Genomic DNA, 68713 nt, shown 5'->3' on the forward strand with positions numbered 1-68713 from the left:
TCAAAAGACACGGACATCAAAAGCCAATAGCATCAGTAAAAAACTCATGGCACACACTGCATCCCTCCAAAATACATAGCAACACAATGAGTGTGTTTACAAGCATTACGCTTAATAACGTAATATACAGTCATGCATTTTATTGCAAAATAAGACCTGCACGTATATATTTTCTGTACATTAATCCAATTTTGCTCCTTTACTGATGTTCTGACAGCTTATTAAATGTGTTAAAGTTGTGTGCACACGTTTTTAAAATGATCTGATTTTTGATAGTTATCAGCATATTTTTCTGCATGTAAACACTCGCAGACCAAATCAGCTTACGTTAACAAAGCTTGTATTGTCTAGAGCAGTGGCTCTCAATCTGGGGGCCGGGGCCCACAAGATGGCCTCAGCAAACTTTCAAGGGTGTCCGGTGATGGGAAGATTGGACCATTTTACTGACTTTCTTATTCAGTTTTGTTTATCAAAATGAACTAATCTTTATTCACGTCATTTCATTCAAAATTTATTTAAAATATTTTCAACAGCCAATTTCCCTGAACACGTCTAGTTTTGCAATCTTGAAATTAATTGATGGACTGGAGTTATGTTTTGTTGTTGATTATTGTGATTTTACTATCAGCTGTTTGGACTCTCATTCAGTCGGCACCCATTCACTGCAGAGGATCCATTGTGGAGCAATTAGTGATGTAATGTTAAATTTCTCCAAATCTTTTCTGATGGAAGAATCAAAAATGAGTGTGAGTTCATTTTTAGCTCATTTTCATTTTTGGCTGAACTTTTAACAATGCAAATAAGACACCAAATATACATTCATTCTCATTTATTACTATATTAGTCATAATCCAAATGTGTAACATTAACATTAACATTAAGCAAAAGAAAAATGCTCTCTGCTGAGTGATTCGCAAATATATTAACTGATAGAAACGTCACTCTAGACATTATAAAAGTGCATCTGAACATCCAGGAAGAAGAAAATCCAACTTTGGATATTAGATCGGGTGATTTCAAAGATAGCCTCATCAATGAAAAATACTTAGTGCTATTTTGCAGAATAATTCTGCATGAAAGCTATTATATAAATTTGTCTGTTTTATTTTCCATGTTCTTCACAAGAAAGTCTAGGTAAATAATTGACTAATAGAGTGTGCAGAGCTCTTGAGTTAAGAACAGTCTGTTCCTACTCCTCTTGTCAGTAAATAAGGACTTGATTGGTTGATTTGTGAGTCCCTCACAAACATCTTTAAGTGAGAGACACACACAAAAGAAAGAAACATAAATCAAGATCACATTTGTTCAGTTATTAGGACAACGGCATATGAATTTGCATGCATGAAACTGATTTACACCTTATGCTTGCCAACATATTTAAATCATGCATAACTGTGAACTCAAGTATGTCGAAATTATTATTTTACTCACTCTTTTCTCTACAACAGGTGATGATTCTGTGTGTTGCAACAGTGCATCCCTGAAGAGAAAATATACATGATGACATTTGGAGACAATAACATTGCAAAATAACTTGTCTATGTGCAGAGACCCTTTGAGCTAACATTATCATAAATGCCTGGCTCTGAACGCTACATAATAAGTTAAATATAGTATAATGAGTCTTAAACACTGACTATTTGAACGTGTTACCAGACAAGATGGCATCACCTCTACAATACAGAATCCTTTCTCAGTTCGACACGAGAGTCAGACTTTCATTTTCTAAGCTCTTCAGATTGAATTCGTGGGAAATAAATGAAACACCTATCCCCGATGCATTAAAATATCACCGAGACGAACTATGACGGTTCAAGAGGCATCCACTCAAAGTTAATTGAGGAACTGAGTGACATTTACCTGTGCGTCATGCGGTGATCAAATGAGACATGAAAAGCTAAAGAATGTGCTGTTATTACAGCCTAGACAGGGCACAAAGGCAGGACAATAATTAAAGTTCTTTCAGCCTGGTATGAGGCAGTTTTTACCACACGTCTATTGTATAAAAGACTGACTAATTCAGTGGAAGATTCACGTTAGTCTGGTGTATCGTTGGTTTTAACACAAAAGCGAATGTTTTCTCCATCCCTGCTCAATCACATTAGCTGACAGTAAATAGTCGGGTAGTGCTTATCTGTCAGCCTTTCATGTCGGGTTATTGAACAGACGCTCCCTGCTCAAAGCAATCTGATGTGTCTCATCAGATTGGCTCAAAAATGATGCCCATGTAAATCAAACGGTCGTCGTCTGCAATCGTCACATTCTTTTACTTAGCATGTCTAATAATAGATGTACGTTCATGAGCTGGACAAGACACGGTGCCTCTACTATCATTATATCAACAATATTTAATTTTGAAAGCTACCTAGATCATAGCGATAAAGGAAAATACAAATGAAACATGATATGTAAATGTTTAAATGAACAGAAATTATTCTTTTGTCCTGTGGTGAAAGTCAAATAGGCCTTTGCATTGTTTGACATTCACTTCTTAGTAAAAAAAAAAAAAAAAAAAAAAAAAAACGCATTTCTGAGATGCTTCATAAAAGACAGGCTCTATTAGTAGCGATTGAGGGAATATACAGTCATTATCACCATGGCAATGGAGTTATAAACCAGGCTGCTCTATGTTCATCCCTATTTATAAACTGGCATCTTCCTTTACCTCACACAGTCCCTTTGGGCATTTGCACAACTATGGTTAATGCGCTTAAGGACAAATTGTAAATGTAAAATTGTGCATTTCAATATTAATTGTCATAAGAACAATACACTTTGGTGCAGTCAGTGTTGTTGTTGTTGTTTTTTCCATAAAAAACAGCACATAAGCTACCCTCATTAATGTTTTCATAGCCCTTCTGCCTTGCCAGACTTTTTGATTAGCACTGAGGTTCAGATGGAACTATTACTGATGCTGGAACAACGTAAGCCAAATTAATGAGTAAACTTTTAAAGTGGACTAGTCTACAATATCATCAAGGGCAAGATGGGATCACTTAACAGATCTGATGCAGATTATTTGTTCATTAATCAGTCTGAGATGTCTCATTTGGAAGAAGCTGAAAGCAGCACGATTGACGTCATCAGTTAAGGAATGTATGGAAAACTGCAATCGCAGTGGATGTGATTTCTAGAATACACAGTGCTAATGAGTTTTGTGGTGATGAGAGAAAAGATGATGCGAGAACACACTTATTTGGTCATCTGCATGATTCAGTCTTAGAAATTATTCAATCTCTTAGAAATGCGCTGTGAGCTACTGTGAAAAATCAGAGTCATTTTTCATTTCTGTAAATATGCAGTGTTAAGACTGCATAAGATATTAATTATTCAATTCACATCTCAATTGTGTGGGGTCGGGATCTAAAAGAGTGTATTCTTTTTACATAGCAATGTAATGTAACTTTTGTTGAGTGATCTCAACAAAAGTTACATTTGTTGAGTGGCTTAGTATTAGATGTTAAATAACAAACATTGCATATTACAAATAAAATGTACATAATGTAATTAAAGGGTTATTTTACCCAAAAATGAAAATTAGCCTGTTATTTACTCACCCTCAAGCCATCCTAGGTGTATATGACTTTCTTTCATTCAGACAAATTCAGTCTGAGTTATATCAAAAATTGTCCTGGCACTTCTAAGCTCTATCATTGTAGTGGGTGGGTGTTTCTGTTCAACAGCCCAAAACACGTTATATAAAGCACATGCATAAATAATAAAATGTGCCTCACATGGCTCCGGTGGTGAATATGGATATTTTTCTTACAAAAATGCATGGATTCACTACAGGAGGCCTTAATTCATGCCCCGGAGCCATGTGAGGCACCTTTTATTATGGATGTGCATGCTTTTTTGACGCGTTTTGGAATGTTAAACAGAAACACCCACCCACTGCAATGATAACGCTTGGAATAGACAAGACAATTTTTAATATAACTCCGACTGGATTTCGTCTGAAATAAGAAAGTCATATACCCTTGGTTGCTTCAAGGGTGAGTAAAAACACAGGCTAATTTTCATTTTTTGTGAACTAATCCTTTAACTGTGCTAGACCCCAACAGATGCCTTGAAAATTACAGAGAAAATTTAAAAACAAAAGTCAGCCCCAAAACAATTTCGACTGTGTTTTAATCTAATAAATTCAGTCTTGGTGAACATAAGAGACCCTGAAATTTTGAATAGTGTACTAGTATAACTCACTCATGTACCTATGTGGATGCCATCATCCATCATTACTTCACTTCCTTTTTTCTCTTTTTTAAATAAGAGGGCCAGTTCACTACTTGGACGACAGGGTTTAAAGAGAGCAGCCAAACCCACAGCATCAGGGAAAGCAGCAGGAGTCACTCGGGAACTCAGCATGGAGACTTTATTTATTTAGGCCACTCTTCCTCCATCTGGGGCTCCTGCTAAAGGTGTTACAGAAACAGCACATCTGCCTAGCACCACAGCACCAGCCCAGCCAGTGGATGTAAGCACGCTGTCAGCAAAAGCCTAGGATAATGAGGATATGAGAAGGATATGGTAATATGTCTTCGAGTACTGTTTGATGATGACAGGTTATGTACAAAAACTTTACTAAAGTAAATGGGGGGTGATCAAATCTGTGACAGTCTTCTTTTGTGAAAGAAGCAGGCATTTTCATAAAGATATCATTCATGATTATTTCAAGGTATCAGATCTTAAATACTGCTCTTCAGAACATTGGCCCACATCAATCCACAAAATAATAAAGGAATAGTTGAACAATAAATGAAAATTCTGTCATTATTTACTCACCTTCATGTCATTTCAAACCCATATGCTGTCATTATTTTCTGTGGAACACAAAAGAAGACATTTTAGAATCATTAATGACAGTTCATGTCTGTGAAGAAAACAGCAAAAAACACCGTAAAAATCATAAAAGCGATCTATATGGCTTATGCATATATTATTAATGATACAATATTAATATTAATCATTTTCTGATACCATTCTGACACTTTCTTGCAAGAACAAACCAAAATTTCACCATAATTCACTAATCTTGCCAGATTAACCTGCATCTAAAAATAGAGCATTGCATTTGTTAATTTCAATCGGATCAATACACAGTACAAAAAAGTAATATTGTACAGTTAAAAGAATTGCTTTATATTTCAATATATTTTAAAACATTATAGATTTTTGTGATGGGAAAGCTGTTTTTTTTTTTTGTTTTTTTAGTGTCACCTGATCTTTCAGAAATCATTTTAGGCTATAACCAACGGTGAAAACATAATAGTTTTTATTGGAAACCGTTCTTGGAAACTCCTTCTTTGATGAATAGAACATTCAAAAGAACACAGTATAAACGTGTTTATTTTTGTAACAGTGTAACAGTTTGCTGAATAAAGGTATTAATTTCTTCAAAATAATGAAATATATTTTACTGACCCCAAACCTTTGAACAGTAGTGTACTTACTTGCTTAAAGGGATAGTTTACCAAAAAATGTTAATTTTGTAGTTATTTAATAAAATTAATGTAGTTGTTATCTTGTATATGTTTATTTTTTATTTTTTTAGCAAAAGAAGATATCTTAAGGAATTTTGAAGAACCAAACAGTTTTTGATCCCCAATGACTTTCATATTGGGAAATAAATACTATGGAAGTCAATGGGGACCAACAACTGTTTGATTACCATTATTCTTCAAAATATCTTCATTTATGTTCAGCATATAAAAGAAACTCAAAAAGGTTTGGAACAACATAAGGGTGAGTAAATGATGACAAAATGTTAATTTTTGGTTGAACTATCCCTTTAAGCTTTGGTTGAGCTGAACTATTGGAGGTGGTCTGAGTACGGTTCGCTTTTGGGTCCTTTTAGTGGGGTCTGAGATCACTTGATTGTTCACATATACGAGCTGAACCGCTCCGAGAGCGTTTGCAGGACTAAAAAAAAATAGGTGTGAAAACACCCTAAGTGTTCAAACACCGTTTGCCAGTTTTTCAGGGATGTATAACAAGATATGTTATTTAGTGTTGGTGTTATTGCTCTGAAAAGATTATGATCTTTGAACAAATAGTTAGTACTGTGCTTCTCTCTACTCAAAAACAGCTTTCATACAACAGGAACTGGAACTGAAAGACTTTTTCAAAACATAATGTCCTCATCGCACATTGAGGCATTCATATTGACACAGAACACAGCAACCTATCATGACCTCCTCCAGCATTAACCTGGTTTTCCCAGAAGGGTTTCCATTCAAGTGCAAACCAGGCCCAAACTTGCTTAGCTTCGATTTTCTGCTCTACTCATTATTTTCCATTAAACTAATTGCCATTAAAGAGATGATGTCTAAATCCCTCCACTTCAGTTTGAGAATCCCTCCTTTGCTTGTGGCCAACCTCATAAGGTTGTGGCATTTGCAGAATGGATTTACGTAAATTCCTTCAGGTGGTTCTCACTCGGATATCACAGATTTGGATTCAAACGTCAGACTTCTAAAGGATCAGAGCTTGGAAATGGGCTGCATCTTTTCTTCTACATCCCTTTAGTGAATGTTTTAGAAACCAAAAATTTATATTTCGAACATTCTTCTAGATAACCCAATTAAATGGATCTTTATTTGAATTGTAACCACGTCCATACTGTCTGTTCTGCTGTACACCTTATGTAGCATCTGAATAATTATGAATTAATTTCCCTAGCATTAATATTCATAGAGTTCATCCTTTAGTTAAGAGCTGAGAGGTAGCTGATGAGGTCATTGGCGTGTGTCTACGAGTGTGTGCGCGAGTATGTCATCCCCGGCTGTCAAGTGCAGTCATTCTATGTAATTAGATCTCAGGTAGACTTGGAGACAGACGCATAACTCCAAGGAAAAGCCTGACTACATGCCAGAAATAGCACCCTTCACTTATGACAAAAGAGACATCCATTGTCCATACCTACCATTTTTTCTTCTTTTTCTCCCTTCTACTTCCCCTTCACAAACAACACCTTTAATATCAGATATAAGACTCTAGCTGTGTTCTAATTCACAGGGTCCCTACGTAGTGTTCACTGCTGCTTACACACTGAGCAATATCTGTAAAAGTTCACTTCAATTTCGAAGGAGTTTCGGGTATGATCACACCATATTCTTATGTAAATAAATATGCTCTAGTAAAAAAGTATAATACATTTAAAATACATGTATTTCATACTAAGTATAGTTCAAATATTAACAAATTTAAAAAGTGCAGGTGTTTTGAGGTTAGGTGATTTTTGGTGAAAGATGGTCATGTTTGTTTGTTTGCTTTTAGGATATATGTAGTGCACACACACAGAGCAGTGAACACACACACACACTGTGAACACACACCCGGAGCAGTGGGCAGCCATTTTATGCTGCGGCGCCCGGGGAGCAGTTGGGGGTTCGATGCCTTGCTCAAGGGCACCTAAGTCGTGGTATTGAAGGTGGAGAGAGAACTGTACATGCACTCCCCCCACCCACAATTCCTGCCGGCCCGAGACTCGAACTCACAACCCTTCGATTGGGAGTCCGACTCTCTAACCATTAGGCCACGACTCCCCCTGATTTACACTCCAGATTTAATCTTATTTGGAGTACACAAATGCACATTTCTTAATATTAAGCCTGATATGTGTTTTAATGTCACTATTGATGAGGATTGTATGATCTTTGAATAATAACTGTATTTAAATGCAAGATATTTAAAGTGTACCTGAAGTATATTTGCAATAGTTTCACTTTAGCACAATCAAATATACTTAAGTCTATCTTTACATTCATGAATAAATTACTCAATATTTATAATAATACACTTGTTCTCAATGCCAACCTATTCTGATGATTTGATTTAGAATCTCAGTTAAGTTGGATGAATCCACTTTGCAGTAGGCCTACCCTCTGTCTCTCTCCAATGAAAACTGCAGCATAAAAAGCATAAGTTGTAGCATAAGGTTTGGCTTTTGCATTGGAAATACTCCAGCAAACTGGCACCAACCTGTGAATTTACTTGGAAAGCTAGCTCTCTGATTGAAATAATCCATCCGTTCCTTCTGTCTTGTATCCTGTCTAATTCAAATAGCCTCAATGCAAACAAAGCTGCAAATCAAGGGCCCTTACATTAAACATATCCCCTCAGGATGAGTCATTATGCATGCACTTGTGACCATTAGGTCTCCTTCAGAAACATGCATTAAGTGATCTGAATGAGGTTGAGTGGAAAGAACTCTCTATTGTCGCTCTAGTGTCCCTATATATGCTAAATCTGAAAATCTTATCTTAATGTGTCTTGTGTGTTTACATGCTCCTTTCAAATTAATAATGTACCATCTGCATTATTAGCACTGGAATCATGCTCTTGGACCGCATCCACATCCATCTGTTGTGCACACCCTGGAACACAAATCACTGCAATGTAAAAGTGTTTCTGTGTCAGATGCCAGGCATAAAATAGCACAAGACATTGCAGAGAAATATGTTTCTTGTGCGTCCGCTTCTACAGTTGACATGTTGATGTTACATGTGTCAATGTTCACAACATGGTTGTCTTGCGCAATATGGTTAAATCATGCAGGTCTGTTACTAAAATGGATCAAAAAGTTTTCTAAGAACGCAGATAAAAGAAACTAAGGCATGTCATTATACTTATTCACTGTTTGTGTGTGGATCAAGCTTGTTTTGAGGAGACATCACAGGGGATATTATAATAAAGATGACTCATCCTTTTGTGATATGGAGATTGCTGTATGCAAAGTGTTCTTTAGCTGTGTTTGCGACATGCACACATGCTCCTCCTCCTAACAATATGATTCTTTCTCTGAAGGCACAATGGAAGCAGAATGTGTGATACCATGATGGTGCTACCTCTATTTTCACTTTGCAATTTACTTTAGTTCTACTTCAAGAGCCAGCGTCCTTAGAGAAGACTTCAAGCTTGACCTGTTAATGTATATCTGGCCTCTTTTTCATCCACGGTTTTGCTGCTTTAGGATAATTAAAACATGATTAGATTTAAAGAGACCAGCTTGCTCCTGCATCTATTTAGGAAATCAGATAAAAATAAGAAAATAAAATGATACTCACCTATCCTTTTGAGAAAACAGTGTTCTTAAAGTTCCAAGAAATTAACTTCAGTTAAAACGGGAATTTTGGGCAGTGCTTTTTTTTTTTCTCTCACAATTTTGAGTTTAAGTCTCACAAATAATTATTTTTAGAATATTTATTTTATATAGAAATGTGAGAAATGTAAGATTAAAAGTCACAATTTCCTTTTTTCTTTTATTCCATAGCAAAAATAAAAAAAATTTAATTGCAAGATATAAACTCACTTCTGAGAAGTAAACTCAGAAATGTGAGATGTAAACTTGGAATTGAGAGAAAAGATCAGAATTCTGAGTTTATACAGTATACGGCAGTTCTGTTTATATCTAGCAATTATGACTTTTTCTTAGAATTGTGAGAAACAAAGTTCAAATTGTAAGATAAAAAGTCACAATTATCTTTATTTATGTATTCATTCATTCATTCTGTGGGGTAAATGGGCTTCCACTGATTTGTTCTTTTGTAAAGTGGTATTCCACAGAGCATTTGATTGGACAAAAATTTGCATTTAATGTGTTCATCTGCAAAAAGTGATTTTTTATCAATGTTTTGAAATACAGTTAAAAATTATGGGGTCATTAAAAATGTTTAATGTTGTTGGAAAAAAGTCTCTTATGCTTATCAAGGCTGCATTTATTTGCAAAAATACAGTAAAAACAGTAAAGTGTGAAATATTACAGTTTTAATATATTTTTATTTTGAATATGCTGATTAGGTGAAACATTTCATATTATCATAAGTTTTCATCATTTTTTTTTTTTTTAGGATCTTTGATGTGCATAAAATTCAAAAGAACTGCATTTTTTTTATTTTAATCTTGGTCACACTTTATTTTAAGGTCCAATTATTGCTATTAACGAACCATTAACTACAACTTTTGCCCCAATAAACTACCAGCTTATTAATAGTTTGTAAGGTAGTTGTTTAGTTTAGGTATTGGGTATGGGCATGCAGAATATATGCTTTATAAGTAGCCTACTAATAACCAGCCAATATGTTAATGATAGGCATGATAATAAGTGACTAGTTAATAGTGAAAATGTCTGCCTATACTAAAGTGTTACTGAAATCTTTTGTTACAATATACATGTCTTAACTGTCACTATCAATTAATTTAATGCATTCTTGCTAAATTAAATAATTACTTTCTTTCAGGGGGGAAAAAAAGCATTTTGAATGGTAGTGAACATTATCATCAGCCAAATACCATTACCTAAAAGCCACAAAACTCTCATTTTATTTAATGTTATTTTTAAAATGTATCACCAGAGGGATATAAAGAAATACACAACAACATTTCATCTAAAACAGACAGCAATCAATTGCATGACAAAAGAGGGAGTAACCAAATAAGTGTTGAGGTATTTGACCTGACTGGATGAGAATCGGACAAGAGTAAGAGCTGAACGCTTCAATGCTGCTATCTCTGATAGCAGACCTGCTTATTCCTGCTGGGCATGTTGGCAGGTAAGAATCCAGCCATACTGAACGGTGGTCCTGAGCCTTGTGTATTATTAAAACCCAAACCATGCTTATATAAAACAGTCATTTAGGTATCTAGGTTGGGTACATTTATAAGCAGGTAAAAAGCTTTTGATGACAAGCCTGTGCGTCAGCATTGAGTGTTTCAGGGGGTCTTTCAGAATCACTAAAGCACAAATGCATTCACTGTTACACGCACCACGCAAATGCCCCCTGTGACACAGCAAGAACCATAGTCTAAAAGGAGCGTGGGCACTGAGAGAAGGAAAGGGGCTTCTTTATGAAGTTTGGGTGCAGTCCAATGGCTCTTATTGCGTGGCCTCTGCAGCACCTTACAGCTCAGGGCAACGATTACTGACATTTCATTTGACTCTGACATGAACAAGGCCTTACCTGCCATCTTCATCCACTCCTCCAAAGATGAGTTGTTCAAACACAGTTGCAGAAAATAGTTCTACAACACGCCTTTATCTGTTAAATGCATGGCATATTAGCACTCTTGTACAAAAGCTTCACAGAGTGCTGAAGGGATGACATATTTTTGTAGGCCAAAACCCAGAAAAGAAAAAGGAATTCTAACACTTCTGATTCCATCATTCTAACGACAATGGGTTTTTGGTTAAATGCCTGAAATAATCATTTGTGGTTAACACAAGCTCAAGATATTTTATTCTGCAACAGCAAATACATCAGTGATGTGATTTTTTTTCTTTCTGATTTCCAGAAGTTGTAAAGTGAGCTGGATATATTAATATTATTAATACTAAGTGCAAATAATTCGGATATTTCGGACTAATTCTGCCCACCAACGTGTGGATGGGCTAGACAGCATTACAAAAGACGCCTGCTAAAAAACAAACAAACAAACAAACAAACAAACAAAAAGGCTTAAGTAGTAAAATGCTTAGCAGTGAGTTTGAATCCACTTTTTGCCGAACTCGTTTTTCTCCCTTTTCACATCACATATCAGATTGGAAAGGCATCTTTTTTTAATAAAATTAAGAAAATAATCACAGGTGTTTATCGGTTAGGGTAAGGGGTAAGTGTATGGAGGGCTTTATTGTCCAGCATCCATTTAGTAATTTTAGTTAAAAATTATAATTTACACTCCATACGCTATTATTGCATACTGTTTTATACTGTAGTAGCTACAATACTGAAGTGCAATTATCTGCCACTTGCACTAAGTAGCATAAATAGCATCTAATATTATTGCAAAGAAAATTCTTCTATTTTTACATAGTATAAATAGAATCTAATGCTATTTGCACTTTGTATAAATAAAATCTATCACTATTTGCACTTAGTGTAAATGGCATCTATTGATTCTAACTTAATTTTTTATTATTATTATTATTTTTTTTTTAAATAAGCTTGAAAGAGTTGTCGGGAAGTTTAGTAATTGTGACATTGAAATCATGTGACCATGGTGTTTTATTTGTATTTAGGCTTCATGAAAGAAAGAATGAATGAATGAATAAATAAATCAGATGTGTTCATTTGTGAAGATTATCATGATGAACAAAATGTGTAAGAATAATCTTTTCTTGGTCACAGAGCCTATTTTCTGCAATAATCCAAAAGCCTGTATAAAAATCCTAATGTATTTTTTTTTGTTGAGGGAACCAAGTGATGCTAACTTCAATGTTGGCCTACTAAAGTACGTCATCACTGCATCACTGCAACTCTTCTGGAACTATACAAAGACAAATGCCATATGAGGAAACACTTGTGATCCGTCTTCTTGAGATGTTGTTCATCAAGTGTTAATGGCTTACGAGGGCTTACACTGTACGGAAGATGTATCATCAAAGCCACATACAGGATGTCCACGTACAGCCTAAAACGTGAAAAAAAGAAGAAAAAAAAAAACGAACACTGTTCACATTCCCACTCTTATCAGCAGAGGAAGTGTGTTTTAGTCAGAGAGCACTTGCGCTGCCGAAGACGTCATAGCAACAGCTAAGGGTGTAAACCAAAGGCAGTGTGATGCTCTCTAACAAGCTGTCACACACACATGTGCAACACACACAAACACGCATGCACACGCACTAAAAGATTAAACAGCATCATCTTCCCTTTTGCGAAAACAGATGAAGGATACTACATTTATAGTCTTACACCATTTAAAAAAACGCAAGCTTGTGATATATACAGTATTAAAATTTAAATGACAATTATTTTAGAGTTAGGCCTACTACTTACATTAAAATCTCACATTATCTCACATTACATTTCAGTCAGTAAGATGACAAAATTAATTCCTGTATTTTAGGATAAAATAGTGAATGTAACAGACCACAGCACATGCACTTGTGTGTTGCTTCTCATGGCATATTATCACTATATCAAAAAGAGTTTATTTATTTATTTATTTTTTAAATCAGTAAAGAGTTTTAAGTCTTGAACAAAACCAGCCAACTCTGAGATGAATCACAACATTACAATCTTTGATCCTTTGACATGGATCTTTTTCTTAGAATAAGATGCCCCACTGTAATTTTCCAATCAAAGGACGCAATTTGTTTTCCAATGGCCGGAAATGTCTCATAATCTACACCATCCGGGTTTTCAGGTTCATTAAAAAGGAAATTGACGTGAATCTGGAAATACAACAGAAAGACATCAAAGCACCCACTCTGCAAAATGAGCAGCAAACTCCTCATTAGATATTCACAAATCTCCTAGGATACGGCCCGCCACACAATAACCACCAAGCAAGATTTTTTCCTTTATTGTAAATGCATGCAGCAGTGACGAGAGCATCAGTCTGCATAGGAAGGATCCGAATCCATCTTCAAGCTCCAGCAAAGAATCAGCATTCCTCAAAATAAAATGGTTTGAGGGCTTGATTTGAGGGCATGCACTGTACTTCAAGTACACATGAAGATATTTTATGCATTTCTCGGTATTATGTGCGAACACTGATACATTAGTATAATCTCAGGGAACGGTCTTCATGTGGGAGACGAGACAAGAGGAGGGCAAGAGAAGGCGACATGGTGCTGCAGTGAGGTTTGTGCCAGTTCATTGCTGTCACAGCCCACACATTCGGCTGATACAATCGTTGAGACACCAAATGCCATGAGAATGTCAGGCTCACTTTTTAAAGAGACGCTAAGCTCAGGAGCACACAATCAAAAGCAACATCCAATATTCTACACTACAACAAAAAGGGGAAAGGCCGCATGCTTCCAGCACAAGAATATTCATTTGATTATTTGGGTTCTGAGACGAGTAGAGATTAGTCACAGTGAGTTGGGGGTAAAGATGATTAAAAAATTGTGTGATAGAACATATGCACAGTCTTCACTTGCCAGGATACAATCTGTGCAAGAGAAAAAGCCCACATGTTCTATGGGTTACTTACATAACTGGTGAAACAGGTACATCACAGCAGATTTAGAATATAACTTTAATTCGGAATTTAAAAAAACTCTTCACTTGATGCAAAAGTGACGCAAAGCAAACACATCTTTTGCAAAAGTAATTAAAGAATAATTTTCACTTTCTACAAAGGAGGTGCAAAGCATCACGAGACACCAAGCATTGTATTAACTCTTTCTCTGAACTGAGTAGACTGAAATTAATTGTACGTAGTGGCTGATTCATAGATCAAACATTCTCTGGATAATGTATCACTGAATACCTCATTTAATCTTTGTGATATTTGTCTTTTTTCTCTATTCACACTAGGATTACATGTTGCCACTGGAGACAACAATGATCTTTGATTTCCATAATTATATCTGTGGGTCCCTTTGATCATGTTCCACCCATTGCTATTGTTCCCATCACTGTGGTGAAACCAAATGCAACAGAATAGGCCAACATCTGCTACTTACGCTGTTCTACAAGAAAAAAAAATGAACCTTTTGGTTTGGAAAAGAAAAGACTATTTTAAAAGCTTTTTGTTCGGTAATTAATTCTTAAGCAGAATGCTTTCAGGTTTATAATGATCCAAGCAAAATAATCTTATTACCAAATGTGTTTTCATGATTTACAAAAGCAACTGGAGCTCAATAAATATAAACGTAAGATACAAACCAAAGGCATTATTATAGACTATAAAGTATAACTGCCAAGGTGCTGCTTTAAAAAAAAAAAAAAAAGAAAGAAATTCACAAGATCTATTTCAGGCACTAGACAGGATTTTCTGCTCTCCGCTAGTTGCTTTCTGCCATCGAGTGGTCCCCAATCAATGTTTGTCTATTTCATTTTTGTTCTAGACTCCATAGAGGAGTCTAAGCATGCTATTAGGTACAATTCTAATTTTGACTGAGATTTGTTTTCTAAATCACTAGTATTTTGCCATTCAGAAACATGTAAATGCAGCAAGGGCTTGGAAATTGGCACACTCTAATTGGGCTTAGCCTCAGAAAGGTCATTCAGTGTGCACTGCAGACACTCGCCTGAAATGATTAATTACTTGTAGTGACAAAACATTTGAATAGTGGCAGAAGGATAGATCTGTTCGAAATGAAGAATCAGATGAACACAAAACACCTAATAGAACTGATGTGTACATTTGAAGGGTGTGAACTTGAAAATCACTTACATTTGCGTAGTGCATGAAGTAAAACCTACCGACATTAATACGTACAACAATATCAGATAACTAGTGGCCATAGATTTCATCCATCTGCAACTTTGTAATAAAGAAATCCATCATTGAGGCGTTTTAACTAGAAATCCAAAACAGAAGTCCATAGTCAATAACAACACTTACTCCGGCGAAAATCTCTTGTTGTCCTCTCACATCAAAATCCACCAACATATTTGTTTGGAACGGTTTTGGACCATTTTCTCTTGTACACTGTATGTGTATATTTTTTAACTAGACCTCTATCCATAATATTAGATTCTCCAATAAAAAAGTAAAAAAAAATAAAAAAAATACTTGAGAAGAGAAATATGCACTGATCAAGCACAGTTTACAATACAAAACAGTCAAAACAATTCTAAACAAACATGTCGGTGGATTTTGATGTGCAAGGACAACAAGATATGGAGGAAGCATTATTATGGATTATGGACTTTTGGCACTGGTACATATAAAGCTAAACTGCCTTAATGAAGTATTCGTTTCTTACAAACACTGGGGTCGTGTTGCATTATTATGATGTTTTTATCAGCTGTTTGGACTCTTATTCTGATGGCACCCATTCACTGCAGAGGATCCATTGGTGAGCAAATAATGCTAAAACTCTCAAAAGCTATTTAAATAAAGAAGTAAACTCATCTGTAGCCTGAATGGCCTGAGGGTGAGTAAACTTTCAGCAATTATGTAAACTACTCAGTTACAGAGATAGTTCACCTAAATATTAAAATTAGGTCATAATTAACTCACCCTCATGTTGTCCCGAACTTGAATGAACTTCTCTCTTCAGCTGAACATAAAAGAAGATATTTTGAAGAATGTTGACTTCCATAGTATAAAAAAAGCAAACAAACAATAATATACATAAACAAATTTTTTTGTATTTGGGTAAACTATACTTTTTTTTAATTTTTTTTTTTTTTACTTTATTAGTATAGGATAGTATAGAAGTGACATGAAGCTAAGTAAAAAAGAGAGCGAGGGGGGTGGGATCGGGAAAGGTCCTTGAGCCGGGATTCTAAATGCATGTCTTATGTATGTATATATTTGCAACAGAAAATTGCAAATAAATAAGTTTAAACAAGGGAAAACATTAAAATAAAAATATTTTAATTTCTAACAGAAAACTTTAAACTGCAAGTTTTCTGGGCCAAATCCAGATTTAGAAACTGCAATGCTTTAACACAGTGTGATTTCGCTTCTTGTGTAAAAGAAAGAGTGAGAGAAAGTTGGGGGGAGAGAAAGAGAAGGAGAGAGAGAGAGAGAGAGAGAGAGAGAGAGAGAGAGAGAGAGAGAGAGAGAGAGCGATGGGGGTTATATTTAGACAGAGGCAGCACATCAGGTGCAATGTAAGATTTCTGAAAATGGAAACAGCTCCCAAGGGGTGAGAGAACTAAATCTCGGGCGCTTTCATTATTTATTTTGTATCTAAGGCGTTGCATTGGGAAAAATCGCAGCAAGAGTGCTGACGTCCCTGTAGTTCCCATGTTAATGAACGTGTCTAATCAACAGAGCCCAGGAACCGTTCTGCTCCCCAGTCATAAAGCGCATGCCTGAGGAAGCCATGCCTCGAAAGCACGCTGTGATAGGCAAACTAGCAGTCTATGCTCACATAAAACAATGCCAATTCACAGCATGGCTAGTTTGTAAAGTAGTTAATTTACAAAAATACCTCTTACTAACAAAATGCAGATTTATCGTCATTAACCAGCAATGTCACGCCAAAGGAGATTTTCTTATTTGCATTCTATAAAGCATGTTAAAACCTGGTAAAGTACAACAGTGGGCATGCTATTGCATCTGTTTTCCACACCACCACCCACCCTTAGTTCTGTTGCTTAACAACACTCATCACACGAAAGCTGCTTTATATGAAACGCATAGATTTTTTTCTTATTTCCCTATTATATCATGAAGAACTCAAAAAGATGTGACCCCACTGCAGATATTGAACCTCAAGTTACTGTCCACCTTTCTTTGCTCTGGAAACTTTTGTAAAGATAAATGAAGCATGATCATATGGCTGGAGAGGCTCCAAACGACGCCATTAACAGGATGAACACAAACATGGAGACGGGCAGCGCCCTGCAGTTTCATAACTAGCCTCTGTCTCAGACATGATGGTTGGGTAAATAATAATATTCTCCTAAGTGATCAGAAGTGCCATCATCAGCAAATAAAAGTGGGGATAGTATGTGGGAAAAGTCATTCAAGAACCATTGTTTTGCTCCACTGGAAAATAGGGTTCATGCGAGCAGTTTATCAGAAAGTAAATAGCCACAGGCCATGTGTGTTATTAAAAACATGAGGAAAGGAAAGACATGGGGCAATCCAAGACAAAAGTCTTCCATTTTTATGAGGTTTTATCATAAAAACGATTTAGTCTCACAATATTACTTGGAGTAATAGTTTCATATTTTCGTTATTTTTGTAATATTTATTCATAATCTGAGATCATGCTTTCACCAGCACCACAAATTCTATCGGTCTCAGTCAGAATATGATTCTGCGCTGTCTCATAGCAACCTAAAAATAGAACTGTCCCTATTATGCTATATATGACTGAAATGGCTGGAACAAGTTACGGGTGTTTAATTGCAATGCAAACTCTCACAATAAGCTGTGGCAATGCTGATAGATAGATAGATAGCCTAGATAGATAGATAGATAGATAGATAGATAGATAGATAGATAGATAGATAGATAGATAGATAGATAGATAGATAGATAGATAGATAGATAGATAGATAGATAGATAGATAGATAGATAGATGATTGCTTACATAAGAGTGGGCATTTGAACTGTTCCAATCAAAAGAACATGTGTGCTATTGTCTACCTAATCAGTACTATATGCAGCTATTAAAATGCTGAGCATGTTACATCAAATAATTATTTTCTCTTGTTCATAACACATGGCAATTTTTGTCATGAACAAGATTATAGTATGACTTAATCTAAATTTGTGCTATGCCAAAATTATACTAATAAAACCACACTAAAATCAACATTTGTGTATACTGTAGTTATAATAAAAAAACATTCAAACAGAACTAGTTTAATGTTTACAGTCTAACTGGGCTGAAACGTCTTTAGTGTTTATCAGTATTTTCAGATGCTGAAAACAACAACAACAACAAAAAACGCTTATCTGTATTCAGTAGTCTATATTTATAAATGCATTATATATATATATATATATATATATATATACGGAATTATCTCAATGTACATATAAAAAATTGTCTCCCTTGTCTCAATGAAACCTAAAAAAAAAACCTAAAAAAAAAAACAAACAAACAAAAAATGGAATGAAAAATGTTTGTTTGTGTGTGCTCATCATGACAACATATGACAGGTTCACACCAGAACCGATTTATTTTTGTATATTCTGACGTCAATCAGATTCACGTTTCATTCACGAAGTGAAAAGGGGGGAAGTTATTTATAACCTCAACGTCTTAGTGTGATTCTTGGGTGCGCAAATAGGAATGTAACGATTGGTCTCTTGCGTTTCAGTAACAAAAGCAGTGGGGCTGGAGCGTCGTTGTGGCTGCACTGTAGGACTGAACCTAAAATAGGACAGTTCTGTATGGTCTGAACTAAATAACTACACGAGCTGTGCTGAGAAACTATGTCTCTCCATAGCTTGTAGAGAATATTGGAGAGCATTACTGTGGACTTACTCTACCATGATAAACCTGTGCGTCAACCAGGTAAGGAAATTTTATAACTTAATCTATTAAGGTGTCCAATTACCTTGAAAACGCATTAAACATTTGGACTAATTGTCTTATATTTTGCCTATTAAATGATTATTATTCAATATGTTTGATAATATTACAATCTTAAACGAAACTACATTTTAGGGAACTCATATGCACACAAATACTTTTTAGATAATAGAAAATACAGTTGAATACGGAAAGACCAACGTTCTGATTTACAAAGAGGTGGATACAACTGCATATGGAATTATTACTTATAAAATGATGAGAGAGGGTTTTATTTCCACAGCGCACATCGCAGATGTTTACTGATCTTTCTCATGTTCTCAGCACCATGGACAGTGCCAAATCGCTAACGCTGTGATTACCTGAAAACGCAAATAAATAACACGAAGCATGTTTAATTCATTCACACTTAACTAAAATTCATTATTAATCCTTTAATTCCGTCGTAATATTTCCGTGTGTAAAATCACATACAACCAGCTAAGTTAAGCCTGATTAAAACCCGTTTTGCTTTTTAATAAGTCCAAATAATTTCAAACGGTTATCAAATTATAACAAAAACAGACTGCTCTGAATATATTGTTTGGATCGAGAACTGGTTCAAGACAATTGAGGACGACTATTCATACCAAAGCAATTGCTTTAAATTAAATAAATAAAAAAACGATAAAGGTAAGATTCATCTATTTAATAACGTCGTTGAATGGAAGCATATCGTATTTTTGTCACTATATATTAAATCCTGATAAAACATTTATAAATATTGAGAACAGTCACTGATAAAATCAATTTAAACATTCATATATATATAAAGAAATATGTTTTGATATGCAACACATTTCAGAAATTTCAGTCGCATTTAGACAAACAACACGCAAATTCAAAGTTCCATTTGCACCTGATCCACCTGTCAGTTCAGCGTCTCTTCCAAAAACTCATTCCTGCGCATTCAGGCTGCCACCTGGTGGCTCTTCAAAACAAACAGCCTGATTTCATGCAACGTTTAACACATCAACATCAAGTTTCCTTATCGCTTAAATTTAAAGTGTTTGTGACATGGAAATGCCTCTGGGATCTGTTTGATGGCTGTAGCAGCAGTCTGCTCTTGCCTTGCAGGACTGAGGCTGATTTGGGTCCAGTCTGGGTGATGGCTGACGTGCTGGAGCTCAGGACAGATGGGAACTCTCTGCTGAAAGCAGTGTGGCTTCGGCGTTTGCGCCTTACAAGGCTTCTTCTGGAAGGTGGAGCCTACATCAATGAAAGCAACGATCGTGGAGAGACGCCACTCATGGTGGCCTGCATGTCCAAACACTCTGACCAGCAGAGTGTCAGCAAGGCTAAGCTTGTCAAGTACCTTCTGGACAACAAAGCTGACCCTAATATCCAAGACAAAGCTGGAAGGACAGCCCTTATGCATGCATGCAGCCACAGGGCAGGACATGAGGTGGTCTCACTTCTACTGACCAATGGGGCTGATCCAAGTCTGGAGGACCGTCATGGATCTTCTGCTTTAGTCTACGCTGTCAATGCAGATGATAAAGAAATCCTAAAAGTTCTCCTTGATGCCTGCAAAGCCAAAGGCAAGGAGGTCATCATCATTACTACTGACAAATCACCATCTGGAACCAAAACAACCAAGCAGTACCTGAATGTCCCTCCTTCTCCAGAGTTGGATGAGAGGACCTCTCCAGCACCATGTGCCTCACCATCAGAGATAGACCTTCATGCATCGCCATCTCCCAGCAAAGAGGAGGAGAAAGACACTGTATTCAATTTTCAAACAAAATTTAAGTCAGCCTCAATCACAGCAGCCAAACTTCCCAATGGACTTACTTCCCCTAGTAAGAAGCCAGTGAACCCCAAGAGGGCTCGTCTGCCCCAGCTTAAGCGTCTACAGTCAGAGCCTTGGGGTCTGATTGCCCCCTCCATCTTGGCGGCGGCAAATGAAGAAAGCAAGAGAGCTAACTCGGACGAAGATGTTGTCACGGGTGTCAACGGAATGAGTCTGTCCAAAAGAGGTACTTTGTCCAGGCATAACAGCATGGATGGAAAATATATCTTGTTCCCGATGGTGGGAGATCAGACCACAAAAATCTCGCCAACTTCATCCCTTCCGACATCTTCCAAAGCCTCCTATGAGAGATCGCTGGCACAGCACCAGCCCCTAGCACGACGTAGCACTGTCCCCACAGAACAGGAGGGCCCTGGAGGAAACCTGGGGCCAGTTAGCCTCAGAGACACAGTGTACCGGAGGAGACTGGGGAATGAACACTACGACTCAGACTCCCAGCTATACTCAGATTCCAGCATGCTAGACTCTCCTAAGGCACCTCTAGAGAGGAGGAAGCTCAATACATCCCCTCTTGCTATGTTAACAGGCTCACGAGAGTCCTTGGACAGCAATCCCAGTACCTCTTCACCTAGCACAACCAGATGCAGAGCACCTGGCCTACTAGAGCGGCGAGGCTCTGGAACACTATTGCTGGACTATATATCCCACACCCGCCCAGGTCACCTTCCCCCATTAAACGTCAACCCTAACCCTCCGATTCCAGATATAGGGGCAAGCAGCAAACCCTCATCCCCACTTGCAGCAGGTATCAGACCAATAGCTCCCGTAGCACCCAACTCACCAAAGAGAGGCAACCTCAGGACGAAGAAGAAGCTTGTGAGAAGGCACTCTATGCAAGTGGAACAGATGAAGCAGCTTTCAAACTTTGAAGAGCTCAATCATCAATCATGAAACTCAGTCTATGTAGATGTAGCAACTGTAACATTATAAATATACGTCTGAGATTTTGGATAATGTTGACGCTTAGGCAGGTGGAAAACAGGTGGTACCTGTAATAGAATTTTAGGTAGTTAGCATTGAATGTAGCCATTTAGGGCAAAGGGATATTGTATCAAGATGTTAATCTACTTGCTAGTTTCAAATAGCAAAAAGAGAATTTTTGAAAAAGCAACTGAATACTAAACTTTCTCTAATGAAAAAAAAAATTGATAAAAAAAATTAAATCTCACAGATGCATAAAGAGCTTATTGTCTATAAAAGGTATTTAAAGATGCAACCTGTTAAAGGTTAGTTTAGATTTAATATATAATGTAATGTTATAGTGGAAACTTAGGCAGTCTCTCAAAATAGATGTTGGTGTAAATGGGATTTACAACAGTCACAAAAATTCAACAAAGAAGTGTGCAATTTTCCATTCCGCAACAAAGGTAGTTTTTGTCCTCTTACAGAGTAGGTGAGAGAGTGTGCTATTATTCTCTTGCGTATGAAGATTGAATTTGACAGCTTGACTACAGCTAGTTCTAAGCACGGCTCTTCTGCTGCAAACACAAACAGAGACAGAAATATCTGTATATCTTCAAAGTCTAGACATCTCTCCATGAGATTCATTAAGGCAGACAGGAGAGTGAATGCAAAACCAGACTGTCAAAATGGAGTCGGAGAGGTCAGCAGATCATACCCATTAAAAGAGAGCATTCCATTGGCTCATGATTATAAAGCTGGAAGTCCAGCAAGAAAAGCTAATCTGGTTGAGAACTGTAGCAAGAAAGAGGAGATGCAAGAGATATTTTTCTCTTATCACTATACATACAATACAGTATGTTAGCTTTTTAATGTTGATGTTAATAACAGCTCTGTGCAGATGTATCATTACATGCATATCTTATCTAGATTCTGTAAGAAATACTGACCATCTGTGAGCAAATTATAGGGAAATATGTCTCTTGTAATTGATTACATCCTACGTCAGTTGCAATAATACATGCAACATTGCAAGTTTAATTATTACTTACTCCTTAAAGCAAAGATGATTCATATAGTCGTAGAGCCCTTAGTTAACCTTGTTAGGTTGGCAGTCTTTACATATATAAAGTGTCAGTTCATTCCATGATGAGATTGAATGTTTGTAGCTAATTAGTGTATAGTGCCTTTGAGGGAAAGTAAAAGGTGTTCTGCATCACAGATTACTTTTAATAAAATATTATTAAGCAGCATTTGAATCACAATATTAGAATCAGTATGCTGCAAGTAAGAAATCACATGACATGAAGTATAATGATGACAACAAAAATGGCCAAATAATACTTCGATCACAGCCTATCATAAGATATTTAGATAAAGTCTGTAGCGGAACATGCCTTGTGATAAACCAATGACTATTGTACAGACAAATGTGAACGTAGGTATATCCATTTGTCAGCCAATGTTATGTGGTAGAACTAATGTGCCCATGTTACTTTTTGTGCAAATGCAAAGTGCTTCAGATTCATTGCTGCTATAATGTTTAAGAGCCACTTGACTGCATAAGGCTGTCAAATAATAAATGTTTTGTAGTACTAGAGTTAGCTGGCTAACTCCTCACTCATTTCCCCTGAATTTAGACATTAAACATAAGCAATCAACAGATGCATTTAGACCTGGTCTGTGATGCATATGACATAAATATATGGGTCACTAATAATAATTATATTAATAATAATAACAATTTATAATTCATAACTGCTGGCATTCATGCAATTCAATAGTAAAAATTGAAAAAAGTTAAATTTAACGAGCCCCAAATGAGAGCACGTCAAAAGGTTTTATCACAACTGTCTTATATTAAAACTGTGAGGCATACTATTGGTTGCGCTCATGTTTACATTGTTTGATGCATAGTATTTTTGTATGTAGTTTCTTGTATATTTTGAATAAATGTCTGTGACAATCTGTACAATCTAACTGGTCTTTCTAATCTCAAAGTCTGACATTTTAAATGATCGTGAAGCCACCTGTTATGTTGAACAGGACAGACCAATCGTTGCAGCATTCAGATCCCTAGTCTCCAGTCTGTGTCATTCTTCTGCCCCTAAAGGATCTACTGGTTTAGATTAGAAGTCTCTGTGGTCATAAAAAGTAAAAACTTGTAGGTTAAATTGATTGTATATTTCAGGGATGTAACAACATGGACATCTCGTGAGATGACACCTTTACCTGTACTAGTTTCTTTTTCCAGATCTAATCCACTGTAGAATGTAAAGTCGTTGGCAATCCTAATAAAGTACATTAAGGGATTGTAGAAGATGCTCTTCCAAAGGAGGCCTACAGTTTGGGCTATACGTATTTGTTTCTACAGTGAACGAATGATACTAGCATGAAAAATGCACACGGAAAGCTAGAATGGGTGTTGCAAAAACAAATAAAATGTGATGTCTTTAGCTGTCAGCTTGAACCAAGACATGTTCACTGACAGAACTGCCACTCACTAGCTCATTTATTTTTTGCTTGTTTTTCACATAACTTTCTGTAAACTCTAAGTGTTGTAAGTTAAAATCCCTGGATAACCTGTAAGGTTTAAGGTTTAGCATGTACTATATTTACATTATGATTCATTGTTGACTAAGCTGCCTCCTTGGTTGCCCATAGTGTTCCTAAAGCAGTAATTCCATAAACAGGTTGTTGTAAAATAACTTAATAACTGCTGTTTATTTACACTGGGATGTTATAAAGCACAAACAAGACGTTTGTTATGTGTGATAAAGTGATACAAATAATCTAGCACAGACCACTCATAATACTGGATGTGTAACATACTACAAGAGAACTAAAAATAATCAATGTAGGTGTATAGTATATTTTTTATTATGTTACATACTATAAACTAAACTGGAAACCTTTCCTCATCTTCGCCAAAAAATTGAATAATGAGTTCTTACTGACCCCTGGTGGACATACAGTTGTAGCATCTTTACTCTAAATGGAAAATAAATACTGTAAAATGCAAATAAGATTATATGATGATCTGAATGTGACACAAATTTGAAATTTGTTCTTTCTACAAAAACTCACACATTTGATACAAATAATATTGTTGGAATTATTACTTTTGCTAGACTATATATTAAACTTTGTAATGTATATTGTATATATTATACTATTTTAACTATCTACAATATTTTAGTAATCCTCTCTAAACTAAAGCTTTTAGAAACACAAGATGCAAACCAAATTTAATTACATTATACTTACTTACATTAAGTCTTTAACTCCACCAGATGGCACTATAAAAATGTATATAATAATAATAATAATTATTATTATTTAAACATTATTTAAATTATTATTAAAACATTATCTAAACATATTGTTCACTTAAGGCAGTATATAAACCTAAAATAATTAATACAAAAATATTTTATTATCATTATTACTATAAAATATAGTCTGATAAAGACTGTTGTCAACTTGTCTCTTTTGGTGCATTGTTATTTCTTCCCTAAACTGTCATTATAACCACACGACAGAATGTTCTCATCAGTACCACACTGTTCTGTTGTTCATAATTATAAGTACAGAGCAGTAATTCAATGGTGGTGAACCAATTCCAGCTGTGAAAATAATTGCATTTTTTTTTTTTGGCTTTGACCTATGCTGAGTGAGTACTGTAAGCAGACCAACACTGTAGAGTAAACAGTTCACTGTGAACTACACATGTTTCAGACCTCTAAATGATAACAGAGGTCATGTTGACATGTAGGTCAGTGAAGCAATATTTGCATGCTGAATTTTAAAAATAGCCTAGACTTGATAACATGATAACAAGACAGGCTATGGAATTTCCTACTCAATCTGTTTCCTTGTCAGAATCATGTGAAGTATTTGAGGAATTTAAATTTGAACTTTTTTTTCCCCCTAAGACTTTGAATAGAATAAACTGTGAAATGGTGAGTTATTTGTCACAGAGCCAGAGTACATTGATACTGTCAATTCGGTCTAATTTCAACAAGTATTGAGAATGTGAATAAATGTGTGCAATCTTAAATATCTTACTTTTTTATATATGCATATTATTGTATATTTGTTACTTTAACAATAAGGCCCAAGTTACCAATAACACCTGATCTGAAAATGAACATAAAACGTATGATAGTATTTGTCAACAACACTGTTATGTAGTATAATTTTAAAGGATACAAGCACTCAACCTTCAACGACTCAGACACTCCAGCTTTTGCACCTTGAAGTGACCTGCAGTAGCTCTACGACGCATGCGCACAATCAGACTGCGCACCTCCCATTCTTTCGCTCAGTATGGTAACCCAACCCGTCTAAAATTAGCGGGGCTGCTCTGCAACCAGACAACGGAATGTGAAGAGGTTATCTGCCTGTTCTGTGTCGTTTAGAAAGTCTGTTAGCCTACTTATGTCAAAACTACAAATAAAACACCACAATTTTTTTACATACTGACATTCTATGAAAGTAATTCTGGAACTGAAAGTATATTCTTATTTATTAAAAATAAAATTATACATAAATGAAAATTCACCAAAAATAAAAATTCGTAAATATATAACCCCGGACGCCCGTGAAGGGTTAAATGAAAATGAAAGGGAACGTGCAAACGGTGCGTTATCAAAAGTCACCAGGTGGAACATCGATGTGTTGCTTATTCAAATATGATTGGCCATTCACCGCATCGATGACTTTTAGTCCTGACCCCGTGTAACTGTGACGTCGGCTCCGAGATGGAGGCGGAGAAGAGCTACGTTTATTGCTGTATGCTCCGATTCATTCGACCCTTCCTTCGACCGGAGTGAAGTCGGGCAGCAACCTCTAGTGTTTTCGGCGAGAAAAAAAACAAAAAACCATGGCAGGTTACTTGAAGGTCCTCAGCTCTCTCGCTAGGTCTGCGGCCACTCTATCCAAATCCCCCGCCGTTCTTGCTCCAGCTTCTTGCCAGAGTTTGCAACAGAGGAACTGTGAGTTTTCCACTTCCACAATTGTCTATAAATGTGTCAATACAAAGCCGCATTAACCGGCGCTTTAACACCGGTTAATGCTTTTCTGAGACGATGTGCTTTTAAATTGAAATCTCCTTTCACCCCTGCCACATACCTCGTGTTTGTATCGGGAAACGCCGGTTGCATATTTCCATCTCTTCGCGGCTTCAGTAGCGCCACAGCAGAACGCTATTTTCTCGGTGACGTTGTACGTGAAGCGGGAATCGCGCGCGGCCGCATATAGGCACAAGTCGCTCTCCATTGTTCGCTTATAAGATGTAAAAGAGCAACATACATGAAATATTAGCATCATTTAAACCATTGTGTTTAAGATGCCGTTTCTTAAAGGCGATGTCTTCATAACATCGTTGCACGGTTGAACAATTTGACTTCGTCGTCAGAGAGTCGTTTGAGTGTATTTGGATGGACTGCGGGGTGACTTATGAAACCATTCGTGCCGAAAATACTCTTGCAAATATAATAATGAACATGTAACCGAACCGCTTTGTCATGTAAAATAAATCGGTAATCAGTTAAATGAGTGTTCATGTGGGGTTTTGCTTGTTGTGCGGTATGAAATCATTTCAAGGTCAACCGGCCTGGTCAGCACGTCTAATTTTACTATTGACTGAGTGCAGACTATGAAAATTAAGATGTAAATGACCGACAAGCACTTTATCTGTTTTAAACATGATAATTGACTGCTACACATAGCACATAACATTTACACCCTAGTTTTATATGCACTATTTGTTATGGATTGATTTAAATGCCCTGTTTGATGCAGCAACTGAACTAACGTTTGGACTTTCTGATAGATTGTAGCTTATCTTCTGAAACATGCATCTTAGGGTGTTACTTTGAAACAAGGGACAAATGAAGGGCAGAACTTTAGGCACAACTGAATGAATTGGTGTCATGTTTTGACTGACACTAGCAGTCCTTCTGTGCTAGGTAATTAGTTGTCATGGAAGATTGTCCAAATGTTGGTGGTTTACTTGGTGTACGCCAGCCCTCATGGCCTCCGGGTCACCTTTACACTTTACTTAGAATGGGTTAGTCCTAATTAACACCAGTACTCTTTCATCACATCCAAATGATTGCATGTGATGATAATGCCAACTTTTTGCACTCGAGAAATACCACATTAAAACGGTTGTATTGGCAAGTTTATTGAAGGCGTGCCTTATTCCCCAAGGTGTTTTTGGGTGATTATGGGTCTTTCATTGAGCTTCTAATATAGGTGAAGTGTCAGCCACAGTTTATGCAATGCATAGCGGTGTTGTATCAAGAAGATTGGCTTTGCTGACATCAGTTCAGGCACAATGCCAAGCACACTTGCATGTTCTCTCTCATTAAAGTCACAAGGTTGGATAAGACTTTTGCCAAGTGGTTTTATGGGTTGTAAGGAGAGCCTAGAAGCCCACAGTAGGCCTACTTATTTGTTAACCTCTGTGACATTTTCTAAAGCTTAATAGATGTAATTTATGCCTGAATATATAATATGTACATGATATGCAATCATATATAATATATAAGTAAAAAGATCAATTTTGGGTGGGATTATGTTTTATATAGATTTTGACCTTTGAAGTATTGAGCTATTTTCCAATATTAAGAGAAGCATCTGGAATTCTTTTTTTTTTTTTTTTCAACCCAGCTGGTTAGCTTTTATTATTTTTAGTCCCTCTATGGTACAGCATCTTCATAAAGTGTCACCCTTGAGCTGCTTTTGTAGGTCGTCAGTAGGAAAGAGTATAGGAACATTTGCCCAGTTGATTTGTGACTACTCTGTGAACATACTCGCCTCACTTTTTTTTTTTTTTACTACTGAAATTCAAGTGTGGAGCACAAGTGTACACTTATGTTTGCAAATGTCCTTGACAACTGAAAATCAGAGGGTCATGTGGGAGTGATTGCTTGCTATCTGATATTCTGACCACATGCTTTGTGTAGAGGCTTATATACATGTGGGTTGACTTGGCCTTTTCCTTTAGTTAGGTATAAATGGAATAGTTTGCAAACAAGTTCTGTCATTTGGAATGGTTCAAGTGTGTAAATGACATGTTTCTTTAATGGCCACATTGACAGTTTACTTGGAAATGCAACATACCTTTTTTGTAAAGATAATTTATAGAAATATGAAGATAAATATAGAACTGTTAATAAGATTCAGAAATTAGTTGCAAGCAAATGTTATTGAAAGGCAAAAAAGTCAGAAGTAGGCTAGTTCATAAGTCAGTGTTGTTTTATTGTCATTTTTATCTTACATGGTAGGTACAGAAATGAAATATTGTGACTCTAAGAGCCATGGTGCAGAACATGTAACAAGATATTAAATACATTTGAATTAAACACTTACACTACCGCTAAAATGTTTGTGGTCTGTTTGTTTATTTATTTGGCAAGGATGCATTAAAAAGGATCAAAGTGAGAGTAAAGATATTTATAATGTCATGAAATCCTACTGTGTCAGTACATGCTGTTCTTTTGAACTTTCTATTTATCAAAAACTCTTGAAAGAAGGTTTTGCATATCCACAAAAATATTAAGTTTCTTGAGCACCAAATCAACATATTAAAATGATTTATGAAGGATCATGTAACATGAAGACTGGAGTAATGGCTGCTGAAAATTTAGCATTGCTACCACAGGAATGAATTACATTTTAAAATATGTTAAAAATAAGCTATTTTAAATAGCAATAACATTTAACAGTTTTAGTGTCTTTACTGTATGCTTGATCATAAATTATTTTAATTTAGGTTAAGAATTATTGCCCTAAAAGTAAATGATAGTTTAGAAGCTACTGTTTGTATTTAAACATATTTATAAAAGGTTCCTAAAATAGGTAATGTGGCACCAGCTGGATTCTAGTGCAATGCCAGAGTATCATCCATTGTACAGTAGTGTAGGAGTAAAGTGGCAGTGTGCTATTTTATGCTCAATACATGTGAAGCATGTTATTTCATCACAGTCAATTTCCAGTAAGAATAACTCAAGGCCACTGGATTGCAGATCACATGATCTTGTTCAGCATTCTTTGCAGATTCTGTTTCCCATTGGATGACATTTCGCAGAAATTCAGAGGAAACGTGAGCTATCTGCAGTCCATCATGGCATGTTAGTTCATGCTGCAGCTCAGCATAAATGAATTGTATATGGGAGGATTCATTTGCTGTGCAGATGGCTGCAGTGTTGTTAGAAACTGGGCATTGAAGCATGCTTACATAATCCTGCCCATGTACTCCTCCTCCCCCTTTAGCCCTCTGTCCCAGTGCTTATGATTAGTGAGAGGATTCTTTTCCCCAGGATTCCCTGTTTTTGTAATTTCTGTTTATGAACCCTGTCAGGTTTCAAGTGAAAGGCATTACCCATAATGCACTTTTGGTTGACACAGCTGTGATAAGCAGTAACTCCATCTGAAAGATGTTTTTTCTGGCCCTTCTGTAGCTTAGTGGTGGTGTTTTGGTGGATGATATCTTGGGTTTGCTGGACCTAAATCTTTTATAGAAGGCTTTTATATTCATCTTTTATGTAAGTCTGTTGCATAATACATGTTAAATATTTGATATCTTTTTTTTCTGTGTGACTTTCTGTGTCATGCTGCAATTAAACTTGATTGAAATGAACTTTGACTTGAAGGACGTGACCTTTGGCTGCTGAAACAGATTGAAGATGTAGTTTATAGAGTGTTACATCAGTTAGGTATGGTAAATGTGTTACCCACAGTCCTTATAAAGGTGATTATGCCATGCTTTATCGACAGCATTTTGTCTTTTATGAACTCTTTTACTGTTTTTGACAGCATTGCCGACTCTTTAGATGGAGTGGCTCTGTAGCAGGAACTTGGCAAGTGTAACAAAGTCACTTGATTCCTTCCCTGGCTCCCTCTCCTTCCTTTACTTTGTTCCCACTGAGAGAAAAGGAGAGTGAGATGACCTCTACTTGCTTTAGAGCAAAGCAGTGGCATAAAAAGGTGTTTAAAACACTAAAGGTAGACATTTAATTCATGAAATTGCTGCAAATTGGTTCTTTTAGCATCAAGCAGGAGTGGGTGGTATGAGTCATTTTATATCTTTATCATTTCTTCATGCTTTGGAAACGCCCTGGGTAAAGTGGTGTTTTGGACAATAACAACATAAATCTTTATCATATTGTGAGGACTTTGTATTGATAATGGGCAACACAACCTATAATAAAACCCCCCCAAAAAACTCCTGAATTCAGGACATAGAAATATTAACTAAGAACTATTTGTAAAGCATCTCTCAATGGTGTTCTAATTGTTCTGTTATCTTTTAACCTTAATTGGCAATCAGCCAGTAAAGCTATAAAAGTGTGCTGACCCAATAATCTTTAAAAGTTTAATCCAGTAATCAGGCATTACAGCTGCCAAAGGTGCCATGTCTGGTGGTCAGATGTTTAGATTGCCATTATTATGCAATCAAGAAGAAAATCATTGCTGTTGTTCAATGATAATTGCAAAGTTACTTCATAGATTTATGCCAAGAAATGATAAGGGTTTATGCTCATATTGTCCAAAACCCAAAACTTTGCTTAATGCTTAGGGTGTTTTTGAAGTTTCAAAGAGCACTACATAATACATATGTGAAATAACCATATGCTAATGCCTTTTTTTTTGTATGTTAGTAACTTGAGTTGAGATGGTGTATACTGTTCTACTGTCAAGCCCTAACAGGAAGTAACAAAACCACAGTGCAAACTGTGCTGCAAATACTAAATATCAAGCTATTCGCTCATAAGATGGTCATTGGACAGATTTTTCATGTATATTTTCATGTTTACACTACTGTTCAAAAGTTTGGGGTTGGTAGTTTTTGGAAAGAAATCTCTTATGCTCACACAGTCTGTATTTATTTGATACAAACAAACAAACAAACAAACAAAAAAAAGTTAAACTGTAATGTTGTGAAATACTCAAAATTAGCTTTACTATTTTAATATATTATAAGTAATGTATTATCAGTGTCACATGATCCTTCAGAAGCCACTTTATAATGCTGATTTGGTGCTCAAGGTATGTTTCTTTTACTGTTAAAAACAGTTGTGATTCTTATTATTTTGTGGAAGTGGTGATACATTTTTCAGAATTCTATGAAGAATAGAAATTTCAAAAGAACAGCATTTATTTAAAGAAAAAAAAAACTTTTCTGTCTCATTTGATGTATTTAATGCAACCTTGCTGAATAAGTGTTCAAAATTATACTGGCATCAAATTTTTGAACAGTAGTGTATGATGTGGTCAGATGATAATCTTAAAAATAGCCTTGTATTACAAAATTGGTTTGGATTATAGAGAGCAATGTAACACACAATTAGTTTTCACACAAGCTCTTCCCTCTGGAATACTGATATTTAGCAGCATAAAAGTTGTCAGTGTTGGCATAAAATTACATTTTATTGTTAGTGACGTTCATGACCAGAGCTCAGAAGGCCTACTAGCGACCGCTGAGTAGTGGCTAGTGGTGTGAATGGGGCTTTATATGTCTTTATACCACTAATTTCCGGTTGTCTCACGAGTGGGAAGAAACAATCCCTTATTCAGGCCTGAACGAAAAAACAGCCTGATCGAAAGATTGTTTTTGTTTTATTTGACAGATGCCGATAAACGTATCAAGGTGGCAAAGCCGGTGGTGGAGATGGACGGAGATGAGATGACCAGGATCATCTGGGAGTTCATCAAAGAAAAGGTGCTTAAACGCCAAGCTTGTGAGTGAGTGAGAGAATGAGGGGGAGGGAAGCAGTGTCTGTCTAGTCTATTTTTAAAATGGTGACACACACACACACTCACCGAGAGGAACAGAATGCGGGAGGGAAAGATGTAGAGGGCACAGGAAAGAGAGAAACAGGAGAGTGAGAAGCCTAGACAGGCACAGACAGAATGAAAATTGGGTTAGACAAGAGTAGAAAGACAAAAGGAGATGGAAATTGCAAAGGGAATGTGACAGCGTCTCTTGGGAGAATTAAACAGATGAGGAGAGAGTGGAGGAGTGATTGGCATGTTACGCAGGTCTCCTTTTTTAAAAGACAGTGTGATAGGCTTACTGGAAGACCGGGAGATTACGGCCACATCATGCAGGGGCAAGGCCAGTGTTGAGGTCATTCTCACTGACTGGCCGTCTGCCTCGTGAGAGAGATGGCAGATGGTGGTGGTGACGTTCCACAAACTGAAATTATTCTGCCAATTCTGTGGAGAATAAGAATGGGCTCATTATTTATAGCCAGAAAAACAATGCCATTAATCCAAAGATTATAACTATGGTGTTTAGGCTCAATCAGAATTTAAATGATCATGCGTGGCGTAATTTATAGGGGGAGTGTGAAATTTTTGCATCATCAAACTTAATATTAAGATGTGGTAGAAGCAAGTATTAAAAAAAAAAAAAAATCATCCCTCTTTTAGGATAAAATAAATTCATCAAATGTCTTGCTTTAATGTATTTAATGTTTTTTTTTATTTTTTTTTATGACTCTGTTTACACCTTTAACATGAAATTGTTGTGTGCAGCTCATTCTGAACAATGTGGATGTGGAGCTGAAGTACTTTGACCTGGGTCTTCCTTACCGTGACCAGACTGATGACCAAGTCACAATCGACTCTGCTTTAGCTACCCAGAAATACAATGTTGCTGTGAAATGCGCCACTATTACACCTGACGAAGCTAGGGTCGAAGGTATGGCACACCTCACTTGATATTTGCTCTGACACATCAATGTATTGGCCGTGCTGTACACTTTGCTCATTTTGACATTATCAACATCAGTTGATAACTGATCTAGTTTTTATCAGTTTTTCTTCCAGTACATTTATTTTTGGTTTAAAAATTGTGAATTGGGCAAATGTAAAAATAAATATTCATTTAAATTTGACCGTTGAATTGGTAACATCAGTTTTTATCATCTTGCTCTCTTAGCCATTTAAAAAATCCATAATGGTCAACTACTAATTTTACACAAGTCATTTTGCTACAGAAGCCACGTGTTGGAACTGTTTTTATTCATATTTCTAGAAACAAAAGCATAATGGCATATCTTTAAGTGCATTATGTTAATCTTTGTCATCAATGACATTTGACAGAGTTCAAGCTGAAGAAAATGTGGAAGAGCCCTAACGGAACCATCAGGAACATTCTGGGCGGCACTGTCTTCCGTGAGCCAATCATCTGCAAGAACATTCCCAGACTTGTTCCTGGTTGGACACAGCCCATCACCATTGGCAGACATGCCCACGGTGACCAGGTCTGCTTTTTTGGATGATCTGGGTGGTCTTAAATTTTTACGTTTTCCCCCCAGTGTGTTCTTATTCCCACTGAACTGCAATCTTCTTGTTGATTTGCAGTACAAAGCAACAGACTTTGTTGTGAGCCAACCAGGCAAATTCAAAATGGTCTTCTCTCCAGCTGATGGAAGCAAAGCCCAGGAGTGGGAGGTGTTCGATTTCCCTGGTGGTGGCTGTGGAATGGGAATGTATAATACTGACGAGGTCAGTGGACATATGCATATAATGGGTTTTTTGTTTGTTTGTTTCTTTTTTTTTTTTAACACTAAGATATCATAACCAATCTGTGAAAATAACAATAACTCTTCTTATAATTGGTACCCACAGTCATAAAAAAAGGAAATAATATATGAAAAGTATATTTTTCTACACAAGTTATAAAAAAGCATGAATCTAAATTTGAATAAATATATCTACAAAACTGTTCAAAATATTGGGGTCAGTAAATTTTGTATAATATTTTGATTCAGCAAGGAATAATTAAATTGATCAGAATGAACAGTGAGGACATGTATAATGTAATGTAAAGATTTCTATTTCAAATAAATGCTGTTCTTTTGGCATTTCTATTCAGCAAATAATCCTGAAAAAAAAAAATCACATTTTTGTTTACCCAAAAAAACATTAAGCAGCACAACTGTTTTCAACATTGATAATGGTAAAAAATGTTTCTTGAGCACCAAACCAGCTTGTTAGAATTTTCTGAAGGATCATGTGACACTGAAGACTGGAGTAATGGCTGCTGAAAATGTAGTTTGGCTTTTTACATTGAAATTGAAACATTTAAAATTGTTACGCGATATTACTTAATCAAATAAAGACTTTAAGCATAAGATACTTTTTTTTTTTTTTTTTTTTTTTAGTAATAAACTTATCAACCTAAAACTTTAGAACAGTAGTGTGTATGGAAACATTTACAGAAGAATAAAGGTCATATTTAACTACTTGCTCGGTTGAGAATTATTGTTTTGTGAATTCAAAGTAAGTTGATTTAAAAATCCAGTAATTGAATTAATGAATTACAACATCCAGCGGTGTTAAAGTGTTCAAAGCATTGGAATAAATCCAAAACCGCGTATCTACTGGGACCTCCTTAATTTCCACTGAAATAAAAAATTGGCAAATGGATAATATGAATTTGAAAAATGTCTTTTTCTGTTAATGAGCTTATACTCTGGTGGTGATCTATCTTGAAGATGTAAAAATAACACCTTAAATTAGAAACATTTTTAGACTGTCTGGTGTATTCTGAGTTTGTATAATTAAGGCCTTTTGACTCAAATTCTGTTGTGTTCTGCACTTACACCTCCGGGTGGGTGAAGTCTAGATAATAGATGACCTCCCTCAGCTCGTGTACCTTCAGTGAACCCTGAGGTCTTTGTTTGTAGTCAGGGAAATGGTCTGTTTGGCTTTACAACAGATGAGGTGTCTGCCTTCAGGCTGCTCCAGAGGTGGTGCTGCTAGTGGCCTCCTTTTCCCCTCAAAAGAGATTGACTGAATGAAGTGTCTGTTCATTATAGGCAGCAAATTGATAGTGCTGGAATTCATTTTTTACACCTTTTCCACTTCACATTTGAAGTGAGTGATTTTTGCTCAACTACACAGCCAGCGTTTCCTAGTTGAATTCCCCATTGTGAAAGTGGAACATCTATTTTCCCACTTGTGTGACATTCTGTCTTTCGTCTCTTTTTAACAGTCCATCACTGGCTTCGCTCACAGCTGCTTCCAGTATGCCATTCAGAAGAAATGGCCTCTCTACATGAGCACCAAGAACACCATCCTGAAGGCTTACGATGGCAGATTCAAGGACATTTTCCAGGATATCTATGAGAAGTGAGAAAAAGCATTGGATTTATCAGTGTCTTTGGCACGCTTGTTATTTACACACTTCCACCGTGTGTTTTCTTTGAGCGTGTGTTGCTGTGTAATTATGAGATTAGCGCTTTGAGATGCTGTCACAGTGCTGACATGTGAAACTGTATTTTTCTTCGAAAGTAATTTCAATGCAGAATACTGAACCGTCTTTTTTTTGTTTGTTTTCTATGGGTAGAAACTACAAGTCAGAGTTTGACAGGCAGAAGATATGGTATGAGCACAGGCTCATCGATGACATGGTGGCTCAGGTGCTCAAGTCATCAGGTGCTTTTGTGTGGGCCTGCAAGAACTACGATGGAGATGTACAGTCTGACATCCTTGCTCAGGGTAAATAAAAGAGAAAAAGATCTATTAAAAAAATGTCAGCCTGTTTCACATTACAACCATGTTCATCCAATTAGAACCAGAACTGTTTTATGGCAGTTTTTGGTTTTAGCCCTTCAAGTCATCATCATGCTCCAGACTGTTGATGGTCTAAATAAATTGCTGCCAGTTTTTTTTTTAAGGCACATGGTGCCCATGAAGCATAAAGGAGGATATTTGAAATAATTTTATACTCTATTAAAGGATGTTGAATATTGTCTGCAGGTTTCGGTTCTCTGGGGTTGATGACATCTGTGCTGGTGTGTCCTGATGGAAAGACCATTGAGGCCGAGGCAGCTCATGGCACAGTAACCAGGCATTATCGTGAGCACCAGAAGGTTTGTTTATTTCAGTTCTTTTATTTATTTTGATAAATAATTTAGATTTGACCGATTTAGATTTGAGACAGAAAATTGAAAATTAGTTTTTTAATATATTTAACACAAATAGTAACACACAAGCAAGTAACAAAAATTTAAATTAAATTAAATTAAATAAACCAGGAGGATCCACAATCTCCTTATGCCATCTTGTGGTGAGAGGAAAAAATGGCAGCCTTAAAACAGCAGCATTTGAACATTGAACATTTAACTTAACATTGAAATATTTTTTAAAAGAGCATATGTGCCCTTTAGTAAATATAAAAATTTTATGGAACACTTGTTATTGTTGCTGTATTTCAGAATTCAGAAATATGATACATTTATAATTAATACTTTATTTAAATATTTCAAACAAATTTTATTTGTTTTGATTTATGACAGAATCCTTCAAGTTTCAGTCCCCAAAAATATTAATCAGCTCAGCTTTTTTCAACACTAATAATATTACGAAATGTTTCTTGAGCACCAAACCAGCATATTATAATGATTTCAGAAGAATCAATTGACAGTCTGGAATGGAGTAATTGCTGCTGAATATTCAGCTTTCAATCTTAAAAAAAAAAAAAAAAAAAATATATATATATATATATATATATATATATATATATATATATATATATATATATATATACACATATACATACATATATACGTATACATACACATATATATATATACACATATACATACATATATACGTATACGTTTACACATACATTACATACATATATACGTATACATACACATATATACATACATACATAATGTTTATTTTGTATATATAGTATAATGTAATATTTTGTGATCAAGTATACAATTTACTGTAATTATAATATTTTGTAATTAATAAAATGTTAATATCTAAAATACCCTGCTTTTTGTATACGTATGTATTCTGTAATTGGGTGCAAATACCAATTTTTTACTATGCAATTGTGTATGAATTGTCTGCAATGTAGTGCTTGAAATTGCAGCCAAAAGCCAAAGGAATTATCATAATTGATTTTTAACTTTACACAGGGAAGGCCAACTAGCACTAACCCCATTGCCAGTATCTTTGCTTGGACCAGGGGACTGGAACACCGTGGCAAACTTGATGGAAACCCAGACCTGATCAAGTAAGTTCATTTATTACTGCCAGTCATCTGTACTATAGGATTAAGATGGGGAGATTTATTTCAATGCAGCAGCATTCCTATCATAGCAGTAATGTTTAAACACAAGTGTAACTCTTAATCGTTGTCCATCGCTGTGCAGGTTCTCTCAGACTCTAGAACGGGTGTGCGTGGAGACTGTGGAGAGTGGCGTGATGACCAAGGATCTGGCTGGCTGCATTCATGGTCTCGCCAAGTAAGTCAGCAAATTATTCAGACTCAGAGCATATAAAAAATGATCCAGGTTTAATGTCTTTGACCTCCATTAAAGGACTTACCCTAATGATAAAACTGCTGACATCAAGTGTTAAGGTTTTCTTTAGCTGATGTCATTAACATTTGTCTTCATGTGACCACAGCTGTAAGCTGAACGAGCATTACGTCAACACCACAGACTTCCTGGATGCCATCAAGACAAACCTGGACAAGGCTCTGGGCAAATGAAGGACAACGGGCCTGGACACCACGGAGAGTGTTATGTCTTTTTGTACCTCATTTTTAACTTAAAGGTCATGAATACAATATAATGTATGAAGGGAGGAGTAATAAAAAAACATAGTGATGATACTAGCTGTTCTGTTAGCTAATCCTGATGATGGGTGATCCCATCTCTTCCTGCACCTCCAGGGGTCTATTTTTGTAAGATGAAGTACTGTATGTCAGATACTGTATAAAAACATAGGAGAAAAAGAAAGTTCAAGGGCCACGTGAGAGACCCTCTAATAAATTTCTGCCACCTGGATCCCTGTTCTTGTGTGGTTTATCACAATATACACACTCCACATGGTTAAAGGTAAATAAATGTATTAATTTATAATAATGTCCATAACACAACATTTAACACTTATCAACATCATATTCACATCAGTGTGCAACAAAAGAATCGAAAGCTTATACAAAACTAAAACTCCTGCCTAGCTTAGAATGAACAGCCCACAATGCAAGGACACAACCATTTAAAACAATAAAAATGCAGTCTTGTATTACACATTAACATTTTGAGTTGCCTAGCTAGATGGAGAATACATGGTGAATTTCCCCAATCATTCTCTGCTGGGTCTCGAGCTCTGTCACATGTCGGCAGACTGTCGTTCATCACTCCTGAGCTCTGCGCCAGAATGATGGATGAGACACTCGCTTGCACACACAAGGGCAGTTAATATTTTTGTCCAGTGTTTTTAGGGCATCCTCGTCAAAATTCAACCAGTATTGGTGACTTTGTGAAAGATGCAGTGCACGTTACTAGGGTTTTTTTTGTCCAAGGAGATTAAATTGGATGAGGTTTGGGATAAGGTCATTTAAGCCACACCAAAAAAAAAAAAAAATGATGCTAGAAGATTACCACATTTTAAAAAGGAAATGAATTTAGCTCACATCATTAGCTAGTACGTAGTACACAGAAGAACAGACTGCAAACTAATAAGACATTTCAGAGATTTATGAAGATGAAAAATGTAGTTTTTTTGGCTGACGCATGGCTTTGTAAAATATTAAACGCTTTAAAGGGACAAATCTTAGTTTGTTTTGTTACATTCATCAAACTAAAGATAGAAATTTTTTTTTTTTAGAAGATTCTTGTATTTTAGAGAAGATGGACCAAACAGTGCACTTGGGTAAATAATGCAATTATAATCAAATGGAACTAAACCCATGGCTTAGCTTGTATATTTTTAACTTGAAATAAAATCCGTCCATCTGGAACTCTGGCAATGTATTTACACTTATGAATGCCAAGAACATTGAACAATAAATACTATTTGCAATAATGTAAAAACAAACAAACTAAAAAATATCCAGAAGGCTATACAGTGATCAAATGCCATGGTCTGGCCCATTATTATTTCCAAAAAAAAAAAAAAAAAAAAACCAGGCTCTGGAAAAACTTTCCCACAAACTCAATCCACTGTGAGCTACAAACTGCTGAAAAGGAATCTTAACAAAAGTCACAGTATGCTTAAAAACTGAATACTGGGAAAGTTAACATGTAATGAGAACTATTTGCACTTTGTCAGCTTTGGTTAAGTCCTATAAAGTGGTATCTAACTTGCTGGACAGTAAAACCACCAAGACTGAAGTGATAATTTACCTGAAAATGAAAATGTTGTCAACTTTTACTCACCCTCATGTTGTTCCTGTATGCATGTCTTTATTCTGTTTTAAACAAAAAATGACAATTATTTCTTTCTTCTGTTGAACACAACAGAGGGTAGTTATTGACTTTCATTACCAGCAACAGTTTGGTTATCAACATGAAGGTGAGTAAATGATGACACAATGTTCATTTTTTGGGTGAACTGCCTTATGGCAGTCATATCTGTTTTAAAGAGCTGTGAATTGTCTGTATAGATTAAGTGCCTTCTTACATCTGTGCACATACAGTAGTTTCACTGCACCATTGAATGTGACTTATAAATGATATCTTACTTAAGAACTGCCTTGTAATGGGCAAAAGTGGAACATTTGTTTCAAAAAGAATAGCACCTACACACACAGTCCTTTATTCTTCAGAATGGTCCCTAATGTGAAATGAGATTGTTAAAATGAAGCTTCAGTCTGCTATCACGTTTGTTTCATAGAGCCAAAATGGCTTCCAGTGCACATCCACTTCATGATGGCTATTTCCTCACTGGCTCATGTCAGAGTCAAGAGTACTACAGAAATTACCATTAAAGTCTTTTTTTACCCCCTTAAACCACATTTTAGTGTCTCAGTCAGCGGTTTTAAGTTGTGTTGTAGTGAGCAGAAACCTTAGTGTAGTTGTAGTAGCTAATTTTGGCTAATTTCGCCAAATCTTGTGTGTTGTTGCTGGCTAGATTCTCCCTCTCACTGTAATCAAAGCTCTCTTCCTCGTAATCTTCCTGACCCTCCGCATCAGGCAGGGCATCTGAGGAAGGAAATGGAGACACACAAATATAAGCCACGCTAATAGCATAATTAGCATAAAAACACTTTTTGGTTTTTTTATATTCTATATATATGCAACTTGAATTCAGGGGTAACTTGTTTTCAGGTTTTTATAATTTATTTATCATTTTTTTTATTTATTTTTTTGATTAAATATTTTTGAATAATTTTTGAGTATTTCAAACGTATTTCACAAGTCTTAGTATTTTTCTTTACACATTCAAGACACACTGTGCACACCAAAAGCAAATGTAATTTGCATGAGTAGATTACATACAAAGTTAATACAAAGACGCAAATAGATGAGAATTCAGGCTGTGATGAGTTTGCCATGAACATGCGCAATTTGCCTCAATCGTGTGTTCCGTGCAAGTTGAAAAATTTCAGCTCGAGTGGAAAATTTGCATGATGTGTTGTCATGTAAGCCAATCAGCGAAGAGCTTATTGACATGTCCGGTTTTATCAGAAAATTCATTTTATTGTTTTTTTTTTTTTTTGTGCGTGTAACATGAAAAACATCCTACAAGTAATCTAGATCGAGTAACGTAATGCAAATATTTGCTTCGCTTTTGGTGTGCACCGTCAGACTAGCTAACTTTTACTAGCATCAGATTTTACTTCCGCCTTATAAGGCAAAGGAGAGGTGGAGTCAAACAGTTCTATAAACCTCTAGGCTATACCTGTCTTGTCGTTTCTAATTTTCTATGATAGAGAACAGCAAGAGTCACAAGTAAGTATAATCTGAGGTCAAATTTGCAATTTTGTTACCTTGTCCTTCAGTTGAGGTGTCCAGGATTCCATGTTTCACCTTCATGTGTCGACTCAAGTTGCCCTTCAAATTGAACTTGCTGGTGCAGTAAGGACACTTGAAGGGTTTGCTACCGGCATGAAGGTGCATGTGACCAAGCAGGTTATACATTCTGTTGAAGGACTTCCCGCACACCTGCAGAAAACAATTTAGGAACTATTAGAGGTCTATGATGCACAACTATATCAGGAAGAAAAATAAGACTGTCTGGAGGACTCCAGCAGGGTTATATAGGCATGGAAGATTTCTTCGTACCCACCTTGCACTTAAAAGGTTTCACAGGCAAGTGGACGATCATGTGCGTTTTAAGCGTTTGCTTCTGAACAAAGGTCTTGAAGCAGACGTGGCACTGGAAAGGGCGCACACTAGTGTGAATCAGCATATGTCGCTTCAGGTTGGCAGAGAGAGTGAACTCGCGAGAACACACGTCACATTTGTATTCCTTCATTCCCTGAGAGAGAAAGACAACAGCAATATATTTAGAGATGATTCCAATGTGACCATCACTTTAAAAGTAACTTTTGTAATTAGTGGTAGAGTTTTTTTATTCGTTTTTGAGAGCGGGTGGAAAAATGATTTATCGCTGGCATCAGCTGAATGAGAAAAAGTGGTTAGTTGTCATAAGCGCAGCTGAATCCATCAGTAGGGTGCCTGTCTTGCTTGCTCACTAGAATCCATAATGCAGAGCAACAAATTCACACACACACTTTATTCACTGTTGTTATCGCAATGCTGCAGGGTAAAAAGATTTGTGTATGCAGTGCAGTGTGAGCTCTGATGCTCCACCAAGCCAAAACATTAACAAATGAAGAGGGTTAAACATTCTCTCGCATTAAAAATTTGACTATTCAATGAACACTTCAAGTGTATCCAGGGAATACTGCCATCCTAACACACACAGAAAAACTCTTTCCATTTAAGAATGTGCTAAGAAGAACTACAATGAATCTACACTACAATGCAATAAGTGAGTGGGCTACCCCTTATGTCTGGACCCTTAATTTCAGTGAGGACAGTTCTAGAATTATGTGCCAACTTCCAACTTGCACAGGTGAATAAATACACGGTGGGGGTAATAAATGAATGGTTTACTGAGTCTGATGTGGAAAAACTTGACCGGCCTTCACAATAATAAGACCTGAACCCCAATAAAATCTGTTGAGATAAACTGGAATGCCAACTTTGCCTGGGCCACATCACCTAAGATCAGTGCCTGATCTGCTTGTGTCTGAATGGGATCAAATCCCTGTATGTGTTCCCACATCTAGTAGAAAGCTTTCCCAGGAGAGCTAGGGATGATCAACTCATAATTATAAAGCACATACAGATGCAATGTTCAGGTATCCACTAACTTACATCTATGTAGTGTAGCCAACTAACTGTGTTCTCATTTAGGAGTGACATTTATTGAGCTCTGTTGTTAGATTTATTGCTATTAGAGATAAACTAGACAACTGTAAATGCTGAAGAAATGACTAACTGCCGATGTGTGTTTTTGTTTCGAACCCTGCTGACCTGTGACACATTCTGTTTACTGACACTGCAGTCATGACGAGATGAATCATACTCATGGAGAGTGAGAAATGAAAGGAGGAAGTATCAGCTTGTGAGACACTTCACTGCACAAAGCACACACAAAACAAAACAGCTCCATACTAGTGCAAGGGACAGGGAAACGGGATGAGTTAATGGCAGGGTAGGAGGCGGATTGGATGGCTGGAAGGGACTGACAAAGATGGCTCCATTTACATAGAAACTTGTTGAGGCAATACCCAAGACACAACTGAAGATGACACATTAACCTACAGCTTTATGGGAACATGTAGTGGTGGGAAAATGTAGGTGGGGTTTGGATCTCAATGTCACTGGGGAGTAACTCCTAATAGGATGGTTGCGGGAAGATTATGAATACTAATGAGGTTTAAGTACCTTGTGTTCGAGGGCCTGCTGTGTCAGTACCTTGTGTGTAAGCATGTGCTGCTTCAGGTGGTGGATCTGCACGAACTCCATGCCGCACTCCGAGCAGACATAGGGCCGCACATTCTGGTGCTTCATCAGATGGTTCTGGAGCTGGCTACGGTAGGCGAAGGACTTATGACATTCAGTGCACTGAAAGGTTGTCGGGCCCTGGTGGCTGACTTGGTGGCGCTTGAGGTGGGCGTGAGTGGGGAACTCCATGCCGCACTGCGTGCAAACATGACAGTGGCCGCTCTCGTGCTTGGTCTCATGAGTACGTAGCTCACTAGGGTAGGCAAATCCTCGGCCGCAGAAGCGGCAGCTGTAAGGCTTGACGTCGCTATGCTGCAACATGTGCCGTTTAAGGTGACTAGTTTGGGTAAAGGCCTTCTTGCAGACTGTGCACTTGTGTGGCCGCGTCCCCTGGTGCGTTAGCAGATGCGTCTGAAGATGGCTGGGCTGCTTGAAAAGCTTTCCACAATGCAGACACTCATGTGGTTTGATGCCATTGTGACCCAGGATGTGCGTAACCAAGTTGTACTTCGAAGTGTAGGACTTTTCACACATGCGACACTTCCAGCGTTTCAGGCCTTCTCCCACATCCACACAGTACGATTCGTCGATTTGAACGTTAATATCTAGCCGGTCAATCTGCATCCGTCTACCCAAGGAGTTCTCCCCCTCTGTCCACATCATGGCCTGGCCGCCCTCCTCATAGTCTCCCGGCAGGCCCATCTCAGCAGCCTCATATGCTGTCACACTGGATTCATAGTAGCGCCTCATTGCTGGGCTCACATCCTCCTCTGTGGTTTTCAGGTTCAGTGCTCTCTCCTCCACTTCCTCCTCTTCCTGTTCCTCCTCCTTTCCCCGTCCTCCCTCAGAGGACTCCACCAATGCTTTTCCATGCCCCACAGGGCTTTGGTGGGCTTGTGTCTGAGTGTCAGAGTCAACCTGTTGGATGGCTGGCTCCCTCGAGGGCTCAGGGTAGCCTTTGTTACACTGCTCTTCTTTCATTGGCACTCTCCGAGGTGCTAGGTCCAGCACTTCTGGCTCATTGTCAGGTTGCTGGGGATTTGAGAGATAACATGGGCTGGAGAACTCAGGCCTCTCTCCTTTCACCTGATTCAGTGTGTCCGGAGACCTCACCGTGGATTCCTCTGGTTTTCCTTCACTCAAGGGCCTCTTGGACCTCCCACGGGGTCCTGGACGCCTGCGTTCTACCCCGTAGACCTTTTCTGGCCTCCTGTTCTCCCCGTGAGGCTCAGAAAGATAGTCTCCATTAGCTCCAATTAGCTGATCTGCATATTCATACTCCATGGATTCTGCGGGAGGAGCAGGGCCTTCACGTCCCTCTCCCGTGTAGAAACCATTTGGGGCAATTGTGGCTCCGAAGATTTCGTTCTGTGATATGAGTCCCAGCACAGCAGCCTGGGCCAGGGACAGGACCACCACCGGGTCAGTCTGAGTGCCGACGTCCACTGCATGCTCCATCACTTTAGAATAGCAGCGAACCAGAGGAACTTCCTGCTCTTCCTGTCAATGGGCAAAACAACAGGTCTTAGCAATACTTCATAAAATCAGAATCAGTGTAGAGTAAATCTGCCATTGCAAGTTTCAATACAATACAGTCGTACCAACAAAGTCTGGCTTAGGCTGTCATGGCAACAATGTCACTACAATAGCAATGAAGTCAGTGCAATAGCATCACATCTACATGAGTGTCAGAACAACCAAGTTGACTGATCCGGGCAACAAATAAGAGCAGTTTAAACTGAGTTTGTGGATTTGCTTTAGAAAGAAAAAAAAATGACAAATTAAATGAATTAAAATCATTCCTTTACCTGATCTTTTTAGTGAAACGGTAAACACCCTCATTTAAAAAAAAATAGTATATATTTTTAATTTTCACAGCAGTAAGCAAGAGACATAGTCTGACAACGCCTTGCCTCTGTGTCCACCAGAGATTGCTTTAGATAGAAGAGATAAGACAGATCTGTTCGAGCGCCATGCTTCCTTCCTTCACAGTATTTAAACGAACACGAAGCACAAAGAGTGTCTGGGTCAAAGTGGGAAGTCTACATCCGTGGACTATCCACAGCATTTCCTGTGAGGTAAAGTGCTGCCACTGCTGACTATGAAAAGGTTGGACAGTGAAGTTTAAGCAGTACCAGCAAGTCTAGTCAATTTGTGGACTTAATCCAGTTAGATACAGCACCTATGAGAAAAATTGTTCTTTAAGGCTGATGATTATGTTACTTACGTTTGGATTAATTAAGGGGAAGTTGGTTGAACTTTTAGCTCAGGTCACTTTACCATGCCTCGGAATGCTCAAATCACTGTCATGAACACAGTAAATGTGTGTGTTCTCAGAAAGTCATTAACACACATTATCACCTCTAACGAGCTGGTACCTTGATTTGTTCTTGAAAAAAAAGAAAGCTACACAATACGGATTTAAGATTAAGAAAAACAATCATACACAAGGGAAAAAGGGAGGGAGCGACTGACAGCTGTAAAATAGAGGAAGAGACAGACAAGCACAGACAGGGCAAAGAAAAAGAGAAGTGGGTGGGGGGGCAGAAGGAGAGGGAGCGAGAAATGAGAAGGGGAACCTGGATGCCCTGATAACCATGTCATTTATAATTACTGCTTATAAAGCAGTCAGACAGAGGGAGGGAGAAACAGACAGAAAAAAAGAGTGAGTGAGTGAGTGAGTGAGTGAGTGAGTGAGAGAAAAAGGGTGATTGAGGAAGCAAGTGAAAGAAGGAAGAGAGAAGAAGGGGAGGGAAGGGGGCAACTGGAAGATGAGAGATAGACTGAGTGACTGAGTGAGGGAGGGGAGTGAGGAAAGAAAGATAAAGAGATATAAAGAGAGAGTGAGAGGAAAAGAAGAGGGGGAGGGAGGGGCGGCGGGGGATGAGAGACCGAAAGAAACTGAGTGAGAGAGAGTACAACAGAGAGATAAAGAGAGAGGGAGGGGTTGTGGGGAGTGAAATACTGAAACTAAGAAGGAGACAGAAACAGAGAAAAAATAAGAGGGTGAGAAATGAGAAAGAAGGAGGGAGGAAATAGGAAAGAGAAGGAGTGTTAAGACAGAAAGACAAATGAAAGAGCCAGTCGGGCAAGATAGCAGCCGTGCCTGTATGAGAAGAGCTGAAGTGAATATAAAAATAGATTAAAAAACACACAAAGGCTAGCTAGTGTAAAGACAGCACAGAATGAACCTGTGTGTGTGTGTGTTAGTCTGAGAGATAGAAAACCGGAGAAACACACTGCATTGGAGGCAGAGAGAAAACATGAGGCTAGACTGAAAAAGAGAGAAATGTTAAAGTATAAATTTCACTCTTGCGGTATTCTGTGTGAGAGAAAAAAGTTACTTTATTTCCCCAATTCAAAGTTGCAAACTTTAACAAATCAATTAACCAACAGTTCAAAGTCAATATATCAACACAAGCCGCTTTATACAGCATGTATGTTTGGATTGAGCACTCACCACATTACTCCTGGTGTGATGTTTGAGATGTTTCAGGGACCTCATCCTTCAAGACAAGTGAGAGGAGCAAAAAACACCAGCTCCTATTTATAGATGCGAGGGACAAAGCGGGCGGAGCCAAGCTCATCCTCCTCCTACTGTTGCTGTTATCAGAACTGAGTGTGCCTGCCTCTCTCACACACATACACACACAAACCTATTTCTTCCATTCTCTTTCTTTCTTTCCGTCTCTCTGCCCTCCCTTCCTCACACTCCCCCATCTCTTTCTCCTTTCTTTCTTTCTCTTTCGCACTCTCTCGCACACACACATTCACTATTCCTCTTTCTCACGCACACACGCACGCACATACGGCGTGACCCTTCAACAAACATATTTCGCTCGTTCTAACAAAAGCTCACTTCTCAGCACATCTTCGCTTTGGAGATGATCGCAAACATGTTTCAAGCCGGCACAAACACACAGAGTGATCTCTAATCACCGGCGCACTGGAGGCGTGTCTGTCGGTGTCAGACAGACACTGAGTGAGATATGCTGAAATGTTTTCCTGGAGGAGTTCTACAGGTCTGTTTATTTGCGCATCTCAAATAATTAAGCCGCAAGACGCCCGTGCAATGTCTGAGAGCCAGTGCGCACAAAAAAAAAAAAAGGAAAGACAGGGAGAAAGAAAAGCAGTTTGGAAAGAGAGAGAGGGAGGGAGGGAGACAGACATAGGGGAGAGAGAGAATAAGAGGAAGAGGGAGGGGGACTTAGACAGAGAGGTATAGAGAGAAAAGGGAAGGGAAGGGAAGGGGGTGAATGGGAGAGAAATAGAAAGAGAGAGAGAGCGACAGGGAGAGAAAAGAGGTGGGGGAGGGGGAGGGAAGAAGAGAATGCAGCAAAAAAGGAGGAAGAGAGGAACTGGGGGAGGGACAGCAAAGCATAAGAAAAGATGAGGTCAAAGAAAAGAGAGAAAGACAGAAAGAAAGAGAGAAGAGGGAGGGAAAGCGCTCGAGGGGGGGTGGGGACTGAAAGAGAGAAAGAAAGAGAGAACGCAGTAAAAGAGAGAGTTTCAGCAGCCTGAGAGAGAGAGAGATAGTGAGGAAAAAAAGAAGAAAAAGGGGGATGGTGGAGTGTGAAAATAAAAAAGAGGAGTCCATCAGCAAGAGAAAAAGAGGGGGAGTGGAAGAGTGGGGGGGAGAAGAGAGGAAAAGGGAAAAAGAGCAAGGAAAGATATTAACTATTAAAGTTCTGGTTTTCTTTCCATAGACGATAGGCTACCTGTCCGCTCCGTTGCTGGGTGTGTGCTGAGGTGTTCCCGCTCATCCTCATTACGGAAAAGGTATAGGATTAGTCTAACACTTCCCGTGAGCTTATTATCATCGGGATATAGGCTGGCCGTCCCACAAAAGAGCCTCTATTATGGAATGGAACACACCTGAGTGAAGGACTGTGCTGTATACCGTCAGTGTGTGAGAAGAGTGGAGGACATTTTTTCATCAGTGAGCAGGAAAGGGCAATCCATGAAAGAGAGAAAATCAAGCATTGTAGGAGAGTCAGTATATGTGCGTCTGAGTGAGAGAAAGATGTGTGTGTGTGCGTGTGAGAGATCGTGAGAGGAAAGGAGGGAGGGAGGGAAAAGAGAAAGGACAGAGAGAGAGAGAGAGAGAGAGAGATAGGGAGCGAAGGGAAACAGACAGATAAAGAGAGATTGAGGGAGGGTGTGAGTGAGGGGGAGAGATAGCAGGAAGTTGAGAGAGCGAGAGAGGAGAGAAAATAGAAAGAGTGCAAGGGAAGAAACAAAGAGATAAGACGCAAAAGACAAAGAATCCACATGGAAGAAGAAACGGCCAGGGACGTGTACATAAAACAACACAGAGCTGTCGGCCTGTGGGGAAAACGAAGAGGGGGAGACAACAAAAGTTAGGGGAAAGAAAGAATATACGCTGACTGGAATACCCATCCAGGCCCATGGGGTTTCCCCCCTCCTTTTATATATATATAAGAATATACGCTGACTGGAATATATATATATATATAACCCATCCAGGCCCATGGGGTTTCCCCCCTCCTTTTATATATATATATATATAAAAAGAGAGAAATGGCTTAAAACCTATCCTAACCTCATTTGCCCAGAAGTACCAGACTTGTGTGAACCAGTCCTCCTAACACGCACACTCACACATGCAGGAAATAATACATGATGAATAATAAACGCCTACTAGTTTCTTCTGCATGTGTGTGTCTGCGTTTGCTTCTCAACAGGTTCGTGTAGCTGTGCTTTAGAGGGTTGTGTGGTTTGAGAATCCATCTACAGGTTTAACCGACAACTGTGTGAGTGTGTGCACATCACATGACACTTTTACTTACGGTTTGTGTATTTCTCCTCCACCTGAACAGAAGCAATAGGGAACTTTTGTCTACATTGTTTTCTGCGGCATTGTGAACGTATGATACTGAGGGAAGTGGGCTTGAACCGGTTGGGTTAGTGGCTGAGATCTGTCTGGGACGTATGAGCATGTGGTTGGTTTCAATTCTCAAAAGCCTCAGTGCTGATGTGACCTGAACAGAGACTTATATATTAGCCCACCGCAGGTGATACGAGGGGAAATATGAAACCCTCCACCTGTACATACTGACACCTTCTAACTCCATTATGATGCAATAAAGGCGAAAGGGTGTAGCACAAACACAGTGGTCAAGGCTTTCAAATACAAGAAATTTAAAAAGAAAGTGGGGTAAGCGGTGCCACTCTGTTATCTTCTAGACAAGGAAAAATGATCATCAATTCACCAAAATATATTGAAAAAATATATTTTTGTTTCAGGGTGTCTGTTTTCAGTTGAAATTAGAAGACTATAAAATTTGACCTTAGAATTATTACTTCAGTGTGGTCTGGGGTAAACTGTGGCATGTCTAGGGGTAAGTTGAATAATCAAAGTATGTGTGAAAGATTTACATGAAAAAAAGTGCACATAAACAAGAAAAAAATAGAACTATTTACAAATGCACAACACCATTCCGATCCAAAATGTTATTTCGCTGCCCATTGTTCACTTTTTTTAAACCAGACAGAATAAGGGTTAACATACAGAATATTTGAATACATAACAGTATGTATTAAATTTTTTAGACCTAGATAACATTTTGACTTTGACGTAAACTTTATTTTATCTGCCATATAGATAATTTACTTTGACATCAACTGCCTGTAAACATAAAAGTATTACTTTCTAAATGTTTGCTTTCTAAATATAAGGTGACATTACAAAAACTGCAGTTTGCTAGATTTAAGGGGGGACATCTTATGCTGTCATGTTAATCTAAAGTAGTCTCCATGATAAACAGTCTTTTCAGAAGCTTTTAATATAGGCATAACCACACAAACATGAATTAGCACAAAAAGCCAGATCTTCAGTCATTCAGGCTACAAGATCATGACTCTGTGCTTCCGTGAGATTGGGTTTAGCAGAGCTCTTGAGAGGCGTCAAAGTGTGTACAACCCCCCTCCCCCTCCATCCGAGCCCAGAACACACACCAACACTGCCAGTTATTAACCACTGAAACTCAATGGACATAACCTTTGACCCCAAGCCAGACATTACTGGCAGCAGCTAGTTCCTTTCTAAATTAACTTCTAAATCATTTGTCCACTTCTGTGAGAACATGCTATGAAGACAGACAGCGGGAGCTAGTTTATCCAAACACTTCACATGTCAATTCCATCCCAAACGTCTTAATCTCAGGCATGCAAAGTTGCATCTCGGCCCTGATGATTCTGCACTCTTGATTTCAATGTTTGTGTATTTTGGTTGCAGCCCATCTGAGAGAAATTACACTCACATATGCGAGCACACACAAAAACACAGAAGATGCAAAGAAGAGAGGCTTTCCAAATCCTGAATAAAAGATTACCCCCCTCATTCAGCACGGGGGTTACAGATAAAATGTTGGATGGAATATTGGGCAAGAAATGTTTCTGCAGAGAGAACCGAGAGGAAATAGAGTGAATAGAAAAGAGAATGACAGTTGAGGGAGGAGAGCATTCAGCACAGGATATAAAAGGAACAGAGAGAGAGAGAGAGAGAGAGAGAGAGAGAGAGAGAAAAGAAAGAGGAGAGTGGGGGAGAGAGAGAGCGAGAGAGAGAGAAGAAGAGCAAGAGAGAGTGAGAGAGATCAAGGGGAGGGAGGGTGAGCGAGAGAGAAAGAAAGAAACAGAAAGAGGAAAAGGAGAGAGACAGTGAGAGAAAGACAAGAGAAGGGGGAAGGGAGGGAGATAGAAAGAAAAAGAGTCACACAAGAGACTCAAAAACCACAGAATAAAAAAGAAGCAGCAGCAACGTCTGGCTCCAGGTCCATGAAAATAGACAAATATGAATGTAAATAGGAGGCTATATTGTATGCATCTGAATGAGGCGGGAGTCCACACCCTGCAAAACTCGGCTGTGAAGGCACAAGTTCATTGTGTCGGGCCTAGAAGCATTCAGGAGGGCCACTCCTCTGCATGCGCGCGTCTCCCTGCGGTACGAGGTTGGGAGGTCAAAGCCTCGGCTGACTCCCACCGCTGCCTTCAAGAGAACAGTTGCCTCCTGCCTCCCGTGCCATTTCATCTCATAATCCTGCTAATGGCAGTTAAATGGGCCGACGGCACGAGTCTGGCCACCTAGTTTGACGTCCAATTGCAGTGTCCATCTATGCTCAAATGAAGAGGCCTGTACATACTAGTGGGTCTGACGGCTGACAGCAGGCAAAGTCTCATTTGCAGGGTCTCATAAACAGCAAGGAAGAAGCATCCGTCCTTCCACAGGCTCGTGCTCTTTTGTATTTCTCCCTCACCTCACGGTAACAAATCTCAACCTGAATTACTTTTTCTTTCTCCCAAGTTTCATTCTTTTAAATCAAAACCCCTTTGTCTCTCTCTTCTTTTGTACCTTCTTGTTGTTTCCATGGTTACTCCTCTCTCTGCGCTGTACACTATCTATCTCTCCCTCCGTTTCCCTCTCTGTCTCTCTCACTCTGTTCTTATCTTTCTCATTTTGCTTTCATCTCTGCCTCCCTTCCTCCTGCTTTATCCCACACCCTCCTCACTCCGGCTTTTATCTCTTTTCACTTTCATCTGTCTTTCACCTTTCTCTCCCCTTCAAGCCTGCCATTCCATCATGCTGTTTTTTTTTCTTCAGTTTCTTACTTATGTTTCTTACTTATGGAGAGTGAGAGAGAGGGAGGGTTTGTTTTGTTTGTTTCTCTATTATTTATTTTTTTTTAATTTCTTTTCGTCCAATCCCCTGTTCCGTTTCCACTGGCACAATCTCTCATTTACATGTGTGCTAGATGGAGTGGTCAGTTCTTCAGCGCTCATCCCTGGGCTTCTTCGCTGTTCTTCAGACTTTCAGAAGAAGGTCTAGCGTGAAAAGAATTACAGGATGAATCAAACCTGATATTGTGTGTCCTCATCTCGCTGCGGCTACTTCAGCACGGTGTAGATGGGTATGTGATGCGTTTAGGATTAAAGTAAAAAAAAAAGTGAACTGTCGTTTGCAAACCATTTCATAATGTGATGCGTTTCTATGTAAAACTGGATTTTTAATGAGAAAATATATAGGATGGAACATTGAAAATCGATTGGAGTGTGAAAAGTGAACATTACATACCTAAGTAGCTATTTGGATATTGGTTAACATTAACCAATGACACGTTGCCTAAGTGATATTAGTGGAAAAGGAAAGTATTTTCAGAGGAAGAGCAAGTTACTTAAAGCTGAACTTTTTTTTTTTTTAAATGGAATAATGTGGACTGATTAATCATTCACAATATTTTTTTTTTTTTTAAATTGGAATGTTGTGGGGTATGTTTACATAAGAGCAGGGTAAAAATATTAAAAAACATAATTTTGAACAACCTTGATTTGCAAAATCCTGAGAATGATCTTCCACTCTAGAGCACTGTGTCTGATTCATAAACAAATGACACTTGTGAGCCAGTTCTTTTTAGTGAATCAAGAGCACAGAGCAAACAGTGTAGTGTAATTCACAAACAAAAGACTCTTTTAAACTGGTTCTTTTTAGTGAGACTTCTAGTCTTGTCCGATTCTTCATCAAAAGATTTCTTTAAACCAGTTCTTATTACTGAATTACAAAAACATGGATGTAGTCAGATTCCCGAGCAAATGACTTTTATGAGCCAGTCCTTTTACCGAATCATTAAAACAAACGAACAAATTACTTTTTAACCAGTTCTTTTCACTGAATCAAACAACATTATGGAATCATTAAAACAAATGAACAAAATAAATAAATAAATAAATAAATAAATAAAAAAATCACTGAAAAATAAAACTTTTCAGGAATCAAGAAACATAGTCAGTGTCAGATTCACGCACAAATGACTCATGATCTGGTCATTTTTAAATTTTGTTTGTTGTTTACATTGGTATTCACAGACCTTTTGGTGTTGCTTATATATTATATTGATTGTTATATCTGTTACATAATATTTTTGTATTGGACTAAGTCAGAAGGTTATCTATCCCATTTACAGCATTAACTGACAGTGAATTTCTATAGACATTATGATTAAAATATGCCCAAATGAATTAGAATTGAATTTACCCAGCCTTCATTTTTAATTTTAAGTTTACTTAAATCACAAAGAGTGAGATTTTCAATACTTTACCCCCTCTAAGGTACCCTCATATGCTTTCCTTATGGTTCCTAGAGAAAAATGTGCTATGTGGCAGGACAACCTGTGGCTTGTCAGCTCAGGACTGTGATGAAGATGTCCCTGTGAGACCTAGACACCTCCTATGAGGAGATAACTGTCCTCTGCATCAGTGGTTCTAAACCACATTCCTGGAGTATCCTCATCACTGCACATTTTGCATGTCTCCTTAATCAAACACACCTGATTCAGGTCACCTGCTCATTAGTAGAGATTCACTGACTTGAAATGGGTGTGTCAGACAAAGGAGACATGTGCAGTGATGGGGGTCCTCCAGGAATGTGGTTGAGAACCACTGCTGTACACAACTACAGCAGAGATGTATATCAATATATCACAACCTCGACAAGACACAATATACCCCTGCACAAAACAAGACAAGTTTGCATGAAAGGCACCTGAGGGTCTTTCATTAGGGCTAAACCAAGTGCTTTATGTAAGTCGGTGCACAAAACACACTAAGAAAAAGTCCCCAGCACAGTCTGGTTGAGACTGACTGCAGTAGGAGGAAGTGCTGTGCTTGAGATCTGACTGAAACTAACCTCCCTCCCCTGCTCTTTCCCTTTCCCTTTAAGTACCACAACTATTCAGAAAAGAGAATAAAGAAAACCTGAATAGAGGAAGAGAAGAAATAGAGGTCCCAATGAGCTAAAGAAAAACGAGGAAAAAAAAAACAATGAAAAGAGAAACAGGAATGAAAAGCAGCCAGAGAGAAAGAAAGGGAAGAAAGAGGGACGGCGAGAGGGAGGGGGAGACAGAGAAAAAGAAGCAGAGCAAAGGCTAGCGCTGAGTGAGAAAGCAAGAGTGAGAAAAAATGTCTCTTTTCCTTTTTTTTTTTTTTTTTTTTTTTTAAAGAGATGGATTTAATGGCATAAAATTAATAGCACACGAAAACCTTAACCAGCCTACATACTGATGAGGGCAGAAATCAACCTATTTATCTGGATTAAATGCACTGAGCTATGAAGTCCATCTCAACTACACAGCTATCACAAGATTTCATCATACTCTTGACAGATAAATCTATGCTAAGTAACAAGGAGGAGGGTTTCATTAAATTTAACAACAAAATCAAAACTTTAAATCATTTTTAAGTCTTCTGCATTAAGTCTGTAGATGGAAGATTCCCTCCTTGAACCAATATGCATTTAATTTAACATATTAACATATTTATAGTATGTGCAGGATGATGATAGACAGACAGATGGACGGACAGATGGATATTCAGTTAACATTACAAAATGAATGAGATTACAGCTGTTCATCAAATGTGCTGGGATAAAATTTTGTGCCATCGATGGTCAAGAGAAGAAAATAAAAAAAAAAGGCATCAGGGTCATCTTGTCCCAGGGGGTATCTTACCCCATTGTATGAACAAAAAAAAAACCACTGAAATATCACAAAATATGTTCTTTTATGTTCCACAGAGAAAAAAAAAAAAAAAAGTCTTACAGGTTCGGAGCGACATGAGGGTCAGTAAATGATGACAGAATTTTCATTTTTGGGTGAACCGTCTTTAAGTGTGCTAATAGCCTACTTTTAAAAAAAACAAATGAAGATACAATAATACAGATCCAAGCCTTTGTAAGGTAACATTTGTCCAAGCTTGCTAGTAAAGCTTGTCAACCACCTAGTTCCTTTTCTTCAGCCAGCAGACATGATCATGATAAACAATTGGATGCTGGATATCGAAGATGCAATCTGTAATTGAAAACAATGACCTTCCGTATGCACTCCTGCTACTGCATGTGACTACGAATAATAGATGTTGAGAGACAGAGAATGAAGGAGCACTGTACAGTGTGCAGAGGACTACCTGTTAAAGACAAGCACGGCATGGCTGTTATCCCTCATATGATCTCACATAACATAACCTAATCAATTATTAACTACACAAGATCTCACTGTGTTATGTGTGCGCTGCGGTGCAGGTGATTCTGATATGTGTAGGTGGGCTCTAAGGAACCACCCTGAATACTCTAACAAAGCCATATCAACCACCCATGATACCCTAGCAACTGTGCAGCAACATGCTAAAACCACAGAGAACACTTTAGCTATCGCATGACAATGTCCTGGCAACCAATCATAACACCTTAGCTTCATGGCGATGAGCTATGAATGTGCTAAAACAGTTCACCCCACCCCCCCAAAAAAAACCTCGAAGCCATATACTTATTCTTTACACACTTTTCAACATCACAATTTGCCAACTTGTGTAACATGTAGAATTCTGAGTTTCCCACTTTGCTTGGTCATTCATGTGTCCTCCAGAACTCATAATTACGATATTTCCATCTCCACTTGAAGAGCCCATTAGTCTTAAGTCATAGTTACAATTTGGACTGTCAAGTCACAGCAGTTTGTGTTTGTGATAATTCCAGTAGCCTGTGAAGTACGAATAATTTTGATACCTGAGTTACAGAGTTGGGGAAAGCCATAATCTTTCAACATGGCAGAAAAGAGTCGAACACTTTAGACTTTGCACTGCAATGCACGGCAACCACTCAAAACACCACAGCTCATATGTTTTATCTGAAAAAAATCGAAAAGCTAAATACAAAAAAAGTCTAACTCGCACTTACATTTTTTTCTCAACGTTATGTAACTTTTTCCAAATGCTGCCTTTATGTGTGTTAGAGTTATCGTAAATATGAATTGACAATTTGGAAACTACACATTCGTGCTTACTAATATTATAATTATGAATGGGAATGTTGGACATGCCAGTCATGCTTGTCAAAAGATCGTATTTGTCCCTTCTCAAGTTCTAATTATGTCTATGCTACGTTTGAATGCTTTGTGGTTGAAGATAACAAAACATGTGACCCACATGCTCCTTTCTCTGTGTACACATCTACATAATGCAACACGGTTAAATGGTTACAGACATATGTATTTGACAGAAACAGCATCAACTAACAAGGAAGCTTTCCTTCGAAAAAAATTGTTATTGATAATTGATAATTATTATTATTATTATCTACTATTCACAATTGAAATGGTTCTCTTCTCCAACACGTTGAAATGTATATGGGTTAAACGAACATGCTTACTCGAGTCTCAGTCAGGTTTTATTGTTGCCTTCAAGTGAATTTCGGAAGTTTTTACCTCATAGTTGGGCATTCATTTTTATGCCTTAACAAAATAAAATAATTAAATTGTGAACAATAAGCCAAAATAACTACATCTGAATTGAAAATGATGAAAATTATTTATATGTATACCTTATATTATATAAGACATCACAACTAAATGTGTTTTTGTTACATAAAACAACCCGTGAAGTTGAGTGATTAACCTCACTACAGACTTGCTTTCCTGGATATAAATTACGGATATCGTATGGTTTCAGTGTTTTTGCCATTCATGTTTCAAATTAACAAGCCCTTACAACGTCACAACTCGGCAATTTATGTTGCCTATCATCTAGAATGCAGAGTTTCCCACTTGTAAATACAACTTTGCTTTCAGTCATGTGCTTAGAACCAACATGATACGAAGACTACAAACGGTTGTGCAGAAACTTATCTGCAACTTGATACAGTTGGATACCATCATAAAATGGGACACTCGCTAGTAACAAACAACTAAGAGGCTGCAACCAAATAGGCATACTTCCCTATATAGTATGTACTAGAAAGAACAAGAACAACAACAACAACAACAACAGAGTAGTACATCCGAATTCAAAGGATTTGTAAAACTGTAGGCGAAAAGTTCCCAGATGACCTACTTTTGCAGAGATTCTGAAGTGTGCATCCAATGGACGCCATCCTATGACTGAATGGTAGATAATAGGCTCTACTGATGCTAGTAGGCCTTATAACAATCACAACATGACAACATTCATACTAGAGTAACTTACAAACTTTTTTAACAGCTGTGAAGCAAGTTCTTATTCAAAAAAGTACCTATTTCTAACACTGCTAGACATTTATTGACTTCAAGCAGTTTAATTAACGCTGAAACAAAATAGGCACTTTTTTCTCTGTTAAGGAGGCATAACTAAATATTCCTAAACCTATATTACTCACAACATTATTATAACATATTATTTGAAATAATTAATTTAAAAATAAATAATATAAAAAATAACAATGAATTAGCTTTACATTACTAGACTATAACTATTAATTAAATATAACAATTAAATTAAATATCTCTGAGAATTTATTTATTACCATCGACTGCAGGTAGCTTTCCGCCATCTTAGGTAAAGACATGGCCCTTCCAACGTCAAGACTCAGGTATTGTGGTTGTCTTCTTCTTTGGTGTTTTGTTGATGGTTACCGCCACCTACTGGACTGGAGTGTGGCTCAGGATATATGCATATACTAAGGATGAGGGGAAAAGGCTCCAAAAGGAAGGGGGGAAATAAAAAAAGTATAAATAAAAATAAATAGGAAAATAAAACACTTAACGCACTATATTCTCTTACTTAATTTACTTTCTTTTATAAACTTAATAATATCATCATAAATCTTGTTATCTGGTTTACCTAATAGACCAGATAAAGAAAAGTCAGGGTGTTTTACTTTCTTCATTGACTGAATAAGGCGATATCTCTCATTATTGTATTTCCTACAATGAAGTACTAGTAGTATATGATCAACTGTTTCTTGTTGACTACAGTGTATATATTCTCCACTTGGGTGCTTGCCAGTTCTATATAATGTACTATTAAGTCTACTATGACCAATTCTAAGGTGTGTTATGATATAATGTAATGTATGATGTAATGACTTAATGGAATATGTAAATCTACTTGCTTTATTCTTAGAGTTTGTTTAGCCAGAATGTCCACCTTGAGCAGGAATCCAAATGAATTTTATAGACCCTTAATTTTTTATTTTTAATTCATACATCTTGCAGAATATTTTGTTAATCATATCCATCCTAACAGATGACCTGCCAGATCTTATACTTTCAAGTGCTGAAAAACTGATCAGATGCAATGACAGTGTTATTTATTTCCTTCTCTTCTATCCACTGTAGGGCCAGTAATATTGGCAATAGCTCTGTCACATATAGGCTACTGACAGATGATTGGTTACTCTTTTCTTGATATATAAGTGACACATTGGAATATATACTGCTGCATCTGCGATTCCTGTATCCGGATCTTTGGATACGGGTATCACGGGTATCCATTCTTTTGCACCTAATCATCTTCACTTGCAGGCCTAATTCAACTTGGTAATATGCATATTTATTTATGATCCATTGTGGTTTTCAAACTTGTTCCTGCATGGGGACCCAGAGCTCTGCACATTTTGCTTGTCTCCCTAATTTACACACCTGATCTCATTAGGAAAGAGCTCCATGAACTCAAATGAGTGTGTCAGATAAGGGAGACATGCAAAATGTGCAGACTGCAGTGGGTTCTGAGGAACAGGATTGAAAACCACTGCTCTGTAGGACAGACTAGGTACCGCAGGATACATGAGATTTACACAAATGTATTATTTTAAAAGAGACACTTGCTGAAAAGTCGCTTGATGTTTGTCTTAAAGTTATTTTGTGATAAAGTAACTATAGATTGTGTTTGAAGAGGACTTGTTAGGTTTATTGCAGTAGAAATGGCGTAATTGTTAGTAGGCTAACTGTACTATACAACAGTTAGGCTGCATGCTTACAAGTTAACTTTCATCGGTGGAATACATTACAGATCTGACTTCGTGGCATTTTTAAAAACTGTGTCGAACTTTAAAGCTTAGCATGCCAGGCAAGAACCAAGACGTGCTAGTTTTTTAGTGCTGCAATGACATTTGTATCCACAAGATGGTGTCATGCTCTTCTTCAGGGTTCAATGAAGCTTCACATTCTAGTAAATTTGTAAATCCTCTTTTTTTTTTTTAAATTGCTAAGTATTTTTGTTGTTGTTGTTTTACCCTTTAAATGATAAAACAACAAAATCCATCATAAACTATTATTGTTATTATTATTTTAAATATGTGCATCAACAACTTCAGTATTTGAGTAAAATAATTTGTTTAGAAAAAAAAATATTACTGTCCCACAATGGCATCATTTCCACCACAAACAGACAGACAGACAGACAAAAAAATTTAGCTAAATCATGTGCTCATATTCAGCATTTAGCACTGAATATGGGCAATTATTGAAGTTATTTGAGTTTAATAACTAATAATGTGTATAAAATGTTTTTTTGCAATTGTTTTGTAATTTGTAAATGTTTGTAATTCATATATGTGCAAAGTAGATAGGTCACTTTCATTGGTTATCAATTTGTCTTTTTTGCCACTAGATGTCAGTACTTTCATTTGGTTCTGCATCAAAACTTTTTTCAAGAGGTGCTTAAAGTTCTTTCTTTCTTTCTTTCTTTCTTTCTTTCTTTCTTTCTTTCTTTCTTTCTTTCTTTCTTTCTTTCTTTCTTGATGAAAATAAACATGCTGTTAATTATAACCATTAATCCACATCAAATGTATCGTCAGTCTCTTCACAGTTTCTCACTTTCAGAGAGATGATGAGATAATGTCCTGAGAGACGCACTGAGATGATCAGACTAGTATTGGCCTGATGCTTTTTGTCTTGCTGATGGCGGTTTAGATCATTTCCTATCCCGAGTTTCCCATGAGCGCAGTGAGACAGTCCAGGCCTCTGATACTCCTCTGTTTAAAGGAAATGACAGCCTGAAGGTTCAGTAATGGGTAATCTATGTGTCCAGCACTGCAGATGGATCAGCTGTGTGCGTGCATTGAGTCAGTACTGTCGTCATTTGCTGCAACTCCCTCCTTTTGTACCTCTTTAGGGATCATATAGTTGTTCCTCCAGCAGGAATTTCTGGAATTCTGTACTCTTATGCTGCTTATGTAACAGCCGCTCCCCACCAAACATACAAATAGGGTGCTAGCAGAGGATCTGAGGGTGAGCAATAAAGTTGAACTGATGTCTTACATGTGTGGAATAGGAAATAAAAGAGTTTCCAGATGGAGCCTAACGTCATCGGCTGTCCAAATGTGTGTGTTGCAATGTAGTGGTTTTCATCAGATTTTCCACAGTTGCATTACTAAAACTCACAATTTTAATGATTTAATCAGTTTACATCAAATATATGTCACATATGTGACCCCTGACCACAAAACCAGTCTTAAGTAGCACGAGTATATTTGTAGCAATAGCCAAAAATACATTGTGTGGGTCAAAATGATCGATTTTTCTTTTATGTCAAAAATCATTAGGATATTAAGTAAAGATCATGTTCCATGAAGATATATATATTTTTAATTTACTACCATTAATATATAAAAACTTCTTTTTTGATAAGTAATATGCATTGCTAATGACTTCATTTGGACAGCGTTAAAGGAGATTTTCTCATTATTTAGATTTTTTTGCATCCTCAGAATTTAGATTTTCAAATATTTAAAAAAAAAATATCTTGGCCAAAATATTATTTGTGATTATTGTGATGTTTTTATCAACTGTTTGGACTCTCATTCTGACTGCATAGGGTCCATTGGTGAGGGAGTGATGTAATGTCAAATTCCTCAATATTTTAAGGAATATTTATAAATTGCACTTAAACCGTATGTATTTATGTAAAGCTGCTTGTGCAGTTCTTTTGTGCTCTCAAGTAACATAATTAAACTGAAGGCACACAGATCTGGGAAAAAATGAGCATGGCTTTAGATAATTTTAGTTTTATTTTGTTTTCTCACTATGAAGGCTTTATTGGTATGACAAATGCAGACAATGTTCATTGAGGGATTCTGAAACCTGTAGGAAGGAAAGCAGCTTCTGTACTTGTTCAATGCATTCCAACAAAACCATGCCAAGCTTTGATTTCTCAGTGTGTCAGCCAAAAATTGCAGCAATTCATGGAACCCACAGAGCTGTTCATGCTGACTCTAAGCCCTGTCTCACTTACTGTATATTTTGAAAAACTTTGGCCTAAACTTGCATCTCCTATGTTTATATCTTCTTTATTGAGCTGACTGGACTGAATCCACTGTACTTAAAAGCATTCTTCAACCACATTTGTAAGCATAGCCTATACTAAGCATTTCTCAGTCATTAAAAATTAGAAGTTTTACTTTTATGTAAAGAAAATGAACTCTTATTACTTCTTCTTTTAATCTTTTATTAGGGTACTTATATGATTTTATGACATTTATGCTGACAGTGGTGCTGCAGGGGATCCGCCAGTTATTGTTTGAACTATTAATTTATTTAAGGTATATTAACTTAATATATATTAAATATTTAATTCTCCCTCTTGCATCTTAATTAAATTTTGTCTCAGAAAGGAGGCGTAGGTTCAAATCCCACTTTTGACTTCATAACATCTAATTTTAATATAATAAATTAATAAAGATATATAATACTAATATAATCATTTTACTTTTTTATTAAAATAATAATTTCACATAATACCGTATTATGTTTTTAAGGAAGTCTATTACATGCTCACCAGGGATGAATTTATTTGTCCAAACATATAGTCAAAAAAAAAATAAAAAAAATAAAATAAAAATAAAATAAACCTGAAATATTACAATTTAAAATAAGTATTTTCTGTTTTAATGCATTTTAAAATAAAATTTTATTCCTGTGATGATATTTTTCAGCAGCCATTACTTTATTTTTCAGTCACATGATCCTTCAGAAATAATTCTATTCTATTCTATTCTATTCTATTCTATTCTATTCTATTCACATTAATGCATCCGTGCTGGATAAAATTATTTACCTTTTTTTTTTTTTTTACAGAAAATCTTGATGTGTTAAGTAAATTACATTAACTTAATCATTTATTATTCTTATTAATGTTAATTACAATAAAATTTCACTCATAATTTCATGTATAATAAATGACTGCATATCAATAATTTGACTATTGTACTGGCTTCGGGGTGTAAGTGTCATAACAAGGTATGTAAATTCCACCATGACTAGAACAGTTAGTACTGTTATAAGGTTATTATATAGGCCAGAAGTGAAATGTTAAATTAATTTCATACAGTATGTAATAGGAGGTCCTTGGCCTAAATAAGTTGGAAACCCATGCCATAATTACAGTATTCATTTGGATGTCTGTGCGGCTGCACAGACTCGCTGCCCTTTATAGTTTGTTCTCTTTGCGCGTTAATATGACACTAGCATCTGGCCTTGGTTTCGTTAGAACATGTACTTTGCCAGAATCAAACTTCTTAGTGGAGCAGGACACATGTACCACAGAGAGATGACTAGTGTTTTAACAGCCTAGTCTAGATATGCAAATGTACAATAAATTCAAGCTATAAAAAGGTTATTCTGGTAATATATTATTATAATGTGTACCTTTTTGCATTAGAAGCCTCACATGCAGACTAGATTGTTATTATAGTTTGGTGGTTGCAGTAGTAATGAGACAAAAGTAAGCAAGGAAATTATATCACAGAAAAAAAAAAGCTCTTTCCTGAACCTCAATAACTCTGTAAATCTGTAGGGGGCCTGTTTCTCTTCTAATGTGACAGAAACATTAATTGTTTAGTGTGCTTATTAATTGTCCTTAAGTATTTTATGTTGTGTGCTGCTGGAAGAACTAACTGCATTAAATATATATTTTTTTGAATTTATTAAATATTTGCTGGGATTTAGGCCAACGGTTTCAGAGGAACAGTTACTGAAGGAAAAAAAAAAAACATCTACACTATGAGAATCACCAGGGGATGACTGTGGTGTCCAGACCAGCAGCTGGTTTCCTGTGGTGTCAGGCGAAGCTCTCCATCTTGTTCTTTTTTGCTTTACCAATCTTCCTTTCGTCAAGGACTGTGCTGCACTCAGTGATATCTGTCTTTTATTAGATTGTCCTTTGTACTTTTCCCTGCGGTTAGAATCGGTTTTCCCTGGTCAAACAGTATGCGTTCCCAGATTTAACATTTCTGGTGGTAATTTTATGACAACAAAACAACCATTGTTTTAATGACTCTGAAATAACCCTGCCAAAAGGAAAAACAGATTTGATATGGGGCCTTTAACTGATTACAGACATCCTCAGAGTTTGATTGTAGTTTGCTTTCCCAGGCTGTGCTCTTTCCTTTAGATAAAACCCTGGAAATCTATTTTATAGTATCTATCTATCTATCATCTACACACACAGTGCCTTGCAAAAGTATTCATACCCCCTATTTTTTTTTATGTTGCTGCCTTATGTTAAACTGCTGTAAATTACTTTTCACATCAATCTACCAAAAAAACCTTTTATTTATTTTATAAAAAATTGCTTATAGATGCTACTACACTTCGAGTGGAGTTAACCTGTGGCAAATTCATTTGAATGGGTATGATTTGGAAAGGCACACAAATCTCAGTAAAAGGTACACATCTCTGAAAATGCATATCAGAGAAAAAACCAAGCCCTGAAGTCAAAAGAACAGCCTGTGCTCAAGAGATAGGATTGCGTCACGGCACAGATCTGGTGACAAGTTCAAAAACAAATTCAGCATGTAGCCTTCATTATCCATAATGAAAGAAGTTTGGAACAACTCTTCCTAGAGCTGGTCGCATGGCCAAACTGAGCAAATGATGGAGAAGGGCTATGGTTGGAGTGGTGACCAAGAAGCTGATGGTCAATCTAGTTGAGCTCCATACTCGAATATGGAGATAGGAGAAACTTACCAAATGACGAACATCACTGCAACACTCCACCGATCTGGGCTTTATGGTGTTGTGGCCAGATTCAGTCCTCTCCTCACTCAGTGTAGATACAAGAAAACCCAATTGGAATTTCTGAAAAAGCACCTTAAAGGACTCTCAGTCTGTGAGAAATTATCTGGTCTGATGAACCTCAGCTCCAAGCATGGAGGAAACCAACCAGTGCTCATCACCTGCACAGGAGCATCCCAACAGTAAACTGTGTGGGTAGCAGCCTCGTACTATGATGGTGTTTTTCAGCCGCAGGGACTGTGAGACTCTTTAGAGTAGAAGGAAAGCTCACCACACCAAAATATTGAGATAGCCTTAATGAAAACGTAGTCAAGAGTATTCAGAACCTCAGACTGGGCAGAAGGTTCACCTTCCAACAGGACAATGACCCTCAGCACACAGCAAGAGTGGCTATGGACAACTCTGTGAATGTCCTTGAGTGGCCCAGTAAGAGCCTGGGCTCGAACCTAATCAAATGTTTCTGGAGAAACCTGAAAACGTGTGTCTGCCCCCATCCAACCTGACAGAGCTTGAGAAGTGAAGAGGTGTGGAGAAGAATGGCAGATAATTGCCAAATGCTGACGTGCAAAGCTTGTCGGATCATATCCCAAAGGACTTGAGGCTGTAAAGGTGCCAAAAAAGCTACAGAGTTAATAGTGTGAATACTACATGTACTGATTTCCGTTTTTTATTTTTAATAAATTTGCAAAGTTGTTGATGCGGGGGAAAAAGTAAGTTAAAGCAGTTTAACATAAAGCTGCAGAAAAAAAAATTACATACATTATATATATATTTCATAAGGCACTGTAGTGGTTCTTTTAAATGGTTGTCCTGGTCCTTGATTCAATCTGAAGGAAACGGATTATCCAGACCGCTACACTAATGCTGATTTTGTAAACACTGGCATTAATGTGTTCACTCTAAGGCTTGTGAGAATACACATTTGCTGCAATTTGATTAACCTCAAGCGTACACCCACTCTCCTGACCTGTGTATTGCTTTTGAAAGCTGAAACTGAGAGTAGAAACAATGTATAATTCAACTTCTCGACCTTGTTTATTTTTGTAAGAATACTCAGGGCTCATTGTCTATAATTGGTCAATTTATTTGCTGACAGACCTTTAGATGGCAGGGGCAATTTTCTTCCAAAAAAAAAAAAAAAGGAACTTGAGGACATCTACCTGAAATAACCTTTTACTGCATAAATCCAATTACAAATTGATCTTTTGTGCATAAAAGTTGAAAACAAGCACTTTGTGGCAGTTTAGTTTAAAGTGATTTTATGAGTTATAATGCCACATAAGTGCACTTTTCTCCAAATACTTTTAAGATGAGAGCAACTGTGCCAATATTCTCTTTTGTACATAAACAGAGTATTTAACATTGCCTGAGGCTGATTATGTTGTGTTCATTCTGACAGTGGATTTCATGCATCATAAATCAAGGACAAGACGAGGATGCCATCCTGAGGAGGTGCTGGCACACATAGAGAAGACTGAACTGATATAAACAGTGAGCGATCTGTTCTGCATGCTAGTGCTGCTTTTCCTGTGACTTGAACAATTTTGAAAGTGTAACTCTGAAAATTGTGCATCCCTGTCAGTGCTGTCCTAGCCCACATCTCCTTGTGTGCCGGCCTAGACATGTAGACTCACACCTGTTCCTTTATAAAGATTCAAGGGACGATCCACTGACTGCGTCCGAAAGCTGAGATATGCTGCCTTCACAGGTGGTATATGGTGGTAGATAGGGAAGTATTACATCCTGTCTACTAAGATCTCTCAAGGCATTATAGATCTCTCACTGCCTATGATATTCCATACTCTGTGTGTGCAGTTCAGCAGTTTGGTAGAAGAAATTTAAATAGCAGCTGAAGGAGTTTATTTTTTTAATTTTTTTTATTTTTATTTATCAACTCATTGTTATACTCTCAAAAAAAAAAAAAATGTCCTAAGCTGTTACCAGGGTGGTACCCTTTCTAAACATACTAATTTGTACAATTTAGATCCAAAGGTGTACCTTTAAGGTACTAAAATGCACTCTTTATGGGTAAATAATATTCAGTGGTGTACCTTTCTGAAAGGGTACCATCCCAGTGTACTGAGAATGTACTGAGAAATAAGCTTGGTTATCTCTAAATCTGGCTTGAATTGGTTTTAGATTAGGAATTAATGACATCACTGTACCATAGCAATTATTGGCAAATATTGTTGAGGGATATTGGCTTTTTTAATTGTGTGTTTTTTTCTAAATTTTCTTTTGCAAAATGTTGTAATTTTTAGCAAGTCTTTATCAAAATGTTGTGATGCATGTATTTACTTATACTATTGAATTTTAATCATTTTAATTTTTATTCTTTTATTTTTAGTGTATTTTAATTGATAATATCTATTTATGAAAATTATGCCTATTATATTCCACAATCCTGTTGTCAGATTTGTGCTAATAAAGAATGGAATGGTGCTTTAGAAAAGTGTAAAGGTGTGTTTATTATGTTTTATTGTTATTGTTATTATTATTATTATTATTATTATTATTTTATTATTATTATTATTATTATTATTATTATTATTATTATTATCAACTTAAGACTCAATTTCTATATCTTTTTTTTCTTTTCTTTTCTTTTTTTTTTAGATGGATGCATGATATTACTTTACCAAAATGGTTATTGGCCAATATTTTTGATTGACATTAGCTTTTTTTTTAATTGTCCAAGGTCATTTACCCAACTTTTACAAATGTCTGTTTTCATTTAATTTTAATTTCATTTAATATTTATTTTTTCACCCTAATAATTTAATAACACTGGTAAAAGTAAATTATTATTTATTTTTTTTGAAATCTTAGAATTAATACTCTTACTGAACATTATTGTTGTGATGCCTACAATTTAAAATGATTAATTGTATTTTTGATTAATAGTATCCATTATATTTAAACTCTTTTAAAGAGATTTTTAACAGTTAGGCCAAATACAGTTTTAAAATTTTTTGTGAAAATAAATTGTAAATACCTGATATAATTTAGCCATAAAATTTCCTCACCATGAAAATAGCCACAGAATCTGGCATGGCATTAAACACAAACAAACATATATGCATCTTTTATATTTATCTGTATACAAAATAATTTTTATATCTGTGCATCTCTACTTTAGGTCTTTAAACATGATGTCATAATGCTTGTTTGAAACCAGTTCCTAGGTTGAACCTTCATACACAAATGCTGCCTGTTTAGTCAGTGAATGTGTGCGGTAGCATGGCAGCTGGCTGCTTTTTTTGGATGCAGCCTTATACTCAAATCTCAATATCTCTGAAAAAGTCTGCTTTTGGCTAAATGGCTAGTCATGAATTAGACATTTCCATCTGTTCTGAAAGTTTTACCATGGCAGTATTCTGTAAGATTCACAAAGTCATTGTTTTGTTTCGTTAAAGAGTTTAGTATCATGGCTTTCTGGCAACTAAATCAAAGCTCTGCCAATTAAAGCTTGGCATCTCTGACTTCTCCCTGCAGCTGTGAGCATGTCCTGTCTGTGTATTAAAGGTCACTCCGCAGTGGGCCAGCTGGCCGGTGTGTCAGCCTGCATCGTGAAAACCTTCTTTGTAGTGAGTGGCTGAGACAGTGGGGCCTCAGAGGCCGCAGCACTACCTGCACCTCTGTGTTAGAGTGGAGGCGTGTCATTACACCCAGATGGCTGCTGCTTCCTGCACTGCGCTAAACAGCTCTGTGTTTCACTGCCTATTTGTCCATCTACCTTACTTCTCTTTCTCTTAATCTCTGCAAATCCCATTTTCACTTTTTCACTTTTTACTATACACAAAAGTGCATACCCATTGCCGCTGCTTGAAAATAGTGTAGTCCTTGTTGCATCACAAACAGAGCTGATACAATATATTAAGCTTTCATGCTATTTTCTGAAGAATGCTACTTTAGGCCAAATTAAATTTGTTTAAAGTTGAAGTGAATTTCTAGAAATTTTGAACTTCTGGTCTCCAAATTTAACCCTCTGGTGCTGTTTGCGTGGTGGTCAAATTTGATTATTATTTATTAGTGCTGTCAAACAAATAATCATGATTAATTGCATCCAAAATAAAAGTTTTTGTTTACGTTATGTATGTATGTGTACTGTGTATATTTATGATGCATAAATAAGCACACATACGTATATATTTAAAAAAAATGTTATTTATATATATAAAATATATTTATTTATAATATAAATTATATGAATATAAATATTGACATGTAAATACATGAAAATATTTTCCAAATATATACTGTATGCATGTTATTATACATAATAAATATACACAGAACACACATATATTATGCAAACAAAAACTTTTATTTTGGATGCAATTGATCGTTTGACAGCACTATTTTATATATATTTGTTTTTTTTATTTTTTTTTTTTGTTGTGATTTTTTTAATTTTTTTTTTTTTGTTGTTTT

At 37.0% G+C, this 68713-nt stretch overlaps 3 protein-coding genes and 2 long non-coding RNA genes across 8 annotated transcripts in view; 2 read left to right on the forward strand and 3 right to left on the reverse strand.

Annotated features, from left to right (window-relative positions):
• LOC109063949 overlaps nt 1-4920 on the reverse strand; it is a 5680-nt gene extending 760 nt beyond the window's left edge. Inside the window, exons 1-3 of the long non-coding RNA XR_002013322.2 lie at nt 4783-4920; nt 4212-4497; nt 1432-1480 (exon numbers count right to left, since the gene is read on the reverse strand). This is a non-coding gene — a long non-coding RNA (uncharacterized LOC109063949). The remainder of the gene's footprint in view (nt 1-1431; nt 1481-4211; nt 4498-4782) is intronic.
• Nucleotides 4921-18622: 13702 nt separating this feature from the next.
• LOC109063948 (ankyrin repeat domain-containing protein 34C-like) lies at nt 18623-22235 on the forward strand. The gene is made up of 2 exons (XM_019080959.2): nt 18623-18881; nt 20016-22235. The coding sequence occupies exon 2, from the start codon at nt 20047-20049 to the stop codon at nt 21640-21642; it is 1596 nt and encodes a 531-aa protein (XP_018936504.1). The 5' UTR covers nt 18623-18881; nt 20016-20046; the 3' UTR covers nt 21643-22235.
• Nucleotides 22236-26450: 4215 nt separating this feature from the next.
• LOC109063929 (isocitrate dehydrogenase (NADP(+)) 2) lies at nt 26451-38489 on the forward strand. Its single transcript, XM_042743960.1, has 11 exons — nt 26451-26648; nt 32292-32383; nt 33202-33367; nt 33772-33932; nt 34033-34176; nt 35669-35805; nt 36023-36174; nt 36436-36548; nt 37614-37711; nt 37851-37943; nt 38107-38489. The coding sequence occupies exons 1-11, from the start codon at nt 26537-26539 to the stop codon at nt 38189-38191; spliced, it is 1353 nt and encodes a 450-aa protein (XP_042599894.1). The 5' UTR covers nt 26451-26536; the 3' UTR covers nt 38192-38489.
• On the reverse strand, nt 26514-27476 carry LOC122140413. The gene is made up of 2 exons (XR_006157080.1): nt 26785-27476; nt 26514-26673 (listed from the first exon to the last, which is right to left on the reverse strand). It is a non-coding gene; the product is annotated as an uncharacterized LOC122140413 (long non-coding RNA).
• Nucleotides 38490-39965: 1476 nt separating the features above from the next.
• Nucleotides 39966-57901, reverse strand: LOC109063947 (zinc finger protein 710-like). 4 transcript variants are annotated; one of them, XM_042743962.1, is made up of 5 exons: nt 57790-57901; nt 43389-44948; nt 41719-41910; nt 41420-41594; nt 39966-40631 (listed from the first exon to the last, which is right to left on the reverse strand). In XM_042743962.1, exons 1-5 carry the CDS (start codon nt 57829-57831, stop codon nt 40468-40470), a joined length of 2133 nt encoding a protein of 710 aa, XP_042599896.1. In that variant the 5' UTR covers nt 57832-57901; the 3' UTR covers nt 39966-40467. The 4 variants fall into 4 exon arrangements, with proteins under 4 accessions (XP_042599896.1, XP_042599898.1, XP_042599895.1 ...); XM_042743964.1 differs by lacking the exon at nt 57790-57901 and adding an exon at nt 53631-53740; XM_042743961.1 differs by lacking the exon at nt 57790-57901 and adding an exon at nt 46909-47085.
• Nucleotides 57902-68713: the final 10812 nt, after the last annotated feature.

This window comes from Cyprinus carpio, chromosome B18, assembly GCF_018340385.1.
Source record: "Cyprinus carpio isolate SPL01 chromosome B18, ASM1834038v1, whole genome shotgun sequence".
Taxonomy (NCBI): domain Eukaryota; kingdom Metazoa; phylum Chordata; class Actinopteri; order Cypriniformes; family Cyprinidae; genus Cyprinus; species Cyprinus carpio.

Excerpts from the sequence above, each read along its gene's own strand:
- LOC109063948 (XM_019080959.2), top strand. The coding sequence starts at position 20,047 with ATGGCTGACGTGCTGGAGCTCAGGACAGATGGGAACTCTCTGCTGAAA.
- LOC109063929 (XM_042743960.1), top strand. The coding sequence starts at position 26,537 with ATGGCAGGTTACTTGAAGGTCCTCAGCTCTCTCGCTAGGTCTGCGGCC. Across the intron at positions 26,649-32,291 it reads GAGTTTGCAACAGAGGAACT|ATGCCGATAAACGTATCAAG; the intron begins GTGAGTTTTCCA and ends TTTATTTGACAG. Across the intron at positions 37,712-37,850 it reads GGAAACCCAGACCTGATCAA|GTTCTCTCAGACTCTAGAAC; the intron begins GTAAGTTCATTT and ends ATCGCTGTGCAG.
- LOC109063947 (XM_042743961.1), bottom strand. The coding sequence starts at position 46,953 with ATGAGGTCCCTGAAACATCTCAAACATCACACCAGGAGTAATGTG. Across the intron at positions 41,911-43,388 it reads AGCAGGCCCTCGAACACAAG|GGAATGAAGGAATACAAATG; the intron begins GTACTTAAACCT and ends TTTCTCTCTCAG. Across the intron at positions 40,632-41,419 it reads CACCTCAACTGAAGGACAAG|ATGCCCTGCCTGATGCGGAG; the intron begins GTAACAAAATTG and ends TTCCTTCCTCAG.